General features: G+C 37.4%; 2 protein-coding genes across 5 annotated transcripts; one reads left to right on the top strand and one right to left on the bottom strand.

Moving 5' to 3' along the window:
• The first annotated feature begins 27,110 nt into the window (after window positions 1-27,110).
• LOC145242445 (uncharacterized) lies at window positions 27,111-64,246 on the top strand. 4 transcript variants are annotated; one of them, XM_080105500.1, is made up of 3 exons: window positions 27,111-27,290; window positions 34,066-34,250; window positions 62,683-64,246. In XM_080105500.1, the coding sequence occupies exon 3, from the start codon at window positions 62,774-62,776 to the stop codon at window positions 63,446-63,448; it is 675 nt and encodes a 224-aa protein (XP_079961626.1). In that variant the 5' UTR covers window positions 27,111-27,290; window positions 34,066-34,250; window positions 62,683-62,773; the 3' UTR covers window positions 63,449-64,246. The 4 variants fall into 4 exon arrangements, with proteins under 4 accessions (XP_079961626.1, XP_079961625.1, XP_079961627.1 ...); XM_080105499.1 differs by lacking the exon at window positions 34,066-34,250 and having other exon boundaries at window positions 27,112-27,290; XM_080105501.1 differs by lacking the exons at window positions 27,111-27,290; window positions 34,066-34,250 and adding an exon at window positions 39,984-40,132.
• On the bottom strand, window positions 51,747-52,142 carry LOC145242841 (uncharacterized). The gene has a single exon (XM_080105959.1). The coding sequence runs from the start codon at window positions 52,140-52,142 to the stop codon at window positions 51,747-51,749; it is 396 nt and encodes a 131-aa protein (XP_079962085.1).
• Window positions 64,247-72,089: the final 7,843 nt, after the last annotated feature.

Here is a 72,089-nt window from a genome sequence, read left to right as displayed (position 1 = left end):
GTCTGACCCTAGAACAACGCTAACAGTTGCTAGCAGCTCCAATCTCTAGTGCTTGTGGTTGACCATAAAACGGGAAATAAACATTTTTGTTTTGATTTGAAAAACAAAATTTACAACATATTTTACAATTCCTGACTATGAGTGATGTTGTTTGATAAACACCTAAAGATTTGCATGCATTACGTAGGCATTATGTAAGTAGTCCTAATAAGCCAAATCAAATACACATGACAGTTAAAAAAAAAGAAAAAAAACCTCCCTCTCATGTTCAGAATAGTTTTCTAACAAAAATCACCTTTCTAAATAACAATGTTATTATTTCATCACAGTTTGTAAACTATACATGTACCAAAAAATAATCACTTTGTACATTCAGACCGTTCACCGAAATTCGTCACTAATTTCAGAAGTATTCAGTCAAACTTGCCATTGATGACATAAGTATTGATGTATTTATTTGAGTATTGATTAAGCAACTGTACCATTTTTTTCTTGACGTAACCTATGATGGGCCTATAACATATACTAGTGTTCTAATCTTTTTGTAATTCTGTTTGTCCTAATTACTTTGTCATGATACACACCTTCCTTATTGTTAATTTACACCACAAAACCTACTGGCCAAAAACACAGGTAAGAACCTAAAACAAACAAGAAAATAAAAATAATTATAATCAAAAAAGAAACATAATAAATGAAAAAATATCTCTCAAAGAATGGTGTTTAGCATATCATTGCATACTTTAATGTCTTCTTTCTCTTCTTTTTTATTTGTGCATCAAAGAAATGGTAGCAGAAATTAATAGCAACAGAATGGAATGCCCAGTTCACTAACAACTAGGTCTTGCAACACCCTTTGCTTACCACCTCTAACCTTTCTCCAAGTTTACAGTTCATTTCTTGTTTGGTTTGGTCTTTACATTGGGTTTCATCATCTCAGTGAACTTGTCGGTTTTCTCTTTTTCAGATGGTGGCTCTACTTTATTCTGGTTCACAGATTTAAATCATATCCCATGTAAGGGTCCTAGCTCACACATACTATACTCACCAGGGTAATAATTGCTAAGATTTCCGATCAGGCTATCCTAGTGTATATTTTGCCCTTTCAACTAAGATTTCCGATCAGGCTATCCTAGTGTATATTTTGCCCTTTCAACTAAGATTTCCGATCAGGCTATCCTAGTGTATATTTTGCCCTTTCAACTAAGATTTCCGATCAGGCTATCCTAGTGTATATTTTGCCCTTTCAACTAAGATTTCCGATCAGGCTATCCTAGTGTATATTTTGCCCTTTCAACTAAGATTTCCGATCAGGCTATCCTAGTGTATATTTTGCCCTTTCAACTAAGATTTCCGATCAGGCTATCCTAGTGTATATTTTGCCCTTTCAACTAAGATTTCCGATCAGGCTATCCTAGTGTATATTTTGCCCTTTCAACTAAGATTTCCGATCAGGCTATCCTAGTGTATATTTTGCCCTTTCAACTAAGATTTCCGATCAGGCTATCCTAGTGTATATTTTGCCCTTTCAACTAAGATTTCCGATCAGGCTATCCTAGTGTATATTTTGCCCTTTCAACTAAGATTTCCGATCAGGCTATCCTAGTGTATATTTTGCCCTTTCAACTAAGATTTCCGATCAGGCTATCCTAGTGTATATTTTGCCCTTTCAACTAAGATTTCCGATCAGGCTATCCTAGTGTATATTTTGCCCTTTCAACTAAGATTTCCGATCAGGCTATCCTAGTGTATATTTTGCCCTTTCAACTAAGATTTCCGATCAGGCTATCCTAGTGTATATTTTGCCCTTTCAACTAAGATTTCCGATCAGGCTATCCTAGTGTATATTTTGCCCTTTCAACTAAGATTTCCGATCAGGCTATCCTAGTGTATATTTTGCCCTTTCAACTAAGATTTCCGATCAGGCTATCCTAGTGTATATTTTGCCCTTTCAACTAAGATTTCCGATCAGGCTATCCTAGTGTATATTTTGCCCTTTCAACTAAGATTTCCGATCAGGCTATCCTAGTGTATATTTTGCCCTTTCAACTAAGATTTCCGATCAGGCTATCCTAGTGTATATTTTGCCCTTTCAACTAAGATTTCCGATCAGGCTATCCTAGTGTATATTTTGCCCTTTCAACTAAGATTTCCGATCAGGCTATCCTAGTGTATATTTTGCCCTTTCAACTAAGATTTCCGATCAGGCTATCCTAGTGTATATTTTGCCCTTTCAACTAAGATTTCCGATCAGGCTATCCTAGTGTATATTTTGCCCTTTCAACTAAGATTTCCGATCAGGCTATCCTAGTGTATATTTTGCCCTTTCAACTAAGATTTCCGATCAGGCTATCCTAGTGTATATTTTGCCCTTTCAACTAAGATTTCCGATCAGGCTATCCTAGTGTATATTTTGCCCTTTCAACTAAGATTTCCGATCAGGCTATCCTAGTGTATATTTTGCCCTTTCAACTAAGATTTCCGATCAGGCTATCCTAGTGTATATTTTGCCCTTTCAACTAAGATTTCCGATCAGGCTATCCTAGTGTATATTTTGCCCTTTCAACTAAGATTTCCGATCAGGCTATCCTAGTGTATATTTTGCCCTTTCAACTAAGATTTCCGATCAGGCTATCCTAGTGTATATTTTGCCCTTTCAACTAAGATTTCCGATCAGGCTATCCTAGTGTATATTTTGCCCTTTCAACTAAGATTTCCGATCAGGCTATCCTAGTGTATATTTTGCCCTTTCAACTAAGATTTCCGATCAGGCTATCCTAGTGTATATTTTGCCCTTTCAACTAAGATTTCCGATCAGGCTATCCTAGTGTATATTTTGCCCTTTCAACTAAGATTTCCGATCAGGCTATCCTAGTGTATATTTTGCCCTTTCAACTAAGATTTCCGATCAGGCTATCCTAGTGTATATTTTGCCCTTTCAACTAAGATTTCCGATCAGGCTATCCTAGTGTATATTTTGCCCTTTCAACTAAGATTTCCGATCAGGCTATCCTAGTGTATATTTTGCCCTTTCAACTAAGATTTCCGATCAGGCTATCCTAGTGTATATTTTGCCCTTTCAACTAAGATTTCCGATCAGGCTATCCTAGTGTATATTTTGCCCTTTCAACTAAGATTTCCGATCAGGCTATCCTAGTGTATATTTTGCCCTTTCAACTAAGATTTCCGATCAGGCTATCCTAGTGTATATTTTGCCCTTTCAACTAAGATTTCCCTTCCTATGATGTTTACTTTGACCATTAAGTGTTCTATAATTCAGGCATTCTTTCCAACATTATACAACTGAATTATTTAACTATTGGATACTATGACTTTGCCCACCCACTTGGATTTGTTTCCACTAAACAAAGGAAATGCTCTTTGTTTTCAAATTTCTTATGGGCGTGATATTAAGAGGAAGAGAAATTGTGGCCCTCTAAAGGCTGCATAACTCACGGATAACTCTATAACTGGGGTGTTACCCATATCATTTTGGTGAACATTCTTTTACACACCAGTGATAGTTCTATACCCTTTTGGGTGGCCATCTGCAACATTGACTTACAATGGTAGTACCGCATTGGTCTCAACTTTCATCTATCAATTCTTCCTTATCCTTTCTTTACTTTTCTTAAATAGCTCAAGTACGCATTTCTCATGGCCACACAGTACATCCATTGAACTCACTGATGTACAAGTGCCTTTATTCTTGCATTTATTCACCTCCTCTCTTGTCAATAAGATGAATTTTGTTCTGACCAACTCCAGGGCTACAAACTCCACTAACACTAACAGTTTATCCAGTTCCAAGAACATCACACATCTCAAGGCCTTGTAACTACGCTTAAGGGAGAACAAGTTAGATTGAAAATTGACTGTTTTATTGGATTGTAGAGCAGTATCAAGCATCATTTGTAATCCAACACCAAGCAGAAGGCAACTACATAATTACCCAATGGGATCCACCAGCAATCCTAAATCATGAGTTAATTCAGTTTGTATTTTTAACAGAATCTCCCTCAGTTATCTCATAGTCATTATCTCCCTCAGTGGTAAGTATCGTAATATCAACACATCCACTTATACCTTAATACTCCATCAGTATTTCTGAGGACTGCTTGATACAATGTACCTATTTGATCATGACTAGCAAATGGAAATATTGTTGCTATGAATCCATCCAATTCATGTATCTCCTTATTTATAGCTTTGGTGATGTTACGTACATTCCTTCAGAGAGTGTACATCTGGAGAAACAAACTTATTCAGGCTTCCTCTATTCTTAGGCACTTTGAACCTCATGATGTTTAATATAAGCACATATAGCTACATGAGCTAGTGCCTTCTTCTTTATCTTTCAATTGTCTTTGAATCATCTTCACATCACCTTCCTAAGTAGTATATTGAAGGCCTTCCCAAATATAGGTAGTATCACTTGTTTCTGCCTTTTTTTGCAATAGTACCACCCACTCCATTCTCTAATGCTTATGCCTCTGTTCCAAGGAATTTAATAACCAGAGATATTCCACTGTCTCTAAATATATTTTAGTCACTTGCTGTCCGGCCTGAGTTAATTTCATGACTTGCTCCCCCTCAGTAGCACTATAGAGTGGTTGGTTCAATCATTGGTTGGTGTTAAGATTCTTTTCTGTAATAAATCCACTTTATGTAACAGTGTCAACAGGAGCATAGGAATACAGGATCCTATGGCATGTAATTTGGAAGTTGTAAAAATGTAACAGAGCCCAGGTCCTATGCTTCTTCTCACCTTTTGGACTCATTTCTCATCTAAGTGGTAATGAGAGACGAACCAGATAGTTGATGTCTCGTTGCGTTTACATCTGAACAGGAACTGACATATTTCTCTCACAAACTGGTTTGAACAGAAATTAGGAAAAGCATGCACAGAAATGTTCGAAAAATGTTCATATCACTAGCAAAGTTTAGTATAACAGCACATGCACAAGAGATTACATGTAAAATACAATAGAATAGATTTTACTCATGTAATTGCTACAACACTTTATATGGTTGCAGGTCAATCAGCAGTGTAATGCAATCCATTGTGACAAAACTTTGCGAGTCTTTTTTGAATACACCGTGTTCCCATGTTCTTCATCAGTTACCACTTATTGTCTCATTGTCTCATTTTTGTCAGGAAATACCTCAGAGATAGTCAACAGCACAAGATCAGTGCCACACATATGACAGTGCTAGCTACTGAGAAACAAATAGCCTCCCCAGCATGACTGATGCCTATCCTAGCACTTTCAGTCTTCTACTCTTGGATTTGGAGACATATAGCTCCTTTCAATTGTAACTTTAGCAGTGGTTCTCCCACAACCTGGTTCATTTTTTTCATGCCTCAATTTTTTTCCCAGAGCTAGAACAGAGGTATCATATCCTCTTTCTTCCATTCACTAGACTCCTTGTCAGTTGACTCTTATGGTTTTTGTGACTCCGTGCCCTTACGTGCAAGGATCACTTTTGTCTTTCACAGCTTAATTAATGAATTTACTTCTTGTTTCTATCTCTTTTCTTAATTGTTTGCTCAGGTTCATCCCAATCCTTTTAATTCAGCAAATTTCAGGTCATTAGCTTGCACCTGTTTAACCTTTCCTTCTGCTTGGTCCTGGATTACAAATGATACTTGACCTGTCTGCTCAACAATACAATAAAATCGGAGCCATTATCAATCTAACTTGTTCTCCCTTAGTGGTAGTTTGTAGTATACAGTCTCCCACTTGAAGATCAACCTACTTTCAGTTCTTACTTATTTTATCTTTTTCTTTGGTGCACCTTAACTCTCCATCTCACCTGGCTAAAGATATTATGTTGTCCTTCCAAAATTACTTTATGAGGGTCCTCTTGCATGTATCTCTGTCAAGGCTTCAGCAAATTGTCAATGGGTAGGACAATAACTCAGCCAAACAATAGATAATAAATTACAAATTATATTTACAAATATTCTCCTGGTTCTCCTTAGCCAATTTGTTAACTCATCATCCAGAGTCTGGTTGAAGTGCTCCACCTTTGTATTACTTTGGGGATGGTAATATTGAAGTGGTCACATGTTGTACTCAGAACAGTCTTTCTGTACTTCCGCCACCGTGTTGTCTTATTTATTGTCAGCCTTTCAAGGTCATAGCAATCTGGTATCACAAAGACCTCTGTTAATGAGTCCACAAAATTCGGTATTGGTTACTCTGAGTGGCCTCTCCATATAATCTTGAAATATCCATTGTTAAGTTTTGAGACATTGTGTTGAACACAGATGGTGGCATAGTTCAGATCAGTAACCAAGATGACGGCGAAGAATTAAATGCGGTCCGTGATGTAGCAAATGGCGAACTGATTTAATCCAAAATTCGACGATTTTTATAATAATTTTGCAACGTTTTGATTGGTTGTTTAGCACAGCCGTTGGTTATAAAAATAATTGGCGAATCCATTCGTCTCATAGCCCCCATCACAAGTCAAAAACATTTTACATCCATAATCTGGAATAAATAACTGAGGACATCTCTTGCCATTAGTAGAGTCAGTTTCTATCTTACGTTCTGTGCCTAGCAGGTCGCATGCATATTCTATGGTTGGTCACCTCACCAGACAGCCTGGGCCAATGTTAGCACATTCTGATGAGCTTGCATGTCTTATCGATCTCCATATGGCCGATTTTTTCAAGACTCCTAATGTATTAAAAAAAGTCAACATTCCTAATTATTACACAAAATTCCATTCAGTGGTGAGACCTGAATTTTGGAGCTTAGGAGTTTAGAGTCACTCTTTAGTGACCAGTAATCTCAAGTCTACTCTAATTTGAAATGGCAAAAGGTGCCAGAGTTATGATCTAACAGTTGAATATAAGCACTTGGCCTTCGGGTGTTCTCTCAGCTACGAAACTTGACCCACCACTGGGCTCTTGGGCTAGGTTAAGGTGTTTTTTCATACTAAGTTTTGTTAGCAAGGACCGCCCCCTTCCTTTGGGGAGTCAGGACCTAAAGGACCGACTCCACATTTGTGGGAGCTTGGACCCGAAAACCAATCCCCTCTTTTGGGAGACTGGAATCTCGGGACCAACACCACTAGCTGGTAGTTGAGACCTGCCTTTGTTGTTTTTTTGCATGTTTTTCTTCGTTCCGGTCTCTTCCCTCTAGAGACAGGGGATGGTCTACTTTCTCACCACTTAATTGCCTGAGCAGCACTCTGACCTGCCAGGCCAAAATTTTGTCTATTTTCGCTGCTCTCCCGTTGGATCGAGCAGACAGGGTTCTCTTTCTCGCTTCCGTTGGGTAGTTAGTGGGTAGGGTGACGTGGGATAGGGCAGGTGCTTCGTTTCTGCTCCCCTCTGTGGGCAGAGATGTCTATCCCCTCTCTCTCTTAATTGTGACGCGGCACTCTGACCCGCTAGCACCCACTGCATCTTTCTTCTCTGCTCTCCCCCCTCGCGGGGGGATTCGAGCTGCTAACCCGACATCCCCGTGAGGGGGGGGGGTCAAAAACACTAATCTCTTCTGAGCCCGCTCCTCCCCCTCCACCCCCTTCATTCCCCTGGGTTTTTCTTTTCTCCTCGCTACACTTTGGTCCGCGTCAGCGGCCAGTAATTCCACCACCACGATGCCAGACAGATGGACCATACCGGTCCAAATGCGGAACATGGCACCCCTCGAGGACTCCTCCACGAAGGGAGCTAGGCTTTCTTCCCAGAAGATGAAGGCGGAAGGCAAGGTAGGGCCGTAGCCCGCGGCGACCTTGTACGAGAGCGACGGGGTAGGGCCGCAGCCCGCGGCGACCCCAGGATACGCTACAGAAGCAATGGCTCCCCACGAGGACGACATCTCTGGAAAAGGCGCAGCCAGGACACCAGAGGGAGGAAAGTCAATGGATTCTGGGCCAGTGACACCCATAGGCTCTGAGCCCATAAAAGGAATGCCGGGGCAAATCTCTCGCGCTCCCCTAAAGGGCGACTCCCCTTCAGTGGAAAAGGAAGACGAGAGCGGCAAATCTGAAGATCTGTTCCTCGACACAATCACCTCCATTAAGTCACTCTTCAAGGATGGAGTGAAAGATTTGGCCTCCAACACTCCCCAAGAGGGCAATGACCAGAAGGTAGCGGAGGAAGGGAGCAGCAACACACCTGCCTGCGCCGACCTAACAAAACGGGCAGGAACTACACCACCCCCAGCCGCCACACCTTCTACATCATCTGTTGGAGGCGCATCCCCAGGAGGGGAATCATCACCAAGCCCCAAGGAAAAAGGTGCTCAGCAGCCTCCCAAGAGGAGGAAAGGAGCAACCCAAAGGGACAGCCACAGCCAGGATGCTAACATATGGGTAGACTGGCCAGCGCTGTCCCCCAACATTGAGATGAGCCAACTGGACCCCAAACCCGGCCAATCCAACAGTAAAGGAGCAGTGCCAGCAACCCCGCGCACGAAGCCAGCTAAAACCAAGCACGGTGAGAACACGGTATGGGGTCTTCAATCCCAAGAAGAGCAGCTGACACCCGAAGGCTACAGAGAACTGTTTTCCTCGACTTATAAGGAGTATACAAAAGGAAACATCATCTTTCCCTGCCCCGGACAAGTCGAGGAATTGGAAAAGCGGGTTCTCTCCCTGATCACTTCAGACCTCAGAACCAGGAGCCTCACGTGAGTCAGCAAGGAGACAATGATTGAACTCCTTCTGGACCAAAACATTCCGGCAAAATACGTCTGCAGAAGGAGTTATGCGATGTGGGACGTGCTGCTCCCTAGTCAAGAAGAAGCGGCAAGACTGTCCAGGACGGATCGTAACTGGAAAAACATCTGCATCCAGCCGGAATACCTGAACAAACGTAGAACCAATGTCACCGTACTGAATGTTACATGTCACTTAGGGGCCAAACAACTGGGGGCCATACTCAGCCAGCACGGTGACGTGGAGGCTGTAACCCCGGTCAAGGGCCAATGCAACGTGTTGACCGGGGACTACAAAATACAGATGGTCTTGAGCAGAGCAGAATTTGACAAAATTCCAGCGATGCTCAAGTTCGACAAGTGGACAATGTCAGTGATTGTGGAGGGAAGAAAACCACAGTGCTGGCATTGTCAGAAACAAGGCCACATGGCCAAGGACTGCCCAAAAAGAGCCCCGGCCAAAGCCCTGGAAAAAATATCAGACAAGGCGACGACTGAGGCAGTTCCAACCAGAGCGCCATTAATGGTTCAGACTCCCCCAGCAGCAGAGGCTGGATGGTCGACGGTCACCAGGAAGGGTAAACCCTCCAAAAACTTACCCAAGCAAGTGGTGATCAAAGACCATACCGAAAAAGCCACTAGTGTTTCGGCCATGGAAGTGGAGGCACCCTCTTCCTCTCGCAAGAGGAAGCTACAAGAGTCCGAGGAGGAGGAGGGAGCATCCGAAGAAGAGGCCGGCCAACCCGAAACGACCAGCAACAATGTAACAGGGACCACAAAGGAGGAGAGAAAGACGAGGAGGAAGAAAAGCCGGAGAACCAAAGCTACTTCCCGGACATTACCACCAGTGAAACCCCCATACCCCCAACCCCCATTCAGCCAGAGCCAAAAAACCCCTCCCCTCCAAAATCCCCCAAGAAGTCATCCCGGCACCCCTCTGGAGACACTGTTAAAGGGACTGAAAATCCCCAAAACCCCCCTACTCAGGACACTCCTCCAAGTCCGGTCACTACTCCCACCCCTTTTCTTCCCCCTCCTCCCCCTCCTACCACCAAAGAAGACCAGGTCACTGCGACCAAAGTTCGTACAGAACGGACTAAGAAGTTTCCCTTCCTTCCAGGAGACAGGATATGCGAAATGGGCTCTCTGCTACAAATTCCGGAGTTGAAAGGGAGGCAGAAAGCACAATACGAGAAGCTTCGGAACTTTGTGTTCATTGGGGCGGAAAACATTACCAACCCCAGTAACTTTAAAGACGCGCCAATGCTGTCAACCTTTGTTTGGGAGAACAAAGACTCCAGAACTCAAGCACTCTGGAATATGCTAGAGGCAGCGAGGGATGCCATAAAGGGCCAGCAGCTGGTGGACACGGAGCACCCCTCACTCAGAAAAATAAACTTTCAGTGTGAAGGCAGAATCCCCATCTACTCTCATCCTTCTTTCTACAGGGCATTAAAATTAACCTTTCCCCTGGACGTGGGAGGCGTGGCTAAGGATGGACAGTCTTCTACAGATTTACTTACCGGCAGCCTTGGCCAGGCCTTCTACGTCCTCACAGCTGAGGATTTCAGACCTGTCTATGACACTGCTTGAGGTAAGTGAACATGTCTTTGAACTTGGCCACTTTTAATGTGAGGGGCATCAGGTGTCGAAGCAAGGCCTCGCGCATTGTGAGAGACTTGGTGTCCCTTAAGGTAGATATTGCCGCTATCCAGGAGACCCACTTTATTTGTGATGAGGATTGTCAGGTGCTGGTGAACGACTACGATGTTTACTCAGCATATGGCAATACTTATAGTCGTGGAATCTCCTTGCTAGTGAGTCGCACCCTGTCAGCGTCGGTGAATGTTATTCACGCAGGCGAGGACGGGCGGCTAGTTGTTGTTGATGTTGCCGTTAATAGTAGTGTTTTTCGGATTGTCGCTGTTTATGCTCCCAATTCTGCTGTAGAGAGGGTATCCTTTTTTTGACAGTTGGAGGGCTTCTTAGTGGATCCGGAACAGTTAGTTTTAATGGGTGATTGGAATGCAATCCTTGATCCCAATATAGATAAGGTCGGGGGGGGGGGCTAGTGGGTCGTGCAGTGTGACAGCAGTCTGTTCGACTTGATGGCCTTGTGCGATCTCGTTGACAGATTCTGCCTGGATCATCCGGGGTGGGAGATGTGGACGTGGCATCCTGTAGTGCCTTCCCATCCGAGTACTTACTTAGATCGGATGTTAGTTAGAAGAGGCGACGTAGACTTTCTATCGTGCCCCATGTTCCACTTGTTAGGACACTCGGGCCATAAACTTGTTATGGCCCGTTTGAACTTAAGTGCTAGGCCTAAACTAGCCGGATACTGGAAGTTCAACAGCACCTTGTTGGAGTTGGAGGACTACCGGTTGAAGGTTACCGAATTAATTCAGCGGGCTTTAGTGGGGGCGGTTACAGGGAGTAAGTGGTGGGTTAGTCTTAAGGCCAAAATTAGGCGCTTCTCAGTCCAATACAGCCAACGCCTCGCGTTAGATAAGGCTAAGGCAAAGAAGCGCTTAGAGGATAAGCTGACCCGGGCGGTGGAGGAGGGGGACCCCCTAGAGGTAGCACTGGCTAAACAAGACCTCAACCGCTTGGCTAGCGAGCGGTATTAAGGTAAAGTAGTTAGGGTTAGATTAATGAAAGTTTCCAACGAGGCTGTGAATGTTGACGCTGTTGAGTGTAAGGCTGCTTTAAGGCGCGGTTCAGACGGGTACATTCGTAAAGTACATAACCTGGAAGGACACGCCCTAGTTTCGACTCGGGAGATCTACGAGGGGTTTCGGGAGCATCTATCGGAGTGCTTCACTCAACTACCCAGACTCAGGGTCGAGGAGTTTGGCAGCTATTTGGCTGACTCGCCCCGCCTCATGGCGGCTAGCTGTGATGGTCTTGTTACTGAACATGAGGTCATTACTGCGTTGAAGCAGGTCGGCTATAACAAATCCCTGGGGCTTGATGGTTTACCCTACGAGTTCTACTTGAGGCTGTCGCCCATGTTGGTCCCTATTCTGAAGGATATGTTCAACCATTGGTTTGCTCAGGGTTCCATCCCTGGACAGGTGACCAAGGGAGTGATCACATTGCTGAGGAAAGGTCAACAGAGTTAAAGATTTTGGCAAAGATTCTTGCAAATCGTTTGTAGGTTGTCATCACTGACTTGATCGAACTGGACCAGACTTATGCTGTGAAGGAGAGATCGATTCAAGACAATTTGCATTTGATACGCTCGATCATAGAGGGGACAGAAGACGATGCCGAAGCTGCGCTGATCAGTTTAGATCAGTCCAAGGCATGCGATAGGATCAACCATCAGTTCTTGGGATCTGTGCTAGAGGCCGCCGGATTTAATCCGGACTTCCGCAAGTGGATCTTTGTCCTGTATGATAGGCCAACGGTAGCGGTGCAGATCAACAGTAAGCTGTCGGAGGCATTCGCTGTCTCTCGGTCGGTGCGTCAGGGTTGTCCGCTGTCGCCTCTGTTGTACGTCCTGGCGTTGGAACCCCTCCTTCGCAAGTTAAGGGACGAGGCAGCTACACCAGTCCTGCGCGGAATAGCTCTCCCTGGAGGCACACGAGCCAGGGTTTTCGCGTTCGCTGATGATGTCACCGTGTTCGTTTCTTGCCACACGGACGTTCAAGCGGTGGTCGAGATGCTCGCTCGATACGAAGAAGTCACAGGGGCCATCTTCAACCACAGCAAGTCTGTCGGCCTGCGGTTGGGGGCCTGGACCGGGGTAAACTCGCTTCCAGGTATTTTCAGCTCGACCAATGGACCAGTCCATATTCTCTGTGTCTGGTTTGGACCGGGACTTCAGCTGGAAAAGAATTGGTTGGAAGTATATGGCAAGGTCAAATCATCGGTGAAGATTTGGATTGGAAGGAAATTGTCCTGGCGACTGGTCCGAAACGCGCTGCCCCTTCTCGATGAACTCTGCCGGTATAAAGAACATACACGGGGCTTCTGTCCGCGCTGTGACGAACGCAAACCCAAAATGATCGGGCACACGTTTTTTAGTTGCAGCCGAATCCAGCCCTTATTGGAGTACGTCGGAGAGGTAACGGCTCGCATCGATGCCGAATGCCCACTCGATCTCGACAAAGGTTATTTTGTATACAACATGGAGCCGCCGTTCCCCAGGGAGGAAAGAATGGTTTTCCTGGCGATCCTGGCAGTAGCGTGCATGGTCATTTGGATCACGTGCCTCAAGTTGGTCCGCGAAGGGACATCTGTTCCGGATCGGGATCTGATCGTTTATTTTAAACATTTGCTTAAAGTAAAGATCAGATGCGATTGGAGGAGGTTGCCTAGAGTGGAATTTGACAAGAGGTGGGTGCACAGCACTAGTCTGCGCATCCGTCGAGGAGCCAAGTTTCAATACGTGTTCCCTCCTTAAGCATGGCACGGGCGGTGCTGGGTCCTTTGGAACCCATCCCGCTTAGGTTCTAGCTAAGTCATTTTAAGAAGACTCTTGACTGGTGGTACAAATGAGATCCTGTTCCTGATTTTAATTTTTGGTTCTAGAGAACCTCTGAGTCTGCCCATCCCCTTTGTGCCACATCCTTGTTTTTTCAACATCCCCGGTCATTCCCCTACTCAGAGGTCACCTTCCAACCCCCCTCCACCCGTTGCTTTGTTTTCTTCCACTTCCATTAAGGTATTTTCCCCAATCCCCATTAGGGATCGCCCTGCTTGTTTTCAGTTCCCCGGAAAACAGTGGGGGGATCTAGTCACCTAGATTAGTATAGGGGGGCCTCACTAACAACCCAGTAGGATTTAGTTTTTGTTTTTGATATGAACACTTTTGATTAGTTTTCCCCACTCCATGAACAATCTTTCTCTTAATTCAAAAACTTTTTATTTTCTAATGAAATTGAATTTTATTGTTTCACACATGCACACACACACATACAAAATTTAAAAAAAAAAAAAAAAATGCATACACAAACACACAGACAACTGTTTAAAAATTGTAAATATGTTTTTGACTCTTAAACGCTGGGGATTTATTAGTTAGATTAAGATCGATCCATAGAGTGAATGAGGTATTTTGGTAAATGTTGCCAGTCAAGAGTAAGACTCCAAAGTCTACATTTATTACTTTTAATCACTTTAGTCACAAAGACCCTGAACCCTTCCCCTCCCCAATCTCTTGTAGGGCCTTGTGCCTAATTTTGTTGTTTAAGAATCTTTTGTTTTTTACTTAATTGTATTTTCAAAATTTTTAAAGCAATAAAATATATAAACAAGATCAAAGTGTAGTATCTGTTCCGCCAGATACTGCAAGCAAAGACCATATGTGGGGGCGACCCCACATATAAGACCTTGGTCAATGTAGGGGCAACTTTTCATACCAATTGTCACTATCCAGCTCCCCTACTCCCCGGGAAGTTGGTCACCATTCCCCCTTCATTCCTCACATTAAAAATCGGCCTTGTGCCTAATTTGCTCAGTGAGGGAGCAAATAAATACCTCAAAGTGTAGTATCTGTTCCGACTGATGCTGTAAGCGGGGACTAGATGTGGGGGCAACCCCACATACCTGACCTTCAACCAGCTCCCATTTCCCACCTCTCGGGAGCTGGTCCCCTTTTTCCCTTCCCCCTCCCTTCACTCCTCACATTAAAAATCGGCCTTGTGCCTAATTTGCTCGGTGGGGGAACAAATAAATACCCAAAGTGTAATATCTGTTCTCTGATACATACACAGCGCTAGGCAGTGCTGTTCTGGCGACACACTCTCGTGCCCGGTGTGGCACTATTTCTTTGTGCCACTGTTTCTAACTCCGCAGCATGACCGGGTGGTTATTTGGCCATGTGCGTAGAGATACAAAGAAACGCCTTCCAATAATTCCCTTTCTTAGAGCTCTCTCTCTTTCCTGCACGACCACCATGAAGTGAAGATGCATATTCTGTCTCTCTGTAAGTGGGGGGAGCACCCCCTCCCTCAATACTAGTTAGCTTAGTTAGCTTTGAAAAGCCTATTGTCAAGTTTTTAATTGTTAAAGTTTTTGTAATATATATTTTGTAAAATAAATAGTCAAGATTTCTCATATATATTACAATTGTGTCGCGTGTCGTCTTTCTTGTGTCTGCCATAAATGTCTCCATACATGTCTTAAGTCGAAAGGCGGCCCTGAGGACAAAGAGATGAAGATTCCCACCAGAATGCCACCAGGGTGAAGAGATCATCTTGAGAAAAGAAAGGAGCTACACCCAGATCCAACATCTCAGGTATGATTTTCTTCTTGCTACACATACCCTAATGACTGGCCCATCTTCATATCTTCATGAGACCGCTTTAAGACATTTACTATAACACCTCTGTCGGTCACACCTCAGTGACTGGCTGATAGTGGTGTAAATGGTGCCGTGACCAGGATATATTGTTTCCCAGCATGGAAATAATTTCGACCCTTAAACCCACGGCACAACCAAAAATAATGACCACTAGACGAATCGAATAAAAAAAAAGGTCCACGGTCTTTAAAAACGGAAAAAACTGTATATTTCAGGCAAAATTTAAAAAAAAAGGCAGACCAGTACACACGCGCACAAAAAAAACGCACTCAAAAAGAAAATTCAGAACCTGAACAAAAAATTGTCTTGCACCTACAAAAAAAAAAAAACAGTTTGCAAAGGATCGATTCCAAAAAAGAGTATTGAAAATAACCCTTCAAAAAAAAAAAAGTAAGAAATGTGTCCTACACAAAAAAAACAGAGACGAAAAAAGAAATTGTCTCTAGTATATGCAATATCTCTTTCTCTCTCACGCTTTCTCTCTTTCTGTCTCTCTCAAGATATATATCTATATGTGTGTATATCTATGAATCTTGTTATTACATGAAAGATAAAAAAAATCCTTCAAACACGAAGCTCGAAAAATAAATTTAAAAGAGAAAAAAGGAAAGAAAAAAAGGATACCTAATATTTTTTATCTGATCTTTATTTCAGGCTTATAAAAATATAGGGCTTTTTTAAAAAATTGCTTTTGACTTTGCAACTGTAAGAACTTTGTAGAATTTTAATGACTTTTTCAGTTTGGATTTGAGAAAATGGAATTTTGTTTCGGCACTGTGTTTCATGAACAGTTGATATGTCCTTTTTCAGGTTAGGTAACAATTAACGCTGAAACATCAGGGGACTTTTTGATTTGATAATGTTTTTTTATTGATTTTTTTTGTCTGTTAAAAAAAGAAAAGAAATGAAAGAAAAAGATCATTGCTAAAAATTTAGATTACCATCGAAACCATCGGCCAACTCGGGTTCGTGAAGATATCGTACCACACCGGAACACCTGACGAGCTTGTTGGGTAATGTTCTGTCCGCACCCCTACTTGGTCTGTCTTTCTCTGTTCTCAGGGGATCCGAGCTGATAATTTACGACCTTCCCGCGAGGGAGGGTCGGAAACACTTTCTCTCTTCCCTCCACTAACTCTTCCCTCCTCTCTCAGTTCTATCTCTCCTCCTGCTGCCTTTGGCGCCACTTCTTTTTGGCACCAAAGTCGGCTCATCACTTTGGACGCCAACTCCACGTCACTCATTTTGGTGATTTTTAATACAGGGAAGAGAGAGCTTTTTTCAAAAATGGACACCCCCAGCCCGGGGACCACCAATACAGATACCCCCAGCCAGGGGGCTACCACTAGAAAAACTGCTCCCCAAGAGGACGACTCCCCAACAGGGGGAGCAAAAAGCAACGGGGCATACCGCCCGGACACTAAACCGAAGGACGCCCCTCAGAAGGGAGAAAACTCACCAGCAGCTCCCCAAGAGGGCGACTCCCACAAAGGAGAGAAAAAACAATGTTGGACGAGGCATCCCGCTCTGACAACAAAAATCAAGAGGCAGTAACCCCAAAGGACGATAAGGGGGACAGTGCTCCCCAGGAGGGCTACTGCTGTTACACAATGGATTGAGAGAGAGAGAGAGAGAGAGAGAGGTGAGTAAACGTGGAGTGTAGACACGTTTACCAGAACCGAGGGTCAGCTGACCAGATTACGTATGAGTGACGTGGTCAGGTTGGCTAGATCTGTGAGACTGGATTTGGGCTTTGAAGAAGACGGATGGCTTAATAGCTGTTCCCTCCCCTTCACTGGGGGTGGGGGATGCTGACGTGTTCAAAGCAAGCAAGATTTACTTCCATATTCTGTGTCGGCATCTGGGAGGTAAATAAAAAACTATAAAACCCATTCATCGTCTTGGAGTGATAAATCTTCGTCTAACAGGTACCAGTCTCCCGCTCAAGAGAAGATGAATTCAAGATGGATCACATCGACGACACATGAAGTAAGGTATGTCGAAGAAAATGCATGTAACACACACACAAAAGCATATGAACAATTAGAGATGAACACACACATAACCGCATATGAAACGAGACGATCATACGCACACGGAATCTCCTTTCATTCTAATAATAATCATTCCATGACAACAAATACAATTATGGTCCTCCCCTTTTATGTTATACACCAAACGTCAATTTGGTGCCCCTCTATGATAACCCTAGTGATAACTTCAATGATACACCTATATGTAACATATTCAATTTGGTGCCGTGACCAGGCGGACGTGTAGTGGTGACGTGCCCACTATGTAGTGAATCTGAAGTAGGAGAAAGAATAATAAAAAAAAGATAGAATATATGCCGCTGTTACGTAAGAACTTAAGAAGTCAGAAATCTGACGAATGAGATGTCGGCAAAATTTTTTTTTTGAGATATTGGCATGGGATGGCTGAATGAGAGCTGTTAACTAACATGAGGTTACTTTACCCACATCCCTGAATGATGCCATATGGGCCGTGAAAAAGGGTCCGGCCGAATAAATTATTTAAGGCGGGAGACATAGAAAAAATATAGAAGAAATTAAAAAAAAAAAAACAGCTATGACGATAGACATACAGATAATAAATTGTAAATTTTTAATGAACAGCCAGTGAGTAAACCAGAAAGAAAAAAAAAAAGAAATAGAACATATGACTTTAGTAACAGTGTGCGTCAGGAATGAGCCTTTCAGCTTACCAAAAGATAAACACGTCAATCACAAATATGTGTTATGAATATTTTTGTTGCATTTTTAAACTGTGAAACTAAGTGTAACTTTTAATGAAAAACAATATGTACTTTTGATGAAAAACAATGGATAGGTTCTGCAAATGTGATTTTTTCTTTCCTTTTTCACTAATTGTACGATTTTTTTTCTTAGGAATTTTTTTTTTTGACTTGGACAATTTTAGTTCCATCGATGTGTTAGGATTGTCTGAGACTTTATAAGTGAGTCGTTTTATTTTATTTTAGAAACGACTAAGTATTTTAATTGTAAATGTCTAGGTATTTTTTGTAAACGACTGTGATTTTTCTTTAATTTTGAATTCTGTGGAATGGTAAAAGAGGATGCACTATGCAGCCGACCTCAGGAGTTGATGACGTGGTCAATTTTGGGTTTCCACAAATCTGTGTTTTGTTATTTGGAATTTTGTTACTAGTGAGATGGGACTTTGTATTTTTTAATTTATTATTTTTATGTAATTGATGTGTTGTCAAACGGTATTGTGCAGAATTTTCTTGTTCTTTAACATGTAATTTTTTTTTTCGTAGAATGGGGAGGCGGAATCTTTGCTTGTGGGGTCTATTGAAAGAATGATTAATAAAAGAAAGAACGTGTTGTTAATTAATTAATAATCATAATAGTAATAATAAAATTGGGAAAAAGAGAAAGAAATAAGATTTAAACAGTGTAATAAATAATAATAATAATAATAAAAATACTACTGGGTTATGTATAAGGGATCAACTAGTTCTTAAGTTTCGGAAGAGTCAAAGGTTCAGTCGGTATTAATTTTAATTTTCGAAATGTAGAATAAATGTTCTATTCGACATGAGTGACGTTTTGACCCCATAAGTAAGGTAGAAAAAAAAAAGGATAAAAATAGGGTTAAATAAACTAGATGAAGAAATGAAAGAAAAAGTGGGGCGTGAATGGAATTTAAATTCTGTGGCAAGCATGTTAGAATTTTGGAGTAGTTATTAATTTCATTATTCTCGAGAAGTGATTCGAATTTTATTTTTTTTTTATCGTGATGTCTATTGATTTCGAGTAGAATCAACATGGAGCAACTTTGAGTACTTCATGTGTGGAAATCCGATGTTTTCCGTGAAGCTATGTGTCTTCAAGGCAGGTTGCACTTACCGACTTTGGAAAAAAAAAGTTTTTTCTGACATAGCAGTAAACGGAATGTATTCTGTCCAGCGTGAGCGGATTTAGTTGTAATCAACTTCAGGGAGCAAATGAAATGCCCTCTGACATGGCGTAAGGGGCAGAGGGGGTGCAATGGCTGATGTGGCCATTATGTGACGAATCGCTCAAGAGAAGATGAATGAAATATGTATGCAAGTACTTAGGAAAATAGAAGGCTACCACCATAAGGAATGTTAAGAGGTTTTTTGTTTCCCACAAAATACTAGTAATAAGAGTAGGCTTATGATGAATAGGATAAGGCTTGGGATGGAAAATGTTTTTTGTGTGCTACCTATGGGAAGAAAAGCTGATCTGTAAAGCCAAGGACGATGATAGTCCGTTTTGAAGAGGCAGATGGACCTCGATTTTATTATTCGGTTGATTGCCGAGAATTTATCGATCACACGTAGTGTCGACGGGAGTAAAGGATGCTCCTGAAATTCTGATTTAAATTATGAAGAGACCATGGGGTCACAGGGAGTTGTTGACCTTCGAGGGCGCAAGGATTAGCGCCACATGGTATTATTTGTTGATATTATTTACTTAGTATATGTTATTAATTATTGAATAAAGGTATGACAGTTTTCTTTGCCAGTGGGGTGAGCATATATATCCCATTCTTAGTAAATGTGGGAAGTAGAAATTGTATGCCTTCGCCATACATTTTGATAAAAAGTGGGGGAAGGAATGTTACACAATGGATTGAGAGAGAGAGAGAGAGAGAGAGAGAGAGAGAGAGAGAGAGAGAGAGAGAGAGAGAGAGAGGTGAGTAAACGTGGAGTGTAGACACGTTTACCAGAACCGAGGGTCAGCTGACCAGATTACGTATGAGTGACGTGGTCAGGTTGGCTAGATCTGTGAGACTGGATTTGGGCTTTGAAGAAGACGGACGGCTTAATAGCTGTTCCCTCCCCTTCACTGGGAGTGGGGGATGCTGACGTGTTCAAAGCAAGCAAGATTTACTTCCATATTCTGTGTCGGCATCTGGGAGGTAAATAAAAAACTATAAAACCCATTCATCGTCTTGGAGTGATAAATCTTCGTCTAACAGGTACCAGTCTCCCGCTCAAGAGAAGATGAATTCCAGATGGATCACATCGACGACACATGAAATAAGGTATGTCGAAGAAAATGCATGTAACACACACACAAAAGCATATGAACAATTAGAGATGAACACACACACAACCGCATATGAAACGAGACGATCATACGCACACGGAATCTCCTTTCATTCTAATAATAATCATTCCATGACAACAAATACAATTATGGTCCTCCCCTTTTATGTTATACACCAAACGTCAATTTGGTGCCCCTCTATGATAACCTTAGTGATAACTTCAATGATACCCCTATATGTAACACTGCCCCAAAAGGGGAGCAAATCAAGAAAACGAGGGGGCATTCAGCCTAGACCTCCCCAAAACAAAAGGGGCAAAAGCTCCCAAGGACAATAAAGGGGACAATGCTCCCCAGGAGGCCGACTCCCCAAAAAGGGAGGCATTTCCTGGAAGAAGCATAGAGCAAGGAGAGTCGGTCCCAAAGGAATGCGGAAAGGGAAATGCCCCTCAAAATAGCAACCCTTCCACAAAGGAACAGCAAAAACAGTCCAACCTCACCAAAGATCCAACACCAACAAGAGGGTTGGCATGGGGGAAGACTGTAGAGAAGCAACTGTCCCCTCAAGAGTATAGAGACTTGTACTTGACCAAGTACAGACAATACATAGAGGGGGTAGAAATTAAACCAGTGCCAGGCGCTTGGGAGGCAATCGAAGACAGAGTCCTCTCCCTCATCATCTCGGATATGCCGGAAAACCACCTCCTAGGGATGAAAAAGGAAGACATGGCGGGGCTCCTACATAAGCTAAACATCCCGGTACTATACCTGTACCAGAGGAGCTACGCCATGTGGGACATCCTCCTACCTACCAAGGAAGATGCGGAGAGACTCTCCCTACAAGAAATTAAGCATGGGAGAATAAAACTAAAACCCGAATACCAGGGCAGGACAAGGACCCGGGTGCAGGTATTCAATGTAACTATGCAAATATCAGCAGAAATCCTGGTATCCTTCTTCACACAGTTCGGCGAGGTGGAAAAAATAACCCCAGTGCGGTCGAAAACCGGCATGCACTTGGGCAGCTACACAGTGGCCATGAGGCTAAAGAAAGAAGGCTTCCAGGCGATACCAGCACAGCTTACATTTAAGGAGGCAACTATGACGGTGGTGGTGGAGGGGCGTCGTCTGCACTGCTGGTTTTGTCAAAAGCAGGGTCACATGGCCAAGAGCTGCCCTCAAAGGTCAACTCCTACTCAAGCGACACTAAAGGCAGTCCCAACCTCTGAGACAGCACCAGTGTCCAAACAGGCTGTCACAACTCCTGCAATCGGAGCACCAACCCCAGCACCGAGGAAACCCAAAACCACGCAGGAGGCCAAGGGGGAGGAATGGAGCACGGTAATGAGGCGGAAACGGAAGCCCACAATCCCATCTGCCACCATCCCACCACCAATCCAACAACAGAGGCAGTAACAACAACAGCAGCCTCCACAACAGCCACGGCAGCAGACACAGCAGCAGCAGCCGAACTAGCCGTTGAACCAGCCGCAGCAACAACATCAGCTGCCGCGGTCAATTCCACAACCAATGCCACGAAAACAACAGCAACAACAAAAACACCAGCAGTCAAAGCAGCAGCAGCAATAGCCACAACAGGAGCAGCAGCAACAAAAACGGCTGCAGCAACCAGAACAGCAACAGCATCAACCAGAGAAACAGCAATTAGAGGAGCAGCAACAACCAATGGTCCCCACACCAATTGAGACGGGGACCAAGTGAAGAAAACACTGCTCCTCTGAGGATGAATCTGCTAGCGAGAGGGAGAGGAACTCAACCTCACCACTCCCCGGTTCATTCAAAAGAATAAAAAAGAAAAGCAAAAAAAGGAAAGGGGAAGAAAAGGCAGCCCCCACTCCCTGTGAGCATACACCACTTCTAACAACAACACAACCCACTTCCACCCCGAAACCACATACTGCACCAACACTAGACACCGCACCAACACCAGACACCGCACCAACACCAACACCAGACACCACACAGACACTCGTCCCCACACCAATGCAAATTGAGCCGCCATCCCAGAAAGAAAAGAATGAACTCGGGAGGGCGAGAGACTCTTCAGATTCTCCCACTTCCGGACTCACTCCAACAGGGACCCTCGCCCTCGAAACGAGGGAGGAACTTTGTTTTGTAGACCCCCTGTCTGTGGCAATGGACTTACCACACCGGCAGAAAAAAGATTTTAAACCTCTGCTGGACTGCCAACAGATAGGGGGAAAAGACGTTAATGTCCCCTCTAATTTCCTGGACGCCCCACGGCTAACAACTTTCGTCAGGCTTCCTGAGGCCTGCAAGACCAACGTGTGGACAATGCTGGAGGCCGCTGAAGGGGCTGGTCTGGGAATTGAACTGATTAGGAAAAATGACCCTTCCCTTGAGGAACTCACAAAACAATGCAAGGGAAGGATCCCAGTGTTGGTCCATCTGTCACTCTATAGGGCCCTTAAATTGACACCCTTTGGATGTCGGCGGCATTGTGAGAGAAGGTCAGGACATGAAAAACCTGACCACCTCGAGCATTGCACACAACGTCGGTGTCCTTTCCCCAGCTGACTTCGGAGCTGAGTGTAACACACCTTAAGGTAGATACCATGGCTTTCAATTTGGCTAGTCTGAATGCGAGGGTCTTGAGATCATCGGGCCGGGCGGCTCGCCTCTGGCACGACCTCTTGTCCCTGGGAGTGGATGTGACTGCGATTCAGGAGATGCATTTCGTTTCTTCTGCGGACTGTCAGGTGCTGGCCTGAGACTATGAGGTTTTCTCAGCATATGGCAGCCCGCGGGGGAAGGGAGTCTCCTTGCTAGTTAAACGTACCCTTTCCGCGACGGTCGACGTTGTCCATAGAGATGCAGAGGGCAGGCTGGTCGTGGCAGATGTTGCCATAAAAGATTCTGTGTTTCGGGTGATTGCGGTTCATGCGCCCAGCACCGCTCGTGAGAGGGTCTCATTCTTCAGTCAGCTTGACGCGTTTATACATTGTCAGAAGCGGGTAGTGCTAATGGGGGATTGGAATGCCATCTTAGACCCCGACATAGATAAGGTAGGAGGCGGAGCAAGAGGATCGGAGAGGTGCGAGTCTAGCCTGGCTGATCAGATGGCTAGATGCGGACTGATCGACAGGTTTTGGGTCGAGCATCCAGGGCGGGACATGTGGCCGTAGACCAATAGCGTTTCCTCCTATCCAAATACCTATTTGGACAGGATGTTAGTTAGGAGAGGCGAAGTAGACTTCCTATCCTGACCCACATTCACTTGGCTAGGCCAGATGGACCACAAATTAGCTATGGCCCGGCTGAAGCTAGGAAATAAGCCTAAGTTAGTGGGGTACTGGAAGTTAAACACCCCCCTTCTGGAGATACAAGACTTCCGAGATCAGTTAGGAGAATTGATTAAAAAGGCACTAGTGGGGGCGGTTACCGGGAGTAAGTGGTGGTTAGGTCTCAAAGCCAAGATCAGAAGCTTCTCTGTCAAGTATGCGCAGTGCCTTGCACTAGATAAGGCCAAGACAAAGAAGCAGCTAGAGCAGAAACTAGCCCGGGCTACGGGGGAGGGTGATAGGGTTAGTCAGGAACTAGCTAAGCAGGACCTTCTACGCAAGACTAGCGAGCGTTACGAAGGCCAAGTAGTTAGAGCTAGGCTTAGAAAGATAGGCAACGAAGCAGTCAATTCTTATGCAGACATGCGATGTGAGATTTCTAGGCGTGGCTCGGACAAATACATTGCGAAAGTCAGACATCCGGATGGACGCACCCTGGAATCAACTCGGGAGATCTGCGAGGGGTTTCGAGAACATTTCGAGGAGCGTTTTACGCAGCAGCTCGAACTTCCAGTCCTTGAGTTTAGCGACTATTTGGCCGACTCTCCCTGCCTCGAGGTTGCTAGAGCGGCTAGTTGCGAGGGCCGGGTGACAGAGCGGGAGGTCTTTACTGCGCTGAAGCAGGTCAGCTGTGACAGATCGCCAGGACTTGATGGTCTGCCATACGAACTGTACTTGAGGCTGTCGCCCATGTTTCTGCCTCTTCTAACGGATATGTTCAACCATTGGTTTGCTCAGGGATCCATCCCAGGGCAGGTAAGCAAGGGAGTGATCACATTGCTGAAGGAAGGTGACGGGCATGGAGGGGAAGAGTTAGACGACTACAGGCCCATAACTCTGCTAAACACAGAGTTAAAGATTTTGGCCAAGGCCTGTCGAATCGGCTGCAGGTTGTTATCGACAAGTTGGTTGAACCGGAACAGAACTACGCTGTGAAGAGGAGATTGATTCAGAACAACTTGCACCTGATCCGCACGATCCTAGAGGGAGGAATAGATGATGACACGGAAGCCGCGCTGATCAACTTAGATCAGTCCAAAGCTTTCGATAGGGTCGACCATCGTTTCCTGGCATCTGTCTTAGAGGCCGCCGGTTTTAAACTGGACTTTTGCAAGTGGATCTCCGTAATGTATCGACAGCCCATGGCTGTCATGCAAGCCAACGGAAACCGCTCAAAACCCTTTGTTATCTCTCGGTCGGTTCGTCAGGGTTGTCCGCTGTCGCCCCTGCTTTATGGCTTTGGAGCCTCTGCTCCGCAAGCTGAGACATGGGGAGGCAAATTCGGCCCTGTGCAGAATGGCTCTGCCTGCCGGCTCAGCTGCCAAGGTATCCGCATTCGCCGATGATATCACGGTCTTTGTGTCGGGCTTCAGAGACATTGAGGTCGTGTCGGAGGCACTCGCACAGTACGAAAGAATCACGGGGGCCAAGATAAACCGCAGCAAGTCGGTAGGACTGCGATTGGGCGCCTGGAGTGGGAACGCAAACCTCCCGGCGCCCTTCAGCTGGACAGATGGCCCGGTCCGGATCCTCGGCGTGTGGTTCGGACCGAGTCTCCAGCTTGACAAGAATTGGTTAGAGGTACGGTCACAGGTTGAGGCTGCAGTCAATTTGTGGCTTCCAAGGAAACTTTCCTTAAAGGGTAGAGCTGAGGCGTGCGCCACTTACGTCTTTCCTCTCATCCTTTACCGACTGGCCGTACTTCCCCTGCCTGCACAACACCTAAAAGCTCTTGTCGAACTCTTGTCCTTGCTCCTTTGGGACAGAGGAAGACACTGGGTGAGCAGACAGGTCTGTATTCAATGTCCGTGTGAGGAAGGCTTGAGAATGCCGGACTTGAAGTGTCATCGAGATGCTGAGAGGCTGGCCTTCCTGAGCCACTATATGCAAGATGACCAATCGTGGCACCCCGTGATTACTGCCGCCTTCCCCGACCTCGTTCTCGACCCTTCCATCGAGAGCTGTCACAGGCAGCGGGGAGAATCTGCCTACATGAAAGAGTGCCGAGCCGCGCTAAAATGATTACCAAGGTCCAGTGACCTTGTGACTGCTACCCGTAGGGAACTCCACAGGGATCTAGTGAAGGGGACCGCCGACGACCCGCTATGCACGCGTTTCGGTTGGCAGCAGAGTGAGATCCGCTCCGTGTGGAGCTGGGCGCCAGGTTCGAGTCATCTGAACAATTCGGAGTTCTCTCTGACCTGGCGATTGGCCCGAAATGCACTTCCATTCAACAACATACAATGCAGTTCCGGGTTTTTGGAGTCGCCCGATTGTCCCCGTTGTGGAACAACGGCCATAGAAACTACTGATCACGCTTTCTTCGATTGGCGCGAACTCCGCCAGTGCTGGTTGTATGTCAGCAAAGTGACGGCTCACATCGATCCTGAGCATTCTCGCCCAATTACTGTATCCAATGTTGTGGACAACGTGATGCCGCCGTGGGATCGGGAAAGACGAATTGTCTATGTTACGATCCTGGCCGTGGCGAGAATGGTGATTTTGACGTCGCATCTGCAAGGTTGCCGGGAGGTGTTGTCTTTTTCAGATCAAGATCTGATCGCTTTCTTTAAACACCAACTACGGGTGAAGATCAGATGTGATAGAAGAAGGCTGCATCGTGCGGCATTTCACAGAAGATGGATACATGTGGCAAGTCTGTGTGTACAAAGAGGAGCCAAATTTGAATACGTGTTCCCCGCCTAGGTGTGGAACGCGCAGTTCTGTAAAGTAAAATTAAACAAGTAGCCTCTCAGCTAGCTGAGTGTGTGTTCTATCCCTCCCCGATTAGGAAGCCTCCAAGATCCCCATCCCTCTTACCTGCAATTTTTGTTTTAACCCCTTTCTCTAAATCTTACCCATCTTGGAGAAAAAGAAATACAAACTAACCCCCATCCCTTACCCACAAAATATTCTTTTCTCCATTCACCCCCATCTAGAGGGCATCCCCACCTAGAGACTGACCCGCAGAAGCGAGGTTCCTTTTACAAACCTAGTGGAACGGACAGTCTATCAACTAGACGGGGTTGGGAGGGTCCTACTAATCACCTTTTGTTTTTTCTTCCCCCGCCCTCGACACAAATGAATTATTGTACCATTTTATTGTTATTTTTTTTTGTTTTTACACGTCAATAAAAAATGTTTTAAAAACTGGGAGTTAAGTAGGACGTCCCCCAATATGAAAGGGTGAATGCGGTATTATGGTGAAAGAAGATACTAGCTGGGAGAAACTTTTGAGTTTGTTTAGTTCTGGAGTGAAAGGATGACCAACGACCCCCACAATCCCCCCTTTTGAGTTGGCCATGTGCCTAAGTTTTTTGTTCATCGTTGATTTTGACTGTATTTTTAACATGAATAAAAGATTTAATATCTCAAAGTGTAGTATCTGTTCTTCAGATGCTGCACTTCAGTTTCTTGTTCTCTGTCAGTGTAGGAGAAATCCTTCACGAGTGAGACAATTTTTATTTTTTTCCCTTTTCTCCACGTTAAAAAACGACCCTGGTGTCTAACTCTGTCCCGTGGGGAGGGATTGTAAATAGGAACAGTTGAATATAAGCTATCTTTTACAGATTATTCGCTTACAAAATATACGCCTGGAAAAAAAAATTGATCTACAAACTAATCGTATACAAAACAGCTACAGCCTCGGTATAAAATAAAAAAAAGATGCTGAAAAAAAAAACAACAAAAAAACAACAATCAATCAATCGTTCCATGTACCTTTTGTTAACGAGGAACATTTCCCCTGTACACCGTCTTCCCGCTCACCTTTTTTCCATTCGCGCTCTCTTTTGTTCATTGTTTTGTTTTTTTTATTTATTTATTTTCAACGATTTTTTTTCTGTCTCATTCTCAACCGTTTTGAAAATATTTTTCAAACTCAAAAAATTTTTCGTGAAATCCTAGAAAACCGGTAAGAATTCTTTCTGAAGAGAAACATCTTTCCCTTCAAAAATTGTTCATGATTTTTCATCTTTTAATTAACATTCTCGTTAATTAAGCATCTACTCTTTTGAATATTTTCAAGGATCAAAAATTTTAAAAAATTTTCTTAAAAAAATCGACATTTTATTTTAACTTAAAGAAAATTCTGTTATTTCTTTATCTATAAAAATGTTAAAATGTTTCAATCAAAAATTGTATTTGTTTCTTTTATTTAAGAAAAATAACTTTTTACTGAATTTTTTTTTTATTGAACATTTGGGTACTCATGCACTTATTGATCCATGCTGAAATAATAATGTTATTATTTAAAAAGCCATTCTTAACATGGGGAGGGTGTTTTGTACCTATTCTGTACTTACAATTGAATATAAAAAACATATCATAAAACTTTAATTAAACTTGGAAATACGATTTAAAAACTAGCGCGGATCAGTAAGTGCATTATTGCATTAGCACCAACATTTGTTTTGTCGAAAATCCGATTTTAAAATTAAATTGTTATTTCGTTGATAAAAAAAAAAAATTCTAAAGAATCGAAACAAATTATTTTTGTGTTTTGTGTACAAATTGATCGAAAACGAAACTCAATTTTTGGACCCTTTTTTTTAACTTTTTATTGGCGGGATTTTCGTCTTTTCTGTTGTTTGCTCAGTTATACAAAAGCGGCGCGATCGAGAAAAAAATGTTTTTCTTAAAAACGAAAAAACAAAACCGTAATACTTGACTTAAAAAAAAAAAAAATAATAATAAAACAAAATCAATTTAAATTTCGAAGCAGAAAGTAATTTAGAATTGATATTTTAAAAACTTCCAAATCACTTTCGAATGTCATAAGCTAACCCATTATGTGGTTTGTATTACTGTACACACAGATTCGAAAAAGTTGTCAAAAAGCAAATATATAACAAATAAATATTATCAAAGGCAAGATAAGTTACTTTTCTACCAACTGGATATGTTTTTAGTGTTTTTATTCAATGTAACATCTTTATTCAGCTCGAAAAGCATACAGTGTTTACCGATGTATGTATTGGAAAATTCAAAATGGCGCCCGAGTCTCTCTTTAACACGGTAAGTTCAGGAAAAGATGTTATAAATAATAAACTAGACAAAATACTGTTAGAAATTCGCTTAATATATATTATCGTGACATAAGTTGACATATATTCGGTGTTTTTTAAATAGTATTTTGTCTAGTTTATTATTTATAACACCTTTTCCCAAACTTACCATGTTAAAGAGAGTGTCGGGCGTCATTTTGAATTTTTCAATACATCATCGGTAAACACTGCATGTTTTTCGAGCTGAATAAACATGTTACATTGAATAAAAACACAAAAAATGTATCCAGTTTGGTAGAAAAGTAACTTATCTTGCCTTTGATAATATGTATTTGTTATATATTTGTTGTTTTGACAACTTTTTCGAATCTATGTGTACAGTAATACAAACCCAACCAATTCTATATGTTATCACGGGTGTCGCGCGTTGACCATGTGCGTGCGCTAGCGCGTACAAAATGGCCACCCGTGATAACATAGAATTACATGGTTTAATGTTTGGAAAACTACTTGTTTTTCGTCTAATTTTAATTTTTCGCCAGTACTACACTGTGATAAGGCAGTTTGGTACGCGAGTGCACATTTAACAGCCTTCGTTTATGCTCGCGCGTAACGTAAACGAAGGCTAGGCTGTTAAATGGAAAATAGTCCCAGAGTTCAGGGGTTAATACCATCACGCTTGCTTGCGCGTACAAAAATGGCCAGCCGTGATAATATAGAATTATATGGCTTCATTGGAAAACTACTTGTTTTCTAGGTACATCCACGGCGATGTTTAAAACGTCAATAGTACACATTTTAATAATGACGTCATCATTTCGTGTGTTGGTGTTAATTTCTATGAATAAGCGTTCGCGTTATAATTATTAATGGAGTTACATTTTTTTTGTTTTTTGCTATGGATAAAAAATAATATAAAACTTACCTTTTGTGAAACAAATACATTTTTATTAACGAACTACACAGACTAGAGTTAATAAAATAAAATTAATTTTAACGTATTCTGTTGACACATGTATTTAAAAATAATGTTCTTTACAAGCCTCCGTACATTTTTGAAAAAAAAAAGCGCCAAACATAAGAACCACCCTCTATCAATTTAAATAATAAAATCAAAACGAATTTTTTTAAGGTTGATTTTGGATTTACAATTTTATTATCTCAATAGTCTTATATGCTTTTATATGAATATATTTTTTATTATTGGAAACCTGTTATTAAAAAAATCCATTTGAATTTTATTGTAAGAAATTTCTTCCCTACACACCCAATTTCCTACCTGTAGATAGCAAATAAAACTCCACAAACAAAAGCCATACTTTTAAAACTCAAATTTTATTCAAGATGTATCTTTGGTTCACGGTAAGTCCCTTGCAAAAACAGTGGCTGAATTTGCTATCCATACGTGATGGAGCCTTTAGTTATGATTCTTCTGTGGGAATGTAAGTTCAGGTTTCCTTTTAGAAGGATCCATGTTGTATATGGTGAACACGGTGTGAATGTTGTCGCCCAATATGGCATATTTTAGGACCTCTTGGTCTCTGGAAGAAATAGGAATAATTTTCCATAATCTAATATATCAAGCCGAACTCTGTAGAATATCCTCATTGGGTAAAATAGGTGCAGCAATTATGTTGTCTCTGTATTTAGAGAAATGTCCTTCGTCCACCCACTGCATGGGGTCCAATGAAGGTAAAATCCTGGCACTCTATAACGGAGCACCGCTGTGTGAGTCCTTTACTGTTCCGTGTTCATTTGTCAAACTGAAAAATAACGCACATGTAATACAAAATTGGTGCATTCAAATTGAACCAATCAAAGACCGTCTAGCAAATCATATTAGGCGGGTAAACAAAATGGCATTGGTTATGAAATTTCTCACACACTGCTGAGGAAAAAGTAATGGATAATCATTACTTTTTTCCTCAATACAAGTTAATTAATAAAACGGTTGGATAAACAACGAATAACAAGTTAATCCCATAAACATAATAAGTGTTTTTTTTTTTTATTCAGTTAAATTTATTAACCTAATATGATTATTTTTGAAAATTCAAATTGAGATTCAAAATTAATTTTAATTCAGTTAACTTCTTCATATTACACTGCCAAGGAGGAGAGGAAAAAGTAATGGATAATCATTACTTTTTCACAATACAAGTTAATTACAACTTTAATTTAATACTTTTTTTTAATATTAATATGTGTGTGGCATTGTCTGTTGTCAACCTTCCGTATAAACTTCAACTTTTCATGCATCCAGACATTAGCTAATTTCCACTATATGGACCGACCTGAGGAGCCTCATCCTTACAATTAGAACAAAACCACTCCCCTAAGTTGATCTTGATGATCAACTCCTACACAGCTAAAATGGTACCAGCTGTCACAAGAATCGCAGCACATCATTGGCAATGTTCCATCATTCAGAACAGAACAGGTTGGACAGAAAAAGGGACCTCCTTCTTCTATAAACTCAGTTGATGCAATATCATCATTACCCTTAATTTCCAAGGGCACAAGATTTTTTAAGGAATGGACCTGTTAGCACCCATCCTTAAAAACAACCGCGGAACGAATATTATAGTCGCTTCCAGTAATTAATTAGATTATTTTACCATGATTCCAAAATTGTCTGGTTTTGTTGGGAGTCTTAATAAGTACTATCTCTCCAACAGATAACTTGGGGGCACAATTGCTCCCGATTTTCGTATCAACTTCTCTTAATGACAAGAGGTAATCATTATGCCAGATACGATTGAATTTTTCAACAAATTTATTCCTCATTTCGAGGGAATGTAATAAGGCAGTCCTATTTGGGGGGGGGGGGGTCAGGACATAATTCAGCATCATAATTATTAATAAGCAAACAAGGTTGATATCCTGTTTGAAGAAAATGATTCAGAGTTAAAATACTAAAGTCTTTGTCGGCAGAAACAATATAAGTGAGGGGTCTGTCATTTATTGCCTTTTGCACATCAGAAATTCAAAATAATCCAATTTTCTTTTGCCCAACAGTTTCCTCAAACATTGTTTGACAGTTTTAATAAGTCTCTCCCAGGCTCCCCCCTGCCAGGCAGAGTAAAGGGGAATTGTTCGATGGACAGTGTGTGTGGATTTTAATTGTTCCTTCAACTCGTCCGATTCGAGTACGTTTGAAGCAATATTCTGGATGCAACAAAAGATTTTGCGTTATCGGAATATACATGCGTAGTGATACCAAATAAGTTGGTAAACCTTACAAAGGTCGGCATAAATGAGCGGGTGCTCATATCCGGCAATAATTCTAAGTAAATTGCACACAAACTCATGCATATGAAGAGTAATATGTACATTTTAACTTCTACCCCTCCAACTTTAATAGAAAATTGACTGGTGAAATCCACACCGATTTGTTTGAATGGGCGAACAAAGTTCACCCTATGAGCAGGTAATATCGACCCTGCAGGTGTCTTACAAGGCAAAGCATTTATTATTTTACATATGGTACAAGTACGCACAAAGGTTTTTACGGCTTGTCTCCCCTTAGAGATCCAAACTCCAGAGAGCCTTAACTTACTGAGGGTTGAATTAAACCCCATGTGGCAACAGTTAAGATGAGCTTCCTTAATTGCCAGTTTTGATAAATAATGATATTTTCCCAACAAAAGAGGAAACTTGACCTCAAAGGGCAGAATATCAGAATTCTGTATCCTACCTCTGGTTCTAATTACCCAAGGAATAACCCTAAGGCAGTAATCCTAGGGGGAGGCACTTTCCCGGATGGTTTTTTCCAGAAGGAAAGCCTCTATTTGCATATTAGCAAATAGCAATAATTTGGCTCTATTAAAATTGTCAGCACTACAGTGACACAACAAATCATAAAATTTCAACACTTTTTCCAAGACGCTGATTGCCTTAGATAAGCTGCAATACCTTGTAATATTCAACGAGAAGGTATTTTCAGAAGGACGTGTCTCCTGAGAGTACAAACATGATACAATTTTTTTATTAGTTTCGTTTAGACAAGGTAAGGGTGAGATTGGCCAATCGATGCCATCTCTATTTAGTTATTACGGGCCATACATCCAGAAATTTAATAACTGGGAAAATTTAGAAGTATTGATGCCTCTAGTTAGAAGATCTGCCGGATTTTCCGCCGAAGAAACATATTTTAATTTTGGTAGAACACCAAATTTAATATTAATATCTTCTGAAAATTTTTTGATCTCTGCGATCCTGTTTTCAATGAATATATTTTTCTCGGATCCTTTACTGTTGAGGATCCACGAGAGGGCAACTTGGGAATCAGACCTCAGGAAAAGATTATGAATATTAAGGGGCCCCAGAGCACCCAAACTTGAGGGGCTACCTTAAGAGCCAAATACATGGCCAATAGTTCCAATGTGAGAAGTGATTTCCCCTTAATTGGGGCCACTCTGGCCTTTGCGAACAATAGAGAACAATCCGCTCTCTGTTTCACATACAGGGTGAATCCGTACGCGTTTTTCGACACGTCACGGAAACAGATAAATTCAACAAACTGATTTTCTGACAATACACGCCTGGGAAATTCAAACTCCCCCCAAGTTGTTTAAGTCCTTGGCATGGGTTTGCCACAGCTTAATGAGTTCTTCGGATATCCGCTTATCCCACGATAACTTGCTTTTCCAGATCGAACTGACAATGATCTTCCCCTGTATCGTGACGGGGAGTAGCATAAATAAAGGGTCATACACTCTTGATATTTGCGAAAGAATCCCCCGTTTGGTATTAACCTATGTTAAGTGGGAGAAAGTTTGAACGTGTCCTGAACATGATCATATAAGTAACCCAATACCTTCTCAAAGGCTGGAAAGGGAAAAGAAATAGTTTCATCCTCCAACAATTTTTCTTGTATCTACGAACAGTTGGAATTGCAGGATCGTAAATCGAAGCCTGCCTCTGACAGTCTGCTACGAACATTATTATAAATAGCAAGTAGGGACTCTCCATCACAACTGGTGGTGACAAGATTATCCACATAAAAATTGTTGGAAATAGCAGGCGATGCTGCATCCTTTGCATATTTTTTCGCATGGAATTTCAAAATGAAGTTCAGAATGAAGGAGCTAGCGTTGAACCTAAATATAATTGTTTTGTACCTATAAGTACATAATTTGTCACCTTTTTTAAGAAAAAAAACAAAATCTGTTTTTATTCTCTTCTGACTTAAGGTGAATTTGTAAAAAGGTCTTTCTTATATTACCAAGAAGGACATATTTATTTTTCCTGAATCCCAGCAATAAATCCAATAAATTAGCAGATAAGTTCACGCCCATGTAGGCAGCGTCATTAATTGACATCCCCTCTCAACGTTTTAGGGAGAAGTTGAATACGGGACATATTTTTGTCGTCACTCCAGTTCTCTCCTTAATAACGGGTCTATGTGGAACCCAAATATAATCTTCATACTTTCAAGGTGGGACGAAAAACTGCTCCACTATTCCACATTCCTCATAATCCTCAAACACTTGGAGGTACTCATTATACATTCCCTTCCTTTCTAAGGACTCTGCCACTTTGTCCATTACCTTTAAGAAAGTCACAAAGTTACTGTTTACCAGTGAGATCCTGTCATGATACTACGGTAAGTCTACGTGATATTCCCCCCCTCCCATACAATAGAGTTTTTGAACTCTTCTATTTTTTCCTTGTCCACAGCCGACAACTTAGCATCTTCTTCAATACCTAATGAATCGAGACTGAGCAGAGTCTCAACCCCACGCTCAACCGCAAGCTCGAAAAAGAAAGGCTTCAAACCGTCCTCATAAGAGAGTGTCAGATTTAGCACCGAATCAATCAAATAACTGTTGGATTGAGGAAGTGATTTCACTATATAATTAAAGGTAGGCGATTCTACCTCATTCAAATCTTTTTTTAAAAAATGACGGCTCTCGCCAAACGGAATTATGAATTTTCCATGTCACCATGCATTTCCATTAAAACACTCCACTAGCTCGAGATCATTTAACTTGCTCAGAAGGTCCAATCCAATAATCCCCATAAGGTGGGTTCCATTCAAATTCTTATATCTGGGATATAGCCGGAAACCTTCCTGAGATAAGTTATCGACAACTTTATCGAAGTTATCCACTTCGAATTTTAAATTTAATTTTTGCGAGAATAAAGCCGCAAATTTAAAGGGATTTTGATTCCTTAATTTGATCGATATGTAGCACTCCTTCAATCCTAAGGAGTCACTCCCGATAAGCGTGTTCATCCCCATATTAACCTTCTTATGGTTTATGGGTTTTCCAGAACACAGCTTAACTGAGAATTTCCTGGGCGAAAAACGGATGTTGTGACCCAGTACCTATTAAACAGAAGAAATATACTGGTCGTCCGTGTGTCTTCATAGATATTCTGATGACGGGAAAAATACTACGTGATACAGAATATATTGTTTGGCCCACAAAGGATTTTTTTCCTTTGGAACACATGACGGTAAAATGAGTTCTCAACCCAAATATCGTACACGGGTAAGGAAAACCCTTACTACCACAACAAAATGCCTCTGCGTGCTCACCCAAACACCGAATACATAAATTTAATTGTTTAGCCCTTCAACACTTTGCTTCGAAGGTGTGAAACTTACTACAGTTCTTGATTGAATGATCTGTAGCTTGGCACAGTTTACAAGATAAAGTGCTCCCACCCCTTCTCTTGGGGAAGAAGACGCCATCTTGGCTTTCATCTTGGGTGAAGAAGGCGCCATTTTTGGCGCGCAAATTTCCCCCCGAACATCGAGCGGGGCGGATAATAGGTATTCCATTACTTCAAATACATGCGACATAACATTATACAGTGAAGGGTATCTTTCCCCACTTCTATTCATCACCTCTCTTCTAATGGCATTAGGACACTTAGCAAATATTATGTGAGCTATCACTGCCCCTGAGGCACTACTCTCAGTAAAAAAAATCAGTTCCATAGGACTTGCTGAGCTCAGTCAAATTTCTCTTAACTTTTTCGAGAAATGACTTCAAAATTTTAAAATCCGTTATAACAGACGGAGCAAGAATAATTTCCTCAAATATCTGATTTTTAATCAAATCAGGATTCAAATATTTTTCCCTTAACAATTTTAGGGCTATATCATAATTATCTGCAGTTATATCTAGACTGGAGATTACGTCAAACGCATCACCCTCTAGTTTTGATTTCAACACCAATAATTTGTCCGCTTTTTTTAAACTTTCCGTGCAATATTCGAATTTGTTCTGAACGAAAATTTATCATCTGTGAACATGCCGACAAATTTTGCACAATCCAATTCCATTTTGATCGGCATAGCCCTCAAAGCATGCATAACTTGAGGCATATTTAATTTCAATTTTAAAGAAAGCAATTTTTCTTATGTTTCTGAAGAAAATCTCACTGAAACCTCGCAAAGCTGCTGTTTCTCTTCTTCGGGTTTTGAGAAGAATTTGGTCGATTAATACATCGAGGTCACTTAACCATCCTCTAATTACCACTTCTCAGGATTTGAAAAAGTCTGGAGAAGGGTCATTACTTACCAACCACATTATTAATGCGAAATCTTTTAGCATCACATTTTGACATTAGCTCCTTTTAGGCCATCTTTTATACCTCAAGCAAATTAATAAAATAACAGATGTGATTATCTGCAGAATTAATGCGGCGAAGTGCCAATATTATTCCGAACGGAATTATGTATAAAATGGGGGGGGGATAATGCCCTTTACTCCCGTTAAATTTATTATCAAAATAACAGATATTGTTGTTTGCAAAGCCACTGACGAGATCGCCAATATTCCAAACGGAATTATTTAATCATAAATAACATGCTGACGAACATGGCCGCCAGTGATTAAGGAGCCCACTTTAGGCTAAGCTCTACAAATAGTCAGGTTAGATAATTATAACCAAATTCGAAACACAGAAGAACCAGAAATTATAGCTCAATAGAGCACCTACTATGAAAATAATGATAAAGTAGAGAACGACCAGCAATATTTTTTTTTTTTTTTTATTTCTGAGAAATAAGTTGTAAGGAAGAGAAGAGAACTTGTTTACATGTTGTAGTGAAAGTTAAAAAATATGCACCAAAAGCAAAACTGTGTTTTGAATTGTATTCTTCAAAATATAAATTCTTGTTAATCGAATAACCAGACACAAACAACACCAATTAAGTCTTCCAACCCAATGCCGCTTCTTTTTGTCACACTTTCTCCTTTGTTGTAAATGCCCATTTGCATAATCATGCACCTTTGACTAGTTTGCCTTTGCATTCATGCTCTCCCTCTCTTTCCCTGTCTTGCAACAAGTACGCATCAATCGCTGCTGTTTATAGTACGGCCTTTCTGCGTCACGACGTCACATCTGTACTCATAGTAAACAGTTATGGCTGGACTATTACCTTAAGTGAATTGCAGGAATAGTCAAAAAGCAATTAGAATTCTGCATAAGCATGCATTGGTGATGTATACATACATAAAAGAGAGTGACAGCCGTGGTGTTGATGTGTATGACATTAATGGTAAATCAATGTATGTGTTTATTTTGTGTAGGCTGTGTGATGTTCAAACTATCAGCAACACTAATATCAATTAGAGGTTGTATGTTTTTTTGTTTTTTTTTTGCTGGAGATAGGAATCCTACGAAATACTAGATTTTTTTCCTGATATTTCAGGCATTCCAGCCGAGAGATCTTTTTATAATTCTAACTGTCCCTTTAAGTGCAGTTATTTGTATCGCTTTGCCACTTCAGATATTTTTAAAATTCTTTTTCATGAGTTGAGTTGCTCCTATGAATAATTACTGGAATGATGGAGATCTTCCTTAAATTCCACTTTGTTTTCTTGTACATAATATGTTGGTATCTTATCTGCCTCCTTTCAGCTTTCTAAGCCAGCATCATTAGGGACACTTTCTCTTTTATTTTCATTTTACTTTAGTAAGTTTACAGAAATCACTTTTCTGGGGCTAACATAGATATGTGGGATATATAGATATTTGAGTATTCACGCAACATTTTCCTCAGCCTCTCAAACGGTGACTTAGGTAAAGCAGTAAAGAACATGAATTTTTCCTCTTTATAATTATGTTATAGTTTATCTTTGTTTTGGTCTCATTGGATTTCAGCACAAGAATTCATCTGGTAACCAGCTGTGTTGTTACTTGAGGAAGCATCATTTCTAATGGAAAGTGCATCATTCCTTGTATAGCAGTGGTGATATGATTTGGGCTGCACAAATAAATATATTATTTTGAATATTTGGTCAGGATTTACATATCTTCATGTCAAGTGTTTTGACAAATCTTTGTGCACAGAGACCAAAGACAAAAGAATGATTTTTAGTAGGTAATTCTAACCTTTTTTTTATTTTTTACTTCAGTTGAAGCTCTCAAAAATCATTGAACCACTTGCGGCTAACATTATATAAAATCATATAAAAACATTATATAACATTATATAAAATATCAGGTTGACAAGAAAGTTCTTGCAGTTTTTAACTTTTAAAGTTGGATAGACATATCTCGGCTCAAACAAAAATTGATTGAAATAAGCACCATCAGAATCAACACACTTTTGCCAATGCAAAACAAGTGTATTTATGCCAGTAATGCAAAAATCTTGTATTCTGGTGGCGATGAAGTCGCTGAAGGCGTTTTTGATATCACTTAGGTTTTTGAAGCATTTCTCATGTAGAAAGTTGTCGAGATGCCTGAAAAAGTAGTAGTTGGTAGGTGCGAGGGCTAGAGAGTATGGTGGATAAGACAGTTCTGTAGCCCAATTCAACTTCTACAGGGTCGGTTCAGCAATGTGCAGTCTTGCATTGTTGTGGAGGAGAATTGGGCCTTTTCTGTTGACTAATGCTGGATATTGTTGTCGAAGTTTCTGATGCATTTCATCCATTTGTTGACAGTACTTTTCTGCCGTAATGGTTTTGCCTGTATTCAAAAATCTTTGATGGATGAGACCGGTCACAGACCACCAAACAGTCAGTATAACCTTTTTGTACAACTCTGGCTTCGGGAAGTGCCATGGAGCTTTGTTGGCATCGTACCACTGAGCTGAGCGTTGTCAGTTGTCATAAAGAACTGACTTTTCATTACACGTTGTCATTCAATTCGTAATGCACCCATTTGTCAAGTATTTTTCTTTCCAATCTCTTTCGAATGGTTGGAAATCGTCATATACATTACGTCTAATTCAGAAGCAAATTCTCAAACAGTTATGCATGGATTGGCTTCAGCTAAGGCTCTTAATTGATCATTGTCAACATCCGATGGTTGACCACTATACTCATCATCTTTAAGGCTCGTCGCAGCCACAAAATTTCTTAAGCCATTATTGTGTTGTGCCTTCAGTGTTGGTTCCTGGATCAAACACTTTGTTGATATCGCGAGCTGTTTCAGTAGCTTTTCGACCTAACTTGAATTGAAATAAGAAAATTGTGCAAATTTGCTTTTTTTCCATCTTTTATTCAATGTTTTGTAAAAAAGATATAATTGTTTTAAAATGATTAAAAACGCTCTTTAAAATGATATATAAAGTAAAGGTATTATAACGAAAACTTATTTGAAAAAATACATTATTTGAAATCAAAATTAAAAATTCTGCAAGAACTTTCTTCTCAACCTAATACATAGATATTCGAATATTCCATTAAGGTTCTCATTTACTTCGCAAACATTGAATTAGTTAAAGAATTTAGGAACATTAATTTTCCTGTCACTAATTGACCAGTTAATGATCTTGTATATCTTTCTTGTGGTCCCTTAATCTTACCAGATTCCAGAACAAGAATTCATCTTGTCTTGGGTTTACTCATATCATTGTGCGAACAAACTCTTGTACAGAGACCTTAGGCACTGGCAGACAGTGTCTAGCAAGCATTCAAGTTCTCTCTCTCTCTCTCTCTCTCTCTCTCTCTCTCTCGTTCTTTCTCTCTTTTTTCAATTTTTTTTATTTTTGCTGGGGATGGAGCATCCTACTAGATACCAGACATTCACCCACTATTTCAGACACTCCAACTGAGAGATCTTTTCAAGGTTTTAACCATCCTTTTAAATGCAATTTGTATCTTTCTTGCACTTGATTCGCCAGATAATTTGGGAAATTCTTTTTTACAAGTCTAGTTGCTCCTACAGTTACTGAAATAATAGAGATCTTCCTAAGATTCTGATTTGTGACTTTTATTTGGGTTGCTACTTTTTCTTTGTCCCATATCACTGTCAAGTTTTCTAGATACAAAGTTGTAGGAATTGTATAGTGGACAGTATATGACTTATTACCAACTGTCCTTTTGTTTAATTTCTAGATTAGTCCTCGATGTTTACCTTTGTCCAGAGCTCTCATTTGCAAAATGGGACAAGTTTTTTCAAATTGTATTTTTTAAAATATGAAAAGAAACAAACAAAAAAATGGGTCATCAGTTTTTCTGTTTGCTTATTTTAAAAACAAAAATTTGAAAAAAAAACTTGTTCTATTTTGCAGACGGCAGCTTTGGACAAAACTTTTGTAAACATCAGGAGACTAATCTTGAATTTAACCGTTCTTTCTAGTATATGTTCCCAGGACTTTTTGCTATAATCAATATTCAACTTTTTACGGATGGTCCAGTGGAGATATTTACACATTCCATTGTATTGGATTGTATGATAGCCCCCAACAGAACCTTACAACTAGATGACAGGTGGTATTTCTGTGAAGCAGAACCTGCACTTATTGTAATTGTTGAGACTACTCATCTGTTTAAAGGTATTGGTCATCAAGCCTTGATTTTGGGCAGCCAGTTTTCTTTATCTATGTATTACTGAGATAATCAGAAAATATGTCATTCTGTTGGATCACCCATTCTACCAGTTTTCTGCAATGGAAGGTTTTAGTGTATTTTTTTTGTAGCTCTTTCGGCTATTTCTATGACAGGCTTATTTTGTGTTTCTGTCTTATTTGTAAGACAATCGTGTCCAAAATGTTTGTTCAATTTCATGATAAAAGTTGTTCTGCTACTTGATGTTGATGTATCATCGTAAGGTTTGGGTTCTGAAAGATCACCAGATATTGCCCAGTGCTCAAAAAAGTGACATGACATTGCTGGTCAATTTTGGAGCCCACCCCTGCCCCACCCGGTGCATGTGTGGATAAGCTGTTCTTTCTTTTTTTTGCTTTGTATCAGTTTTTAGTAATAAATTTGTATGGTTTACATACGTTTTCACTTTCGTCCCTTCACTTGATTTAAAAACCATATTTTACTAATTATTCTAATACAAATAACTACAGCTTCTGTGACAAACATTTCCAATACTTTAACAGTAACAATCACAAAATAAAAAGTTCAACAAAAAAAACTATTTGATAATATGCCAAGGCAATTCCATGTGCATACGTGCATTATCACATTCATCCGATTTTTTTAAAAATTTGATTGCCGAAAATGTACTGAGATATTTAAAAAAATTAATCTGATGTCACTATTGTATAAGATGTGAAACTCTAAAGTACACTTTCGGGCTAAATCAAAATATAGTATCTGTTCTGTCCACAGATGGTATTGTGGGGTTTGCACACACACTGGATATCCATAGAATGGAAATATGTTACAAATTCTTACTAAAAATTTCAAGTTTTATAAAAATTTGATTCTATATTAATAATTGAATGACCAAACAATACCATAATAATTATGTTATTGTTTCCTCATTAAATTATTAATAGAATCAAATTGTTATAAAATTTGAATTAATTTTGTTAAAATAATGTTGTTTCAGTGCCAGCCATCTTAAAGGTTCAAGATAACTGGATATGGTGCATTATTATTTATGATCCCATTCAAAAGGATCTGTTTAAAGTTGTTCATGTGAAAAATGTTGAGCCTTTTTTTTTTATTTATATTTTTCTCAAGTACAAAGTCCAAAATTCATATTCATGCAGAAGAGTTTTGAGGACACTTGCTTCGTAGCTTCAGTAAACTGAACATAAACCTTTGATATTTTTATTGATGAAAACTAAATTTACTTCAGAGAAAAAATAATGCTAAAATCTTGCCTAATAAACCTTGTTAATGCAATCTTTTCAGCTCCAGAACTATTCCAAGAACCTAGTGATTTATAACTAGAAAAATACTCTTAATTACTCGGCCAGAATAGTCTTGCACCACTTTTATGTCCCCCTTATCAAGATTGAAATCAAAATATAATGTTACTAAACCTTATGTTTAGAATCCTTATTCTAATTTTGATCAAAATCCATTGCATAATTTTCATTCTAGATATGGTGCATTATTATTTATAATCCCATTCAAAAGGATCTGCTTAAAGTTGTTCATGTAAAAAGAAATTTTTAAAAATTTAAGGGCTCTTAAGAAAAAATTCAAATTCAAGGAAATTTACTTATTTAGTGTCTCACAACTATGGATCAAATACAGTGCAAATCTCAAATATTTAAATTTTCAAATAATTCATAGAAATTGAAATATCGGGATTATTTCTTATTGTTAAAATTTCACAAAAATTGGATGTATCTGAAATTTCACAAAGGGTTTACATCTCCATTGCATAAAACTAAATACAGTTCACATTACACAACAGCTATGTTCCAAAATTCATAATGATTGGGTTATTAGTTTAGGAGGAACCTATACATAAAAATATATAAACATATATACATAGCTAATTTGTAACATAATTTATCATATTCGCACATACATACATACATACATACATATATATATATATTTATACTACACCGATGAAGACTGAAGGATCGGTCGAAAATTGTTTACTTATGAAAAAAGTTTTTTTAATTTTTTTTTCATAATATTATTTTGTATTCCTGCACGTCACCAATTAAAAACGAATAAAGAAAAGTTATAAGCTTTTATACTTTTCGCATTCTTTTTTATTCATATATATATATTTATATATATATATATAAGAGAGAGAGAAAGCCAAACATACCATTTTGATATTAAAGTCTGGATTCTTTCATATGATAGTATCTGCAAAAATTTGTGTTTTTGAGCACAAGTCATCCATAATACTTACTTTTGCCTTTCAACTTTAATTAATTTAGAGATTATTTTTAAGTGTCAGTCACACACCTTAAGCACAAACATAATTTCCAGAAGTTTTTATCTGTGATTATTAAAGCTTTTTACACAACGTAAATAAAAACAATTCTATGACAAGTTGTATATCCAAAAAGAAATTTGTATACTAAATTTTAGTGCAAATGACGTGGCCTTCCCTGATATTTTTGCGTAGATCGATCTGCAGGCCCAACACTTTAGGTCGAAGGATGAAGTAAAAATCCTACAATTATTCAGCAGAAATGTTATCCCAAAGACAAATCGATTGGCTGGTATGATCATGCAGAGCATTTGACTTCCTGATAAATCGCAAAGGAAGATTCGGAAGCAATTTGGACAAGACCATGTTGAGTGTGAGGGTAGTTGACCTGCTCAATGGTAAGCTTGAAAAATGTCAAACATCTGATCTTGTGCAAGGGGAAAATAATTCGAGATGAAACTGATTTTAATTGAAAAAAAAATATTAAAGTAACAATTCTGAAAAAAAAAAATTCAGATGGAATATAAATCCTTCTAGACTGATTTTTTTTTTCCAGTGCTGGTTCTATACTAAAAAGCAACTATCTGCCTAAGTCTACCCTTATTGGGAAGCCATGAAATCAGCAGACTTGTTGTTTATTGACTTGACAGAAACAAAACAAAAACAATTTACAATTTCTAAATTCTAAAATTGTTTTGTTTCTGGCAAGTCTTCAGGATGTCTACACACAATTTCTCTTAGCCCTACCATTAATCCAAAGTCAAAGTGATAAACCTCCTCATCCTCCTATAATTGCACAGAGACTTAGAGTGGGGGTTAGTTTCACATAAATTTAATGTAAAATAATTCATGATTTCAAAATCATTCTAGCATTTTAGGGCAGTTAATCAATTTCTTTTTTTTATGGGAGATAAATTATGTGCATTTTTCTTTCAGAAAAGATCTGTTTTTTAATTTTTGTTTGTTTTTTAGACACCTATGTGTGACTCACGGCAGAATTTTGTTTGGTAGGGAGTTTGTTACACATACTCAGCATTATTGTTAGGGCTAAAGAATGTTTTAGGAGGAAGGCTTGCCACTCGTACCTAGGGTAGTATTAAAGGAGTTTTTTTTTTTTTTTTGACACTGATATTTACTGTTATTGACTTTGGAAAATGTTATAACTTAGATTTTGAACATCAAATTACTTTTAAATATGCAAACTTGCATAAATGAGGGTGTGAAACTTTACAAGAATTAAGACAAACAGACAAAAATAAGGTTTATTTAAAACAAGTGACGTCACTCTAACAGAAAACATAACATTTGGGAAAAAAGTATCAAGTATTTTTTTCCCACCTATTTAAAAATCAAAATAATTTTTTGCTAAAGCTGACAAATTGTTCACAAATTTTAGATGAATTTGATTTTTATTTTCAATTACATTTCTTGTTCTTTTTCTACTGAGTGACACATTTTTTTAAAACTTTCCAGTTTAAGATGTTTTTTTATTTAACTTCATTAGAAACTGAGCCCCATCTACAAATAAATATTGATTTTTTTTTTTATAATCTGGTAGATTGGTGTCCATTTGATAATAATCCACTGAGAAAAAGAGAGGGGGTACTGCTCGTACACGTGAACTAAAAAAAAAAAAAAAATCAAATTTGACACTTTTGATTGTTCAGAGCAAAACACTGTTTAATTCACCATTAAAAACTAATGCAATGGATAAAAGTGCATGGAATTTACATTTAGAAAGTTTATTTACTTTCCTTTTCAACCATATAAATATTTTTTTTTAATTTATCCAGAAATTGCAAGTTGAACAGGTGAATGCTAGTGGACTGGTTGGGATTGCTTTAATTATATATTCTGATAAGAAAATAACTAATTAAACTAATTATATTATGATAACAAAATAGCTCTAATTAAACTAATTATATTCTCATAACAAAATAGCTCTAATTAAACTAATTATATTCTGATAACAAAATAGCTCTAATTAAACTAATTATATTATGATAACAAAATAGATCTAATTAAACTAATTATATTCTCATAACAAAATAGCTCTAATTAAACTAATTATATTCTCATAACAAAATAGCTCTAATTAAACTAATTATATTATGATAACAAAATAGATCTAATTAAACTAATTATATTATGATAACAAAATAGATCTAATTAAACTAATTATATTATGATAACAAAATAGATCTAATTAAACTAATTATATTATGATAACAAAATAGATCTAATTAAACTAATTATATTATGATAACAAAATAGATCTAATTAAACTAATTATATTATGATAACAAAATAGCTCTAATTAAACTAATTATATTCTGATAACAAAATAGCTCTAATTAAACTAATTATATTCTGATAACAAAATAGCTCTAATTAAACTAATTATATTATGATAACAAAATAGATCTAATTAAACTAATTATATTCTGATAACAAAATAGCTCTAATTAAACTAATTATATTATGATAACAAAATAGCTCTAATTAAACTAATTATATTCTGATAACAAAATAGCTCTAATTAAACTAATTATATTCTGATAACAAAATAGATCTAATTAAACTAATTATATTATGATAACAAAATAGCTCTAATTAAACTAATTATATTCTGATAACAAAATAGCTCTAATTAAACTAATTATATTCTGATAACAAAATAGCTCTAATTAAACTAATTATATTCTGATAACAAAATAGCTCTAATTAAACTAATTATATTATGATAACAAAATAGATCTAATTAAACTAATTATATTCTGATAACAAAATAGCTCTAATTAAACTAATTATATTATGATAACAAAATAGATCTAATTAAACTAATTATATTCTGATAACAAAATAGATCTAATTAAACTAATTATATTATGATAACAAAATAGATCTAATTAAACTAATTATATTATGATAACAAAATAGCTCTAATTAAACTAATTATATTATGATAACAAAATAGATCTAATTAAACTAATTATATTCTGATAACAAAATAGATCTAATTAAACTAATTATATTATGATAACAAAATAGCTCTAATTAAACTAATTATATTCTGATAACAAAATAGCTCTAATTAAACTAATTATATTCTGATAACAAAATAGCTCTAATTAAACTAATTATATTATGATAACAAAATAGCTCTAATTAAACTAATTATATTCTGATAACAAAATAGCTCTAATTAAACTAATTATATTATGATAACAAAATAGATCTAATTAAACTAATTATATTCTGATAACAAAATAGATCTAATTAAACTAATTATATTATGATAACAAAATAGATCTAATTAAACTAATTATATTATGATAACAAAATAGCTCTAATTAAACTAATTATATTCTGATAACAAAATAGCTCTAATTAAACTAATTATATTCTGATAACAAAATAGCTCTAATTAAACTAATTATATTATGATAACAAAATAGATCTAATTAAACTAATTATATTCTGATAACAAAATAGCTCTAATTAAACTAATTATATTATGATAACAAAATAGCTCTAATTAAACTAATTATATTCTGATAACAAAATAGCTCTAATTAAACTAATTATATTCTGATAACAAAATAGATCTAATTAAACTAATTATATTATGATAACAAAATAGCTCTAATTAAACTAATTATATTCTGATAACAAAATAGCTCTAATTAAACTAATTATATTCTGATAACAAAATAGCTCTAATTAAACTAATTATATTATGATAACAAAATAGATCTAATTAAACTAATTATATTCTGATAACAAAATAGCTCTAATTAAACTAATTATATTATGATAACAAAATAGATCTAATTAAACTAATTATATTCTGATAACAAAATAGATCTAATTAAACTAATTATATTATGATAACAAAATAGATCTAATTAAACTAATTATATTCTCATAACAAAATAGCTCTAATTAAACTAATTATATTCTCATAACAAAATAGCTCTAATTAAACTAATTATATTCTCATAACAAAATAGCTCTAAACATGTAAAAGCATTCTTATGTTCATATTTTTATTTATTTATTTTTTCATTCGTTCTGAAATAAAAATCAACAAAAAAATCATGTTGTTTAGTCATGAGTCTGCTGCTACAGATAGATTTCCTTACAAACTTAAATAGAAACGATTTTTTTTCTAGGTTTATAATTTTAAATTGCTACAATTATACTTTTAATCGATAAAAACACTAAGAAGATTGAGTTACTCAATAGTGGGTGTTCTTGGCCTTCGGGCCGGGATCAAAGTGTAGTATCTGTTCTGCAGATGCTGCACTTAAGGTAATTTGTCCCAGTCAATGGAGGGGAAACCCTCTATACTGGGACAATTATTATTTTTGGTCCCAACCAGAGTGCCCCTTTTGCTTTTTTTGGGGGGGAGCTGGTTTAACCCCACATTAAAAACGACCTTGTGTCACATTTTGCTTTGGTGGGAAAGCAAATAAATACTAATACTAATAGTGGGTGTCCGAAGAAAATTTTTTTTCAAAATTTTCAATACTTGTCATATTTGAAAGCTTTATTAACACAACAAAAAAACGAGTGATCAGAAGTATTTTGGACACCTCAAACTATTAAAAGTGATGTGCCGATTAGTTTCTAAATTTCATAAACAAAATTCTTTATACAAACGCGGTACAAGCATTTAAAAATCAGGGGAGGGGCAGCCAGTAAATTTTCAAATGTAAATCCAATCATTTTGCTTGGATGAAACTAAATATCACTTACATCCTTATTTTTTTATAGGTTACTGTGAAGATACACAACCTACTTCCATATATGACCTACGTGAGCAATTGTGAGCCTTAAAACGCTCATTGTTTGGCCTTGCACCTACGATGCTGTTCTTTTATCAGTTTATATCTGGTAAATCGGTCCCGATGATACAAGATCTCTGAAGGACAATCCAAGTGATCCAACCTTGCCATTCAATGTGCAACATGTTACAGTGTGAGACTGTAGAGGTCTGGGAGCCAGCTAAATTCGACTTAAGGAACTCTCGCTGGATATCTTGCACAGCCTTTTCAGCAAAAGGGTTAGTGTTGGATTTTTTAGGGTTACCTGTCTCTATTGAGATATGATGGGGAAGCAGAAACTCATTATTTTTTAGGGACTTGAAACTAGGTGGTAGAATCTGTCCTTATAACTGCAGGTGGATTATTAATGTATCTGATGGGCAAGCAGGTTGTTAGAATAACCTCCCACAATGTATCCCTTTTCTCATTAGTTGTCTGTTCCTCTTGATGATATAAGCAGCTAACATAGGCTCATGAGGGGGGGGGGTCACAGAACCGAGGCACAGGTACAAGTGGGGAACTGCTCAAGGAAGTGCATTGGTGATATGAGGATACAATTTTGTTCACAACTTCAACCAGGTCCAAGGTATAAAAGTACCAACTCACTACTTGTTGCATCTGGTGTTTGGTAGCGTGTTTCGGGTAGTGCCATCAGTAAGGCATGCAGGGCATGTCGTTGGACAATAATTGCATCCTGTTGTGGAAGAAGAGGATTCTTCCGGCAAACAACTACAAGGCTGTCTCATGCTAATGTGATACTCTTCCTTAATGCCGGTAAGCGTCTTTGAAGGGGGAGTCCTCTGCATTAGTTGGAGTATTCATTTTGGATTTCTTTCCATGTGGGATGATGCTCTGATTATCTTTACAAGTGAAGTCCTAAACATGGCAGCCTCCTCTTGCATCCACAAGAAGTTGTAGACTTGACATATCAGATGCCTGCACTCGAGAGTATTATAGCTGATAAAATCAACAGTAAATTTACTCTGTCAGCAATATGTTGGATGGAATCATTAGACTTCTTAACTAGGAAAGAGGGGTTTACATACTCTGCTGCTATTCCGATATCTTCAGAACAGGAAAATACATTGATGTATTTTCCTGTTGTATGTGGTTCACTGATAGTGTTGACAAGCCGTACCTGCCTCCTACACTCTTTGTGATTATAGGTAGTGGCCATGATTTATCTGATAATATGCTGCCTGAATCTCAACAAGGTTCAATGGCAAATTCGGCGTCCTCTTTATCAAGCATGGAGAGTTCCAAATAATCACCAGATCAAACTGTGGTTTGATGGGGTAGGGCATGCAAACCTGTCTCGTGTTAGGTGGTGATATAGTTGAGCCATACTCAAACTGGGTGTCGTCAATTCATATCACAGATTTAGCAGGTCTCACTAAGAGATCATTCCTGCACATGAATGAGGTATCACCAAGTATCTCAAAATCAAGGTCTTCAATAAGCAGCCCCTCAAAGTAACGTTCTCTCTTCAGACTGAGCATAGGGTCTCCAATCACATTGAGTGGTGAGGATCCGTCTGCTTGGGAAGTTTTCATGATTTCAATGCCCAGGTGCTTGGCTGTTGAATTATGTTCCCTGTGGTGCCACTGTCCATAACAATCCTCACTGGATGGTGATTTGAGAACATGTTGATGTTTTCATTCACTGTGAGGTTGTCCTATTTTTGTCCACTATGTGTAAATCACTTTTAAGAAGTGAGCTCCACATCATTGAGGATGTGAAGGATTTGATGAGCCTTGGTCATATATCGATGGTTTGATTCAGGAAGGTAACTGCAATCACTCAAGAAATGATTTGCGTTGGATCTCTTAGTCTGACTACACAGAGGGCAAGTTTTGCTTGATTGAGGTTTCTTAGCATGACAGTGTGTTAGTAAATGTCCAACTACTCATGGATGCCTCATTTCACTTGTACGGATAATTGTGTAAGCATGAAATGCTAGTGGCTGCAGGTATATAAAACTAATTATACATATTCTTATTTCCAGGTAACATGATTTTAAATTGCTCAGTACCACAAGAGAAAGTAGGTTATGATTTTACTTTTAACAAATTAAAACAGGAAAAAGATTGAGTTATTTAACAGTGAGTGTTTGAAGAAAAATTTTTTTTAATTTTCAATACTCGGCATGTTGAAGTCTTTTTTTTAACACAACAAAAAAAAAAAATGAGCTGTCAACAGAATTTCGGACACCCGAATCTATTAAGTGACATCTCTTCTAGTTAATTTCCAAATTTCATTTAAAAATTCTTAACATAAACACACTATGACCATTTACAAATCAAGGGGGCTCATTACAAAATCTTACCAAAAACATAATTTTATGATGGTAACATTTTTATCACTTTATTTGCTTAAAACTCTTAAAATATATAATGTACATTATTATTTATTAATTCATTTGAAAGGATAATTCATTTCTGAACAAAACGGTGGAACTTGAGGACTTAAGGTGCTTTAGTTTTTAAAATATAACGATTTAGCAGAACCCCCTTGAAATCTGTGATTATCCAAAGCGTTTTACTATCGGTGTGTATTGCTACTTAAGCATTATTGAGTCTAGTCAATACTAAAATGTGTGACCATTTGGTAATACCAGGTGCTGTATGTGCTCTGAAGCCTGGAGAGATGGGCGCCCTCAGATTATTCTTACTCAAGACACATTGCATGAAATAATGCAGTGCCCCCTCCTCATAAGGGACTCATCCAGCCACCAACATGCAGAAATTTAAATATAATGTGAACAAACATCTCGTTGCATAACTCCTTACTTAGTATACTCCTATAAATCTGGCCCCTAATTCTTAGTATCCCTTACGTAATTGGCTGAATGTGAGTATATATTGTCTTTTTTTTTTTTATCTCCCAACATCATTTCCTTTAAAGTAATTTATAAGTAATGATTACTGAGTTTTGCAATAAAATCTAATCTTACAAAATGTTGACATTTAAATCCCATGAATACATTTTGTTTTGTTTTCTCATGTTTAGAAATAGTGAACTTTGGTTATAACGATACAACGAAAGAAATGTTTGAATAGTCAGAAGCTAATATGAATCTAATAATTTCAAAACAGAAAAAAAAACTTACCAATATTTTTCATTTTGTTGTCGTTTCGTATTAATGGTAGGGAGTTTTTTGGTTGGAAATACATGTGTGAATAACGTAGCATAAATTATTACTAAGAAGATGGGAGGAACGGATGGAATGTTGTTTCATTTAACAAGAAAGTGAAACTGGAAATCAAATAGATGTTACAAGAAAAATTGTTTCACTTTAGAGCATTTCTTTTATTTTACTTGATTTGAAAAAAAATTATTTGGTATTTTTTATGATACAAAATATGTGTATTTTTGTTACATAAATTGTTTTTTTTTTTTTTTTAGTTTAAACGAATTATTATTATCACCATTACATTAGTTGAATAACAGTAACAGGTAGATGATATTTGATCTTACAAGTTTATTTTATAAATTAAATCCCAAAATATTACTATTATATAAATGTGAGTCGAGGCTAAAGGAAAAAAAATGTTGCTTTATATAATATATGGGAAAACATGTATTAAAAAAAATAGGTACTTGACAAGAATTCACTTCATGATGAAACAAAAAAGAAATATCTGTATGATGTACATAGCCATGACAGAATGAAAATATTGTACATCAAAAATAAATTGATTAAGTTTTATTTTTAAATTAGCAGGTGGCCTGGTCATAAAATACACTGATGTGAGATTTTGATTTATGCAGATTTCATGTTTATTATTATAGAGTCAATACTCTATAGCTTACTTGTAGCGGATATGATCCTGGCCGGATTCAGCCGACTTCCTTTTGAGCATGAATTGCATTACAGACAATCGCAGTCCAGTTTCGACAATCCTGGGCAGCTTCCAGAGAATGACTAGCCACTCCCAATTCCAACGCCGGACACCAACTACTTGTGGGACCAATAGTACCACCAGGTCGTCCTTAATTGCTGTCACCCAGGTGTGTTCAGCTACCCATTAACACGTCTGTGCCAGCCAGGCAAAGAGGAGGAAGAGAGGACCTTGCAAATTAGCTCTCCCTCTGTATGTCCAAACTAGCAGAGACATCGTTGAAGAAGAACGGATGATAGAGGCGTAGGTTTAGTTATTTGCAGAGAGAAGAAACCGAAACACAATCTCCATGGCAACAGCGCAGAATGCTGCGAAGACGGTCATTGTTTAAGACTTACAGTTTGTGCAAATCCACTACTCTTGCAAGCCACATCTTGCAGCCATAGAGAAAGATTGTTCTCACCATCGTCTGATAGATGCATCCCTTTGTGTCTAAGCATATTTCCTGTTGGGACCACAGAGACCGGTTGAGACGGAAGAATGTGAACCATGCTGCTCCTATTTACTGTCCAACCTCAGGCACTGCCTGCCCAGTCACATTATCTAGGTTAATTACATCCAGCATGAGCAACTGTCAGGTACCCTGATTAGTCAGTGAAGACATGACCTTTATTTTGTAGACATTAATGCACATCCCTAATCTGCGGGCGACATTCTGCACTTGGTTGAGTATAGCTTGCATATCCTTGCCAGTCAATCTCAGCAGAATTATTTCATTTGCATAAGCAAGATCAAACACGTTCACGTTTTGCAACATTGCAACCCCTTCTTGACATGAAAGGACTTTGTTGAGTATATAATCGATCACATAGTTGAAAAGAATGGAGGAAAAGGCACAATCCTGCCAAACGCCTGATCTCACTTTGAACGTTTCTGACTCTTCACCGTAGGCCCATACATGGGCCCTCTTAGACCGATAGTAACTTTGAACAATTGTCAATAATTTTGCTGGCATATCATCTGCCTGCATGATTCCCCAGAGTGGGCCTTGATCAATAGAATTGAATGCAGCTGCAAAGTCAACAAAGCAGCTGACGTTAGTTTAGTTTTTATTTTTATTGTGTTTAAGACTATAAAGTGTTTTGAAACATGATTGATGTTTGTCCATTACTTTTATTTTGTCAGATAATTATCCATGGATGTGCAGTTCACCATCTGTAGCTGTATTTGATTGGACTAAAAACCCAATATTTTTTGCAGTGCTCAGTACATATGTAGAGCTTTTATAATTGAAATTATATAAACATCAGAAAAACTCAACATGAATTAATCTACTTTTCAATGATGTTGTCTCATCAGGGGTTAAGCAAGGGTTTCAAATAATTAAATGAAAGGTTACATTGATACATAAAGAAATTTAAGAATAAATGAATAAAAAAAAAAAGGTAAAATAAAACACAAAATTAAAAACAAAAGTATTTTTCCAATTAAATCAAAGTAGTTTTGTTACTAAAAAAATTGTTTTTCAGTTGAAATTTATGTAAAATTTCATTCTCAAATATCATCCGAACTAACTAGAACCTTCTATTTTATGTGAACTTTTTTCATGATTTTAATATCAATAAACCATATCTCCAGGGTTTTTTAAAAATGTCGCTTTGATTTGTGCACAGTGTAATTCAGTATTATACAAGAATTTTGTGTTTTTTGGTATGACAATTTCTACTAAAAATCCTGCAACTTCAGGGTTGACAAACTAGATAGTTTTGAGACAGCCACAAAGTAAGATGCCTATATTCTTTCCTGTCACTAGATGCTACAAGTACGGCTATCATCACTTGACAATATATGGCTCTCAAAAGAAAAGAAAAAAATTGTTAGCAGTTTAGACATACCCACTCTACTTCATTCTTTTCAACATCAAAATTATGCATGTTATTTTTTTTTTCTTTTTGTCAAATATATGTTGCATAGTTTCTTGCTCTCTTCACTGCAATATGTTGTGTCGTTCACGTCTCTTGCTCGTGTTAAATATTTTGCGTGTTCTTTTTACTATTCTTTCAATGTATAGCTATGTAGTTTCTTCAGAATTTTTTACTTTTCTCTTGTAATATGTTGTCACTTGTTCCCTCAATTCATGTAATCTATTTGTCGCTACTATCAATCTTCTTATCGTTGCTTCTTCTCACTGCTGTGTTGATTTTGCGACTAGGTCTCCTGTGGCTCATCATATAAGTTCTTCATTGCATTATTTCTTTTTCTTTTTTTTTTCTTTTTTTACAAAGGCATCACCACTTATCAAGGCCAAGAGGCCACCCGAGGATTAGGGTTAAAGAGTGTACAGTAGACAATTGGATAATAAAGTAATCGTTAGTAATGGAAATTCGGTAAATTTGTTAACTTATATGGAATGGCACATCAAAAACACGGCACATCAAAAACTTGTTTACTTTAGACTTGAAGACAACGATATTGTAGTCAGCTGGAAAGCAGGAAAACGGAAGACAATTCCATAGGTGTGCAGTTCTAAAAAGAAGCTTTGTTCATAGAATCTATGTTTAGGTTTAGGCACAGATAAAGAGTGGGGGAAATTATTGATAGTGTTTTCTCCTAGACAGGTGTTTCTTGTGAAAGTTTGGCGAGAGAGGGGGGGGGCATAGGTTGAAGCTCAGTCGAGTACTTGCCATGAAAATAACAATAAAGCAGAAAACTCGCAACATCTCTTCTGTGAGAAAGAGGTTGCAGGGAAGAGAAAAGGACATCTCCTACGATGCTACAAAGTCTATTTTGAACTCTATTAAGGCAGGATAAGTTCTTTCTAGCAGCTCCTGCCTAGATATGGCAACCGTACTCCATCCTTGGACGTACCTGGCTTTTATATAGATAGAGAATTGCATCAGCAGTGAAATATCTACCGGATCGATAGAAGGATCCCACTATTTTTCCAGCGGCCTTGGCAACGGATTTAATGGATGTGTTCTATTTCAGATCAGGAGTAAATGTCAAGACAAGAAGCTTGTCAAAACATGAGGCCTCCCCAAAACAAGAGCCATTCATTACAATTGATGCCAGATGGGGATAAGAGCGTTGATGATGTAAAGATAAAATCTTGGTTTTAGATGCATTAAAAGTAACAAGCCACCTCTTTCCTCATTGTACCACTTGCTCAAGATCAAAGGAGAGAGAATCGGAGAGAACTTGGTTGTTTACGGTCTTAGATGTGCAACCAAAGATAGCAGTGTCATCAGCATAAATGTCTATGAATGATGTAAGGATGTGATTTGGAAGATCATTAATGTAGATCAGGAAGAGAGTTGGGCCCAGGATGGACCACTGAGGGACTCCAGCATTAATACTGTGAGCTTCTGATTTCTGTCCATCAATATTATGAATCTATTAGAGAGAAATGATTTAATAATTGAGAAGACATTTCCAGCTATACAATTTTGGAGATTTTGTGAAGTAAACCTTTATGCCATACTCTATCAAAGGCCTTTGATATGTCAAGAGCAATTGCCCTAGAAAGGTAGCCTCCGTCACAAGATTTGCTAATCCTATGAGATATAACTGTAAGCACATATGCTGTAGATCTAGCAGAACGGAAACCATATTGCGTGTCACTAAGAAGGTTATTTTTGCTGAGATGGTTGATTACTTCTCTATTTAACACAAATTCCAGCAACTTACTCATGATGCACAGGAGACTTATTGGCCTGTACTGAGAGGGAGATGAGCGATCACCTGAATTCTTAAATACAGGGCAAACTGATGAGATTTTCCAGGGTGATGGGAAGCAGTCTCCTTAAGACAACGTTTAAACAGTTTTGTAAGTATGGGCACTAGTTCTGGTTGAAGTTTTTTGAGTACTATAATTGGAATACTGTCAGGGCCGGTTGCTTTACTGGAATCAAGGTTTTTGATTAGCTTGGCAACATCACGTACAGATATTTGTATATCATATAGCATGTTTCTGATACAGGAGGAAATATTGGGGGTTGGCGGCCTTGGTTGGAATAGAGCACAGGATTCTGTTTGCTATTTGCCAAAACTGGTGGGAACCAAGCCGCTGCTCAGCTACTTTGGACTTAACAGACTGAGCATACAGCTCTCTTGCATTCTTGGAAGCAATGGAAAAGGTGATTTCTGTGCGCAATGGCAGCAGCACATTCTGGAGAGAACCACAGCTGGCTATTAGGTTTTTGTTGGAACTTTATCGAGGGTACTAAACAGTCTATACTTTTTTTTTTTTTTTCGTTTTCACCCCAAACAAGACACAGTGCCACTTTGAAGCAGGGGGCTACTATCAGGGACTTAATTTGCAGGAGCATTATGAAGGGAGATGAGTAGAAAGATGTTTGTTCACATTACACTTGAACTTCTGCATATCAGTACAGTTGGGAAAGCAGAATCCCGGAAGGGAGTTCCAAAGACCTGCAGTTCTGGGGAAGAAACTATTGGAGTAAAAGGCTTTCTTGCACCTAGGGATCTCTACTGTAAAGGGATGAGACTTACTAGCTTGTCGGGTTTGTTGGGGGTAGTTACGTCGAGGAGGTACAAGTGTTTGCAGTTCGTCAGAGGATTCACCATTAAAGTATTTGTAGAACAGGCAGAGGGATGCAACATCTCGTTGATGAGACATGGGCTGAAGCCTAGATGACAGTTCAGGACCTATCAGGTTGGCGACTCTCTTTTGAACCCTGTCCAGAAGCGAGAGACAAGCAGCAGATACACCAGCCCAGATGTGACAACAGTACTCCATACATGGGTGAATGGTGGCCTTATAGAGGTACAGGATACTTTCAGGCGTAAGTAGTTTTCTAGCATGGTAGAGAGAGCAACCTTCCTTGCAGCAGCCTTGGCAATGCTCTCAATGTATCTATTCCAGTTCATATTCCCTGTCAACGTTTGGCCGAGGAGTTTAAAAGAAGTACTTTCAGGCAATGTGTTCTTGGCCATTGCTATTGGTGGTAGAGAAGGTTTCTTGTAGTTATTGAAGGAAACAAGCTTAGTCTTAGCAGCATCGAATGTGACCATCCATTTTTGTCCCCATTCCACTACAGATTGGAGGTCATCCTCTAGTGTTTCTGCCATTTCCTTGGATATGTGTTCATTTGTTTTCCCCTCATATCTGTTATAGAGGGAGGTCATTTATGAATATCAGGAATAATAGAGGTCCAAGTATAGACCCCTGAGGTACTCCTGCATTTATGTCATATTTAGATGTACGACCGTCGAGGACAACTTGGATTTTTCTCTTACTTAAGAAGGATTTAATTACATTATGAATTCCTCCAGTGATTCCATATGATCTAATTTTCCTTAGAAGACCATCATGCCATACCCTGTCAAAAGCCTTAGATATATCAAGGGCTACCGCTCTACCCTCCCCTGTTTTGTCCAATGAACGGTATATACGTTCAGAAACTACAGTTAAGATATCTGCTGTTGAACAGGCTTGCCTGAATCCATATTGTTTGTCAGTCAGGAGTTTAGCAGCTGTTAGTTGCTGGACTAGGGCTTGATTAACTAAGGACTCAAATATTTTGGCGAAAAGTGGGAGGAGGCTAATGGGGCGATAATTTAGTGGGTCAGTTCTTTCACCAGAATTTTTGAAGACTGGTACCACAGAAGCGGTTTTCCAGCAGTCGGGAAAGCAAGATTCGTTAAGACTTTTATTGTAAAGTTTGGAGAGAACTGGAGCAACCTCGGCAGAGCATTTTTTTAATAGCACAGCTGGGATGAGATCTGGTCCACATGCTTTTGAGGTGTATAGGTTTTTTATAATAGCATGTGAAGGGGTGATTTTCAAATCGTCTAGTGTGGCGTCTGTTCGCAAAGGAAAATCAGGGAGGGAGTGGTGTATCGGGTCTAGTGTGGAGCTTGAGGCAAACCGACTGGCAAGCAGATTAACCTTGTCAGTTGCCGTGCAAGCAACCTCATGATTGTTTGATAGTGGGGGAATAGTTGACTGCCCATTATTTACTATGCTGTTGTAGATTTTCCAAAAATCCTGGTTTCCTAATTTCTGTGCTTTGATGTGTTTTCTGGAGGCTTCAGAGTAATCTGTCTTGGCTGTCTCTATCACTCTCTTACAATTTTTTCTAGCTTCTATATACTTCTGTTTATTTGAGATGGACTTATGTCGGTTGAATCTGCGAAACGCATTCTGCCTTTGACAAATGGTAGCTGCACAAGCAGAAGTAAACCATTGGGGAGAGTGGGGCTTGCTATAGAATTTCCGTGCGGGAACATGTGCTTCAATTGCAGTTTTAAACCATTCAGTGGTCTCATTTGCACACTGTTCCGCTGGAAGAGTAAAGATATTTTGCCATGGGGAATCTCTGATGAGTTCCCTAATGGCTTCCCAATCAGCCTTTTTGTAATACCTCGTTGTTTTGAGTAGTGGGTCTTCAGTTTTAGGGCGAGAAATTAACCATTCCGTCAGGTCTGATACTATAGAGGACACATCCTTTTTGAACATGGAACACAGAGGTAGATCTGATAGATCTTTATAGAAATAAGAAAATGAAACAGATTTGGAATGAACTTTATTTGAGAGAAAAATGTTAAATGAATTACCAGTATCATGGACACTTAATTATGGAGGAGAGAAACAGTTATATTTCTGACTTAACTATAGATAGACGGATGGAAGGATAGACTGATAGACAGTCATCACCGTGTGCAATTCTTAAGTTTTATTCATCGTTACATCTTTTCAACAACCATTCACTTCTAATTTATGCACACAGTGGGCACAGAATGCCTTTTTTTAGTAATAAGGGTATCAAGCAACAAAAATTATGACATTGTGTAATGTCTTGTTTGAAAGCTATGATTGAGATGAATGCATTTTTTAAAAAATTCATTTTCGAGGATCTGGAGCTAAATTTCCATATTTTGGCATTATGGTCCTACCACACTTAATTGGGATATTTCATGTTTGGGTAAAGATTGAGATCAAGGCGAATGCACTGGAATTCAAAAAATGAAAGTTTCTACATTTTGGGGGGGGAGTGGTGGGGCAGAATTGCCATATTTTAGTATTAAGGTCCCGCAACCCTAAAAACTTGGATATTTCCGATTTTGCTTAAGATTGAGAGGTGAACATAAACAACTGCTAAGTGAGAACTGAAATGAGTTTTAACCAACATTGCAAGACAATAAATGGTACGTCATGGTATTTAAAGATGTTGTACCGGTGTTATATTGATTTCAAAACATAGCTTGAAAGAACTGCTCATTGCGATCATCTTTTAAAGCAAAAGGTGATGTAAGAGAAATCATTAAAAAAAATGGTCTGTGCTTGGACTATGTAAATTCTGCAGGTGGGGAAGGGGGGTACATTATAAGGCAATAGATTCTACTCTTTTGAATTGATCCTCATTATTGATGACTTAGCAAACCATCCAATAGAAAACTGCATAAACAGCTGAGCACTATCTTATGCATAGTTTGCTGTACACAGAAAAAAAGTACAGAAAAGTATGAGCAGCACTGCAAGGAAACAAGGATTAACATTTCAAAACAATTTTTTATTTGATTAACATGAACTACACTTTACATGGAACCATACAGCACAGTGCTGAATTGATCAAAATGAATGATGGGGAGAGTTTGGAGTGGTATTCTGAGGAAGAGCTAAAGGCCAACAATAAGTATGTTCAGAATTATCTAGATGACCTTAGTAGGAAATGTGATGGTAATAAGCAAATTGAAAATGTTCACAATCTATTATTGGAGCGATCGCATCCATATGCGATTTACATAACATCAAAGTCACTGAAGCAGAGTTGTGTACAATCTCATGATGTACATCACTTGAAAGTCAATCGACTGGAAGATTTTTTTCCTGTGACTTGTTCATCACTCACCTTGTTTGAACTTTTTTCAAATTTGTTTTCTATTTGTTGATTCAGATGCGATTGAATCTTTACAAATTATGTTGAAATGAATATTTGGTTGATTTTTTTGACTCCTAAAGTTACTAAAAAGGGCTCAATATGATCCACTGGGAGATTTGAAAGTCATCTTCCAGGTGAATGCAATTTGATTGTGGACGCAAATTTTTGTCCAATTTTTCTCCAAAAATGCCTATTTTTAGACCCCTCAATGTTCTGAAAATGGGTCAGATTGAGACAATGAGGGACTGAAATAGCTCCAAAACAGGATTTTCAATATTCATATCATTAATATTCATATCATTAATATAGTCAAAGCTTGATTTAGGAGCATTTGTGATCCTTGTTCAATAATCAATATTGGATTGGATTTTGGAATTGTGAAAAATTTTGAACCATAACTCTGGCATTTCCTCCTGGATATCTTAAGGTAATTCTTTTATAAACTGGATTTGATTGTCACAAGGCAATTATTGATTCATGTAGGGCGTAAGTTGGGAATTCATCTATATGTATATACTTTAGCCATGTCCACAAGCCGTCTCCCAGGTGTTAATTCAGGGTGAACGCAAATATTTGGCAGATTTTTCCTTGAAAAATAGCTATTTTTGTACTCCTCCCCCACCCCCGGTTATGAAAAAGGGTCAGAATAAAGCAATATAGGTGCAAAAAGGGTCAATTCTCTTAATGATTTTATGTTTCATATAACATAAAAAGTTTGATATAAGTAATTACAAATAGATAAAATTTGAATTTTTTTAAGTAATATCTAGAACATTACAGAATTTCATAAAGTGCTAAAGAAAAATGTCTGAATTTAATTAAATTTGTGAGATTCAAAAGATTGTAAAATTAGTTCTAACCGAGAAATTGTTTTTTTTTTTTTTTTCTTGCATTGAATCAGAAATTTTATCTATTTTCCAGAAGTTTTGATTTTGAGTGCCCTGCTAAATCGTCATTTTTGTACCCGCTGTGTATGATCTTAAAATCTAATAATTTCTTCTCATATGACATATCCATGTGTCAATAATCATTCTGAATCATCCCTTGTGATCCTGACTCCACTCATCATATCTAATCCCAGGAGCAGATCAGTCAAGAATACACTCTGAGAACATTGTTTATTTCATGCTTGTACTTGTTCATCTGTCAAAACTACACTAGTGGATTTAATTTTTATAAATCTAAATTTGCATAAATTACTTGTTTATAGAAAAGCTTTGTTTTTTCTTCTTTAACAACCATTTTCTTACAAATTATTATAGAAGAGTTTTGTAATTCATATGAAGATTTGTTCCTGTAAACTAAGGATCTATGCATAATTAATACTGGATATTTTTAACCCGACTGGAGACAGCCCCTACCAAGCTGTATCTCTCTCATTGCACTACAGGATGGAGATTTAGGTTTAATCGCTATTCCGTAATGTCATGGGAAATATTGTTTCGTTGCTGATTTTACTTGTTACTTGGGTTCTCATTTTAAAGTAAATGTTCTCAACCTTGTTTATTTGTGGACCTCTTGAGCTATTTTATCATCTGTGCACCCCATGTATGCTTATATAATTTTGAAAAACATTAAAATATTACAAATGAATTCTTATTACTACATGCACAATGTGTTCATGAACATACAAATAGATTTACAACAGATTAAAATGTTATAAATAACATAGCAAATATTTCTGTTCAGTTTTCTATTTTATGAGCTCAGAAATAACGAGAATTGAGTGCCACCATATGCTGTAATCATATGTCTGGCAGCCTGATTACAATATGTAAGAAAGCAACATTTATCTATATTACATATTCCTTTTATAATATCTATTATTATACTAAAACTTTAAATTTGATTGTCACAACATCACAGTCTCAAATTTTAACGGCATGACGTCATTTCTAGGTAACGTTTATGTTGAAATTTAATCAAAAAATATTTTGTATGAATTTAGTTTTTTAACTACAAAGAAAGGAAATGGAAACACTAGTGGTATTCTGGGGGCATCCTTAAGTATATTTAGTGCTTTTATTTTTTTCACTGATCACTTTAATTTCGCTTCTATAGAAGTATTGTATTAGAAAATATTGGTTTTAGTAAAGCCCTGGAAGTCTGCTTACTTAGAGAAGTTATCAATATCCTAGATAGGGCCATAATGCAAAGTGCTTAATATCCTGGATAGTGCAGATAGTTTCCCAAAAGCGAGTTTTTTTGAATCCTCACAAGACAAGGGATTTCTCTTCTTGAAGGAAGGAACCTTCACATACATATGTTTGTATGTAAATTATCACCCTTCACTTTTCACACACGTTTGCACATCTGTCATTTCCTTCCACATACTTTTATGTTTGTATGTATGTTATCACCTTTCACATATATTTATACATTTAACATTATTTTTTATGTTATGACATGCATATGGACATAGCTCAGATGATGCTGGAGAGCTATATGTTTTTGTTTTGGTTCTAACTTATTCATTCAAGTCATATTTTTAAAACTTATGAATTTGGTACAATATAATAATAAAGAATTGGTTTTATAATAATAAGTACAAAATCTACATGAATTAAAATACCATATTTTGACATATTTTATGACCGGGCAATGCCGGACAGTGTGCTAGTTATTATTACATCTCTATGCATAATATAATGGTAACATCCTCTCCCTAACTATCGAACCTATAGGAAACCAAAGAGACCATTCCTATGTAAATATTTTGCACTTACCATTTAAAGTTAATACTGCAGCGTCTTCTCGGGCTAAAATATGCACATTTTGTCTCCATTCTAAAGTACATAATTTAATAATTATTATTAATTTTTTATTATTATTATTATTATTGCTATTAGTTTGATTATTTTTATTATTATTAGTTTTGCCAATATTTTAGATCATATCCGCGTGCGTTGTGTTTGTTCAAGTATTTTTTCTTTCGTTCACACTTCAAATATTCGGTATGTTGTTGCTATTATTGTTATTAGTAGTAGTATTGTTATTAACATTTTTATTGTAATTATTATTGTTATCACTATTATGATTAGTAGTAATAGTAGTAGTGTTAGTATTTATATTATTCTTGATATTGTTTGTATACTTATTATTTTATCATCCCCTGACATGAAGTGACATTAACCATCTTAAAAGAGCATATTACTATTAATATTATTATTATTTTTAGTAGTAGTATTGTAATTATTTTTATTACTTTTAATACTGTTATTAGTAGTAGTAGTCATTGCATTGTTATTAACATTTTATCATAATTATTATTATTATTGTTAGTGGTAGTATTATTACTATTAATATAATCATTATTTGTACTAGTGATACTAGTAGTATTATTCTTTTACCGTCCCCTGACATGAAGTGACAGTAACCACCTTAAAAGAGCAATAGATTTTCATATGAATTCTTTACTACTTCTTATTAACTTTCCCCCTTCCCAAAAGTACCTTTTTTTGTGTGTGTGTGTGTGTGTGTGTGTGTGTGTGTGTGTGTGTGTGTGTGTGTGTGTGTGTGTGTGTGTGCATATTGAAATGGGATGAGGGTCAATACTAACTTTCAAATTTTTATTTTTTATTTTTAACTTAAATGTTTTTACTTGTTTTTGTTTTTTTGTTTATCTAATTTTTTATTTCTTTTTTTTTTTTTTTTTTTTTTTTTCAGAACTGTATCGCAGATTTAATTTCTCGATTCTGAAAAATTAAAAACACGATAAATTAGTAGTACAAATTCTGGCCATTTGTCTTTTGCAATCATGAACAAGAAACCACGGACATGTACGATTTGCGAACGTGAGTTCCTGGCCAGCAGTTATCTCAAGAAACACATGCGCCTGCACCGTGGAGAGCGACCATTTGCTTGCACGGACTGCGACAAAGCATTTGCTGAGAAAACGACGCTGAAATCTCACCTACGTACGCACACCGGTGAGAAGCCATTCCACTGCGACGTGTGCGGGAGCGATTTTTCTGTGAAGGCAAATTTGCTGAAACACCAACGCATCCACACGGGGGAGCGGCCGTTCAAGTGCGACACATGCGGCAAGGATTTCACACAGAGCAACAGTTTGCAGACGCACCAACGCACGCACACAGGGGAGAAGCCGTTCAAGTGTGACGTCTGTGGACGCGACTTTACGGCGTACAACAACCTCAAAACGCATATGCGCACCCACACGGGCGAGAAACCATTTGAGTGCAACACGTGCGGTAAGAGCTTCTCACAGAGCAACAGCCTCCAGTCGCACCTCAAGATCCACCTGAACCCGTTCCAGTGCACACACTGTGAGAAGACGTTTGCTAAGAGTACCAGCCTCGACCGGCACGAGAAAGCTCATATGAAGGCGAATAAGAAGATATCTGCAAAACCAACAGGTGTGAAAATTAAAATTGGAGGTTTGCTTTCACAAAAAACTTGTAAAGTGAAATAAATTTGAAAATGAAAGAAAAAAAGCAAACATCTGTATCCACCATCCCCATCCTTCCTCCAATCTAAGAAATGCCCAAGCAGTTTTTGCTGCTATCATCGTCTAGTATCTTCATCTTTGTTGTTTAGATTATCATGTCCCAATCTCTGTGTATGTATATATATATATATATATATATATATATATAAATTGATAATCTTTTATCACCTCCATCAGATTCACTCATATGAAGAGTCACAGAATGTAATATATTGAATGAAATTTAGGCTCCTACCTTGTTCTAGTTATTCTCTAGAATGAGTTGAGCTGATCCGTTAATTTTATTACATCTGGTATTGCTGTATACCAGGCTTCGTAATTTATGAAGCATAGGCGGAGATTATAGATGTTGTGGGTAGGCTAGCACAAACAAGTTCGGGACATTCTTGACTGTAGAGAAATGTGCTTTCTTCAGCTGACCCATGCTGTCTTCTTCACAGCCTCTTCATATACTTATTACTTCTGATGAAGCTCATCATTTTGGCAATAATTCATACGAGTATCTCTGCACTTATTGTTTTTTATTCAAACGCTTTTCTTTGTTGTGTCCATTCAATTTATTCAGCATTTCACTGGTATTTTTTTTTTTTTCACTTTCTCTTTTGACACTGCCTGGTTTCACTAACATGACAGGAGCACAAATGAACCATAATACTTGACTCTTACCTTCAGGCTGGGATCATGGTGTAGCATCTATTCTTTTGGGAGAATCCTTCTTGACTGGAGCAATTTTTTTTTCTTTTTTTTTTTTTTTTTTTTTTTTCTCAAAAATTCCAATATTACGATGCATTGTCCTTCAGTTTGATGGTTTTATTGCTGTCAGGTTGAAGTACTGTTCTATTCAGTCTTTAAAGGTTTACTGTCACGGGTTTTAACTTCTAATACTTGGGACACCCCTACTAAAGAATATTGAGGGGTTGCTCAGACATTTTTTGTAGGCCAGAATGCACTTTTAGTGTGTTGGCTTCTGAAAACTGTGCCTCACCTTGTGTCTAAGTTCCTGGTAAGTAGGTAAATAGTATGATTCAAATTTTCTCATGCGCCCCTATCATATCAAAGAACCACCCTCTTTCTCTCTCTTCTTGTCCAAGTGACACTTAACTGCTGGTTAAACATTCAACATGATTTCTACAAAATATTAAATTTTTAATATATTTTGTTGAAATTTAGTTGTAAAAAAAAAAAAACAATAAAACATGTGAAAACAAAATAGGAAATCATTTTTTTTTATTTTTTTTTTTTTTTTTTTACTTTCTCTTCACCTAAATTTAAAAATTTGTTCAAAAAAAAATTTTTTTTTCCTTTCTCTTTTAGGAACCAAGGGAAAAAAAACATAATTTATGTTTTTTAAACTTCAAATCAAACGAAATCTTTGTCTTAAAAGTTCAACAGATTTACCCCCCCTCCTTGTCATTTTACTCAGCTCACTTCTGATAAATTTTCCTTTTCTGGTGCATCATTTTCTAACATTCTCCATTTTTTTTTTTTTTTTTTTTTTTTTTTTTTTTTTTTTTTTTTTTTTTGTCTTGAAGCGAGAGGTTCCATCGTATCACATCCTTCTCAAACCCAATATGCAATTGCCAGAAAGTTTCATCAAAAGTCTTGTGGACGAGAGGTACTTATCAAACCAAGCCAATTCAATTTTGTGTCAATAAATAAAAGCAGCTAAAAATGTTCTGTGGGGCAAGGTCTATTGCTCCACTCGCCACGTGCAGATCAGTTGGAAGACAAATCTTTTTAGAAAAACAATCATATTTTGATCAGTTTTGATCCTTTGCATAATCAGAAATTTCTTTCTAACAAATTGTTTATTGTCATCGTCAGCATTGATTCTTTTTTATTAACGTGCAGGGACATCATCCACACTAGTAGTCCCTCATCCATACTAGTGGTCCCTCATCCACACTAGTGGTCCCTCATCCACACTAGTGGTTCCTCATCCACACTAGTGGTCCCTCATCCATACTAGTGGTCCCTCATCCATACTAGTGGTCCCTCATCCATACTAGTAGTCCCTCATCCACACTAGTTGCATGCATGGCAGATCTCGCTCAGTTCATACTTCCGAAAAATTCTATCTTTAGAATCATCTCTAGAAAGCTTCCATGCTAGACCATCTCTTTCCAGCAGTTTTTGTTTTTTCTAAGACAATTTATGTTGGTTTCTCTTCTGCCTATAGGAGACTTCCAAATCTTGAGCGATCTTGATGGTATCACAAGCATTTTCCACATGTCCATATCAACGAAGCCTTTTTTCTCTTATTGATAATATCAGAGCAACAGCCTCCAGTCACACCTCTAGATCCACCTGAACCCGACATAAACTGTTACAGTAGATCTTGCAACCATACAGTTTGTAATAGAAACTACTCAGAAAAATGTCAGCGCACCTGTTTGGCATGTCAATCAAGTAATTTTGAGGTGATGTAAAACATGGAAATAAATAAGTTTAATATTTCAGCAAATATCAAATTATTAGTTGAAAGTTCAGAATTAAAAATGAAGACCTGCCCCTCCATGTTAAGAATAGCTTTCTAAATATTAGTTAGAAATCCATCTTACCATAGAGAAAAGGAAAGCTTTTATAAATACAACCTCCTAGGAGACTTGTCTCACTTGATTTACGTTTCACAACTATGCCTGGATCAACGGTGAATTATGCAAAATAAGTATTGGTGCTGAAAAAAAGATGGAATTTGTGTTTGTAGCTGGATTGTTTTTATATGTTGCATTAATTTGCATTTGAGGGGAATAGCTGCTTTGAGGACAAAGATTTGAGTGCTTGACAGCTGAAAAAAAAACAAAAAAAAACAGCAAAGCTGAAATTTCTTGATGTGACTTATACATTTGGTAAAGAGGAGTTCTGTCTGTTTTTCTTTCAAGATAACACGGTTGCCACATCTTTAGATTTCACATTGTCTAATCATTTCCTTTTTGTTGTAATTGTTGTGGATCTGCATTGGCTAAAGACCGGGTTCTAGTTGCATGGAGTATTGCACTGTTAAGATATGACATAAATGTCAGAATTGTATTGACACAGCAGTTCTCATGAGATCATCAGTTAAGCAACTTGGCCACTATTTGGGAATACCAAGCATTGTAGGAGGACTTCGACACCTCCCATATTGTCGTCATTTTCCCTGACCAAGATATACATGTGAATGGGACTGCTTGCGAATTTAATGTTCTAATGACACTTCTTATTCAGAGAAAACCGGTTCAACTTGCCTGGAGTAAATCCTGCCGGTGTGTTGTTGCACTGTAACATAGGAGCTATAAGCATGGTCACATGACTTGTATGTCACGTGAAATAGTGGCTATAATTCAGGGATTTTCTTCCAGGCAATATTGAGGTTTTAAAATCAGTTTCGAACCACAATATTAAAATAGCAACAACTTGAGTCTTAAATAGCAAATAATTCTCGCCTCATGATTGGCAGTTAGGAGACTGGATCTGAATCTGGCTTTTTATTTATATTCCTTGTCATTGTCATATAAAAGGTAAGGCACAGTTGTACAATGAGATGGGAATCTGAGGAAGATAACTCCATTTTATTTTTTCAAAAGGCAATTTCAATTGTGAGTTATACATCTAAAAACCCATTAGGAAATATGATTATCATAAAAACTCTTTGATGTACTTTCATATTAGGCAAAAATAAGTATCCTCACAAAAAAATGGAAAAAAATTATCCAGAAAAAAAAAATTAAATTCTTCAATTTTATTTTTTGCATGATTCACTATAGGCTTAAGCGCAATTTTGAAGAGTTATGTAAAACAGGGGAGGTAAGTTTCCTCAGATGTAATGCTCCCAGATAATATGAAAATCCCTTCTTTCATTTCTCCTATAACATTATTATTTAGAAAGCCCTTGATATATGAAGGTGTTTTTTTTTTTTTTACTATTCTGAATTTTTACTAGTGTCGGGACGATTCCTAATTTTTATACGATTCCGATTCCAGGAAAATATTGATTAACGATTCCGATACCAAGCATGATTCTGATTCCTAGGGAATTATTGTTTTGAAATATACCAGGTAGTTTTATACTTATGGTCGGGTAGTTCCCAAATATGTTCCCTAACTTTGGAAGAGATATTTTATGTCTACACCGTCGTGTTTTGGTTTAAATAAAATTATTATATAGTAAACTAAACGGAAAAATTAGCAAAATTTATTTTAGAGAAAATTTACTTTACTTAATTGGAATACAGAAAAAAAACCCAAAGAAAATAGAATTTATCCTTCAGAGCAAAAACAAATAAAATAGAATTTATATTACAGAACAAAAACAAGAAAATTAGAGAATAAATTAACACAATTCATTATTTTGGTCCTCATAATTAACAGATTTAATGAATTAAATTAAAAAAAAATAAAGCGGAAGAGAAAGAAAATATATACTAATTAAATATAAAAAAAAATAAATATTTAATTTAATGATTTATAAATGAACGTGCGTTATGAAAAAAACAATATACCACGTGATCTGGCGCTGTAGATACAAAATAACCCTTCCAAAGTTAACGACCATATTTGAGAAATACCATTAATCGAAAGTTTTTGTGTTTTATACCAAAAGGTAGGTATAGCAAAAAGTTACAATTAAAGGAATTTCAAAAACGATTTTTTGTTTGGCTATTGATAGTTGTATTTGTGACGGCAGTTCTTCAGATCTCCATAATCACAAAGAGTAGTTAACACCTATTGTTTTTTCTTACTTTTTCATTGCTTTTACACGTTGTTTCTAACGTGAAGAATAAGTTTAGCCAAACTAATTTTGAAAAAGGGTATATCAAAAGAACACATATAAAAATGATACCACTATAAAAAATAAGTGAAATACTAGATAAAATTGAGCAAAAATAATTACCAAAATTACAGAAAAAGATTAAAAAAAATAAATAAATAAAAAAAATGGTGAAGTTTGAGTGAAATTAATTATTGAAAGAAAATTAATGTAACTTTTTTTTGAGAGAGAGAGAGTGCTTTAAAATCTCCGGGGAATACGGCCTAAAATTTTAAAGTAAATTCAGAGCAGTTTATTAGTGAGGGTCGAAATATATTTATTCAATAAATATATTTTTATATTTGAAAATTAAAAAGTTATTAGAACTAGAATATAGTTGAAACCACAAAAACAATTTCTTAGTTATTTCATTTCATAATTAGCATATTCATTACAAGCACAGACTAGTTAAAATTAAATTTCAATTCATGAAACACATTTTGACTGTCTTTAAAATAGTTTAAAAGTATACACTTACATTTTTATCTTGGAAAATTTACACTGTCTTTTGTTGTGTCTTGTTAGTAGCTGAGAAACGTGAAAACTAAATTGTCAAACAATATGAAAGATACCAATTAGCAGAAATAATTTCTATCTGTAGTTTGTGATTTATGGCTTTATATTTATTGCTCCGTACAGACACATGACGCCAATACATGTTTAAAGGTGTGAAACCTTCTGAATTCACTAATCCCTTTTAATGTCCACTTTACTTGTTGCTAACACTTTGAAATTGTTAGATTTTTTCACACTTTGTTGCCAATGCTGGCTAGGTGACTCCGGATATATATATATATATATATATATATATATATCGTTTCTTTCTCATTTTTCCACAGTTAAAAAAAATGAAATGTCATCAAATGATTTCAAAAGTACAAAAGTTTTCAATAAAAATCGGCAAAAGATTTTGCAATGACTAATTTTTTAAGAGTTTATAATATTCTAAAAAAAAGATTTTAAATTAAAACTTAAAAATTCCATAATATATAATAAATAAATTCTATTTCCGACTATTTTCGCACCTAAGCTTGGCTGAAAAAATTTTTTTTTGGGGGGGGTTGTCACCCCTCTATGGTTGTCACCCAGGGCTGACTGCCCCCCCCCCCCAGTTACGCTAGTGGGTAGGAGCCCCTGAACCCTCAGACTATTTTCGGCCATTTTACAGCTTTCGTTAAGGTACGCTCGAGTGCACACTAAGGCTATTCGTGTGCCATATGTGCACCCACACTCGTATTAAAGTGACATAAGCGTAGTAATCTTTCACAGACAATTTAAAATTAGATGGAAATTAATTTTTAAAAATTGTGGATAATTTTGGAAAGGCAATTGTTTTTTTTTTTTTTTTTTTGTAAATGTCGATAATACACTACCACAGGACTTGCCTTTAAAATCTTAATTTTCATGTAATTTCGGGTGTGTTATAAACAAATATGGCATTCAAAATTGGGACCGGCAAATAGTTTTTAAAATATGGAAGGAAGCATCTAACACGTGTTTTTGTTTGTTTATAAAGTTCATGGTGTTTTTTTTTTGGGGGGGGGGTACAAAAAGCATAGGCTCCATGTCTTTTTTAGAATAAGTTTTTTTATTTTTTCGGGATAAAAATAAAATTCGAAATGGGTATTTTATAAAGAGTTACTCGAGAATGGGGTGGCGTTTTCAGCACACCTAAATCTACTTTAAAAAATATATTTTTCTATATGAACGTGAGACGAGCCATAAAGTAAAATAATACCAAAAATGTTATCTAATCTAAATTAAAACCAATATTTTATTTTGGGGGGGGGGGTCTGCAAAGAAGTTCCAAAAAATATATCTAATTGCTTCATGAGCTGAATATTTTAATAGAATGTAAATTTGAAAAAAAAAAAAATTTGAAAATTGACTTACCCAGTAGTAGCTTAAATTAAATATAAAGTTGTATTTAAGAGATAGCAAAATAATTGTTTTTGGTTTTTCATTTTCTGAAGACCTTAACCACAAACCACCACTTAACATGTGTAGTTCTAATGTTATTCCAATGATATTCTTTTTGAAACTTCAAAAGAAGCCGACTACTGTTAAAATTTTGCGAAATAATATGTGGTCAATTTCATTTTAGAGATATTTCTTTCAAAAGCCTTCTTTTAAAAAAAGAAAAAAAGTATATTCTATAAAACCTTTTACTGTTTAAATAATTTGACTTTGCTTTTTCAACTTATATTTTCTTAAAATAAAACGTATTTTAAGAAAATATAAGTTGAAAAAGCATTTTCATTCACTATAAGAAGATTTGTCAGTAAAAAATGTCGCCAAAAAGATAAGGTTTTTTTTTTTTTTTAATTATTTTAACTCACAATGCATACTTCTTTTCAAGTTAACTCTTTTGTAGTTTTGATTACAATAGATCTGAATGAATGAACCTTGTAAGAGAGGGGGCACTAAGCATTGCCCTGTTAGTAATGAATTTCTTTGGTTTCTTTTTATAACATGCTGCATTTCTCTCTTGCGGTTAGAAATATCAGGAAATTTTTTTCTTTTTTTCAACATCAGACAAAAAGAATAGTAATGAAGGAATCGGAAAATTAAGGTATTTTTTTTATGATGCGATTCCCATACCTCCCAAAATACACAATTCTTACGATTAACGATTCCGATTAATTGTCCCACCACTAATTTTTACCAAACAATTTGATAATCATTTTGACATTTGCCATAATAACAGACTGATTTATCTTCCCTGAACTACATGGTTTTTACATGACTCTTCAAAATTATTTGTGCTCTCGTCAATCGATTAAAAAATACATTAAAACCGAATGTTGCTTTTAATTAAAGTTTGATTCCGTAATTTTTCCTCACTTTTCGTGAGAATATTGATCTTTGCCTGATGCATAAGTATATCAAAAAGATTTTATTTGGAAATGAAAGTTTTATGTATTTCTAGATATATAAGCACTTGTTTTTTTTTTTCATTAAAACTGAAAAATTAATATATATATTAGATATTTATTTATTTTAAAATTTTGTTTATTAAAATTTATCCAAAAAATTTTAATTTTTGTTCAGCATTATAAAAAATGTTTTAAAGTTCAGGTTCGTTAATTAACACTTATTTTTTTAGATTGTTAAAAAAAAAAAAAAAAAAAGTAAAACAAAAACCTGTTCGATAAACAATATTTTAAAATGTCTTAGTTATTACTAGCTGGTGCTGTCAGCTTGCTGTTACTTCAAAAACTTTGCTACTTGAAATATTAATTTCAAATAATAAAAATGAATGTATGTATGTCCGGATTGCTTCAATAATCATGTATGGAAATTTATTTCTAGGAGTTGAAAATTGCCAGGTCTTGTCAAAGACTGAAATGGAGTTATCTCCCTTAGATTTCTATTCCATTGTACAACTGCAGCAAAGATAAAACTAAGTGACTAATGAATTAAGAAAAGTTCTTCAAATAAGCCCCATCAAATGGCGGTAGAAGTGATTCTGTTAAAGAATGTATCCTGCATATAACGTTTTTTTTTGGGGGGGGGGGTTGTTTAAACTATTCTATTATAGTTACGGCTCAGAAGTGTCATATTTTTACTTGGGTCTTTAACTGTTACAGAATAGAAAAATATGTTGATGGTTGTTATTTCATAGTAATGAGTTGATATCTATTGTAGATGATCTACTGTCTGCTCTGTTCTATGGTAGCCATTGCACTGACTAAGATAAGCAGTTGATCAAAAAGCGTGATTGGTTTTGCACAAAGTCTTCACCACTAAAAACAAATCATCTGTGGATTTCCGAATAACTTGGTTGTTATGGTGACCTCATACATTGAAATCGGC

The sequence above is a fragment of the Euprymna scolopes genome, chromosome 21, assembly GCF_053919585.1.
Source record: "Euprymna scolopes isolate OS-2025 chromosome 21, ASM5391958v1, whole genome shotgun sequence".
NCBI classification, from domain to species: Eukaryota; Metazoa; Mollusca; class Cephalopoda; order Sepiida; family Sepiolidae; genus Euprymna; species Euprymna scolopes.
The sequence above is the reverse complement of the archived record's forward strand: the minus strand, read 5'-3'. Positions and strand labels throughout refer to the sequence as shown.

Coding starts and splice junctions, on each gene's coding strand:
- LOC145242445 (XM_080105500.1), top strand. CDS start 62,774: ATGAACAAGAAACCACGGACATGTACGATTTGCGAACGTGAGTTCCTG.
- LOC145242841 (XM_080105959.1), bottom strand. CDS start 52,142: ATGCAGGCAGATGATATGCCAGCAAAATTATTGACAATTGTTCAAAGT.